Source organism: Leptonotus elevatus, chromosome 4 (assembly GCF_054856555.1).
Source record: "Leptonotus elevatus isolate MCC_2025b chromosome 4, RoL_Lele_1.0, whole genome shotgun sequence".
Taxonomy (NCBI): Eukaryota; Metazoa; Chordata; class Actinopteri; order Syngnathiformes; family Syngnathidae; genus Leptonotus; species Leptonotus elevatus.
The window spans coordinates 2,710,377-2,780,984 of NC_141242.1; the positions used below are offsets into that span (position 1 = coordinate 2,710,377).

At 41.0% G+C, this 70,608-nt stretch overlaps 6 protein-coding genes across 7 annotated transcripts in view; all 6 read left to right on the forward strand.

The window, feature by feature from the left end:
* The first annotated feature begins 10,447 nt into the window (after positions 1–10,447).
* c4h11orf96 (chromosome 4 C11orf96 homolog) lies at positions 10,448–12,001 on the forward strand. The gene has a single exon (XM_086074027.1). The coding sequence runs from the start codon at positions 10,637–10,639 to the stop codon at positions 11,018–11,020; it is 384 nt and encodes a 127-aa protein (XP_085930153.1). The 5' UTR covers positions 10,448–10,636; the 3' UTR covers positions 11,021–12,001.
* Positions 12,002–16,411: 4,410 nt separating this feature from the next.
* On the forward strand, positions 16,412–27,653 carry ticrr (TopBP1-interacting, checkpoint, and replication regulator). Of its 2 annotated transcripts, none has more exons than XM_086074799.1 (21): positions 16,412–17,460; positions 17,613–17,850; positions 18,261–18,499; positions 18,800–19,037; positions 19,188–19,329; positions 19,427–19,551; positions 19,638–19,844; positions 20,610–20,755; positions 20,853–20,956; positions 21,072–21,168; positions 21,377–21,459; positions 21,706–21,936; positions 22,188–22,275; positions 22,412–22,484; positions 22,574–22,705; positions 22,776–22,878; positions 22,996–23,054; positions 23,145–23,425; positions 23,680–25,678; positions 26,142–26,270; positions 27,229–27,653. In XM_086074799.1, exons 1-21 carry the CDS (start codon positions 16,801–16,803, stop codon positions 27,333–27,335), a joined length of 5,481 nt encoding a protein of 1,826 aa, XP_085930925.1. In that variant the 5' UTR covers positions 16,412–16,800; the 3' UTR covers positions 27,336–27,653. The 2 variants fall into 2 exon arrangements, with proteins under 2 accessions (XP_085930925.1, XP_085930926.1); XM_086074800.1 differs by having other exon boundaries at positions 22,788–22,878.
* Positions 27,654–28,825: 1,172 nt separating this feature from the next.
* LOC147174997 (creatine kinase U-type, mitochondrial-like) lies at positions 28,826–40,430 on the forward strand. Its single transcript, XM_086072956.1, has 9 exons — positions 28,826–29,116; positions 31,789–31,987; positions 34,028–34,123; positions 34,260–34,481; positions 34,607–34,692; positions 36,040–36,163; positions 37,263–37,397; positions 37,477–37,602; positions 38,798–40,430. Exons 1-9 carry the CDS (start codon positions 28,971–28,973, stop codon positions 38,909–38,911), a joined length of 1,248 nt encoding a protein of 415 aa, XP_085929082.1. The 5' UTR covers positions 28,826–28,970; the 3' UTR covers positions 38,912–40,430.
* A 3,122-nt stretch (positions 40,431–43,552) lies between these two features.
* pdia3 (protein disulfide isomerase family A, member 3) lies at positions 43,553–51,579 on the forward strand. Its single transcript, XM_086074022.1, has 13 exons — positions 43,553–43,857; positions 45,154–45,232; positions 45,328–45,445; positions 45,738–45,845; positions 47,068–47,197; positions 47,304–47,420; positions 47,522–47,647; positions 47,707–47,889; positions 48,714–48,822; positions 48,919–49,047; positions 49,126–49,205; positions 50,255–50,312; positions 51,020–51,579. The coding sequence occupies exons 1-13, from the start codon at positions 43,727–43,729 to the stop codon at positions 51,134–51,136; spliced, it is 1,485 nt and encodes a 494-aa protein (XP_085930148.1). The 5' UTR covers positions 43,553–43,726; the 3' UTR covers positions 51,137–51,579.
* Positions 51,580–52,541: 962 nt separating this feature from the next.
* On the forward strand, positions 52,542–54,893 carry ppib (peptidylprolyl isomerase B (cyclophilin B)). The gene is made up of 5 exons (XM_086073803.1): positions 52,542–52,751; positions 53,556–53,669; positions 54,043–54,136; positions 54,224–54,408; positions 54,518–54,893. Exons 1-5 carry the CDS (start codon positions 52,617–52,619, stop codon positions 54,638–54,640), a joined length of 651 nt encoding a protein of 216 aa, XP_085929929.1. The 5' UTR covers positions 52,542–52,616; the 3' UTR covers positions 54,641–54,893.
* Positions 54,894–69,146: 14,253 nt separating this feature from the next.
* The window catches only part of oaz2a (ornithine decarboxylase antizyme 2a), a 9,912-nt gene continuing 8,450 nt past the window's right edge, over positions 69,147–70,608 (forward strand). The window contains 1 exon segment of the mRNA XM_086072696.1: positions 69,147–69,154. Within this exon segment, the coding sequence (XP_085928822.1) occupies positions 69,147–69,154 (8 nt within the window).

Sequence of the window (70,608 nt, forward strand, 5' to 3'; positions counted from 1 at the left end):
CCTGCAGCAGTTGATCGTGTGATTGTGTTTGACAGACACTAGATGGCGCTCTACACTACATAATAATAATAATTATAATAATAGTGGGGGGAAAAAGTGGGAACGAGATTAAGTCTGATTAACGCAAGAAGCCTATTGATTAATTAAAATTATAAAAATTATATTTTGTACTTTTATTTTTCTGCACCATCTTTATTATTATTTCATTTGTGTTATCGATCTATTGTTATTTGTAGACTCGTCAAAACTTGGTCGTGTGTGGTGTTGTTTCCTTATGAAAAGGGTTGTCTTTATATGTTAACCTCATGCATTCATTCATTCTTAATAAGAGGGAAATACACAAATTTTACATTCTCATCCATTGAGCTTTTTTTGTGTGTGTGTGCCACGTTCTCTCTGCTGATGTGAGCCCATTTTATTTTCATTGATTTGTTTAACTATCTTCAAATGGAGCAGTCAAGGATACATTTATTGCACAATCAGCCATTGTTCTATTTACCATGCCTTTTCACAAAAAGGCTTTCTCAAACGTTTTACACCAATTTACCACCTATTTACCTTTTTATTCCTAAAAACTGTATTATTTTAAGACAGAGTAAAATTATGAAATGCTAAAACAGTTTGAAAAGTAATGCTACGGTTAACCGTTGGGGGGGAATGAACTGTACTGTGAATTTTTTTTTTTTTTTTTTTAAGATTCCCTTAAAATGTATTGCACAGAAAAGTCAGAAAAAAGTCATACCTAAATAAAAAAGAAGCAGTTCTTAAGGATTAACTGCAACTGCACTGTACTTGGGTAGTGATTCTTTTGTACACCACTAGAGGGAGCCCATGTAAAATCCCAATTTGAGAATTACTGGGATTATTTATTAATTTGCAATATATTTTAATCGCAGATGCAAGTGAAATTTTTTTTAAATTAGTTTTGTTTGCAGTTATTTCAAATCTCGTTTTTCTCTCTCTAGCACATCAGGTTTTAATAATAATATTATTAATAATATGTAATCTAGTTATATAACAAGTAATATTTATGAATGAAGGTTGCAGTTCATCAGCAGTTTTTTTTCTTCCTGAAATGTCGCAGCTATAAATTACAACGCATGGTAAAAATCCATACTGTGCAAGCATTTATTAGTCAAATTTAAAAAGAAAAAATGAAAATATCTCATCAACCGAAGACATTTTTGGGACACATAAAGCCAATCTCGGATTCAAATCAAATGATGATCTTTGTGACCTGACTTGGCTTTTCTTGATTGTTTTTCTCTTGTCTTGCTCTTTGTTGAGGGCAAAGACTTTTTCTTTTCTTTTTTTATGTTGTAATGAAGACGATTTGTCAGCCCTGATTGCGCAGGCAGGTTGCATAACGTTGTGACTTTTCACAAAAAAAGAGGAACTAAAGTGGAAAACAACCGTTAAATCTTCACCGGCCGTCATTGACCCCCGCTCAGCTTTTTGTAAAAGCTTCTCCACAATGCTGACTCACTTTTTCCAAAAGTGTTCAATGGGAGCCGGCTTTTCACTTGCGTGTTTTTATGGAAAGACTTGGCACGCCGATAAACGTCCGCAAATATTTATACGAGTTATCTTAAGAGGCCTGGATTCAGTGCAGTAAAAACATGAGGGCTGCCTGGAAGACTTTGTTTGGGGTTCTCGGTGTTCTTAATATACGCACAAAGTGGCCCAAGTACACCCGAGGCGGAGAATGGCTTCTTTGGAAGACTTCCCACTTTTGTTCCCAGTGGACCGGACCGACTTTTAAACAAACTGCCCGGTGGGAGAAAGACAAGACTTTGAAGGATTGCGTTCTCCTAAAATGGACACTCAATCAGGCTTGTTGTTCTCGGAGCTGACGTTCAACTGAAAAGTATCGACTTTTAGAGACCCACAAGCAGGAAGTCCCCAACAAAGAACAACAACAAAAATCAGGACAACAGATAAGCAAAGATACAATTGACATATAAGATGAATAAGGACAGCACAGTGGAGAGGTGGTTAACAAATCTGCCTCACTGTTTCCTTCCAAAAGCACACACTCTAAAAAAGACTCTAAATCGTCCTTAGGCATAAATGTGAGTGTTATTTATCGATATAAACAACCCAATTGGCTGGCAAGCGACCAGTCCGGGGGGATACTCCGCCTCAGACCCAAGTCAGCTGCAGAGGTGACAAATCCAGGTCGAGAAAGAGAAAAAGTTGTAATTTTTTATTGTTATTAAATAGGATCGAAGTAGCTTTCAAGAATGACGTTTTATATTTTTGAGAAAATGAAGTCCCCCCCCCCCCCCCAAAAAAAATAAAAAAAAATAAAGTTTTATTATTACAGGAATACAGCTGTATTTTCCTAATAATAATAATACATATTAATCAAGTGCTGTTTTTTAAGGAATACATTTGTATTATATATATTACACTACTATTACTACTGTCAACCTATTTTAGTTTTTTTTATTTTAAAAATGTGTTGAAATTTTTTTCCAAATACTTTAGCATATCAGAATAAAGTTTTAAGTCCTACACACTGTGTTTTCTCCTAAATAAAGACACACATTTTCAAGAATGAAGTTGCATTTTTTTCTTCCCAATAATCAAGTCCTATTTGGCTGGAAAAAATGTCAACTTTTTTTAAGTGAAACTTTTTTTTCATATATTTTTTTATATATCATATATTTTTTTATATTTCATATTTTTTTCATATAACAGAGTTGCATTTTATCAAGAATAAAGTCACATTTTCCTCTACAAAAAAAAATATATATTACATGAATTTAAGTAATTTTCCAAGTTTATGAAACTTTCGTGACTTTAACTTCATAATATTGTGATTTTGACAAATATTTTCTTAATGTCACAATGACATCCATCTGTGAATCATGCTCACTCGTCAAATCATTTGTATCTCAAATCAACTTTCTCCGTTGAAATACATGAAAATGTTATAAATGCTATTGTATGCTCCTTTGTATTTTTCAGACCTGATTGTGCTATAACGGTGCTATAAAAGCAACCAGCTGATTTTGAATATGCGACACAAGGTGGCATTTCATTTCCCTTACCAGTTTGAGACCACACACACACACACACACACACACACACTCACACAAAAGGCGACGAGTGTGTGCGCTGCTCGAATTGACACACCGCGCTGGCACAATATATTGTGTTTAATATTAAAAGAAGCGTGGGTGAGAATGAAGACTGTTGCACTTTGCCGGCGTCTAAATGAGAGAAAAGGAGAAGGTCACAGGTGTTTTATGGTGCGCCTCCCCCGGCGCCGCCACAAAAGCTTGGCCTTGACGTCTCGCCAAGAGTGGGCGGGGCTACGCGCTCCATCAATCAGGGGCTCGTAAAAGATACCTGGATCGCCCGCTGAAATTTACAAGTCGCCACTCCGTATTTCAGATGTTTTGTGCCACTCCTTTTGGCCTTCTTTTGAACTGATTAGCATGTTTTGTTTTGGGTTTTTTTTGTAAACAGAATAAGGCTTATAAAAGCATGACACAGGTGCAATATGCTAATATTAGCACTGAGGGAATGTGTAGAATTCAACAAGTAGCACAGATTGAGTTAAACTCGCCATATTTCAAACAAGTGTTTTCTCAGTCACCCAAAAAGAAATCCAGTCGCTCCAAAATCGCATGTTTACGCTACAAATAGTGAATGCTGCAATCTGTGCGTCCCGTTTGCGCAACATCTTGCATCTGTTTTGACATCGGCAGCAGATGTGATGTTATGTCAACCTCGTTGCAAGTCTAAAAGCTCAAATGCGGTTGTTTGAAACCCGGGTCATAGCCTACATTAAAGTCTTGAGCAGCTCCTTGCTTTTTTTTTAATTGTGGGAATGTTTTTGTTTTGTTTTTTTGCATTATTCCATTGGATATCATTAGTTCCAGCTTTCCATCTCAATGAATGGAGAGTACTTTCAGATTACACTTTTTCATATAAATTTCAACTTGCTTCAAAAATTCATGCCTCCTGCCTGCGTTCAAGTGTTCTTTTTTTCCATTTCATTTTCATTTATTTCCGGCGACAACTTACATTTGAACACAGGAGCAACAATTTATACTGTAGTTTCATAATAGCTGTATGTACAGAAAAAAATACTACAATTAATACTTTTTCACATCATTTATCTTTCAATTTACTTCATAAGCATTCAGCTATTAGCATTCAGCTATTAGCATTTAGCTTAGCATTCAGCTATTAGCATTCAGCTATTAGCATTCAGCTATTAGCATTCAGCTATTAGCATTTAGCTATTAGCATTTAGCTATTAACATTCAGCTATTAGCATTCAGCTATTAGCATTCAGCTATTAGCATTCAGCTATTAGCATTCAGCTATTAGTATTCAGCTATTAGCATTCAGCTATTAGCATTCAGCTATTAGCATTCAGCTTAGCATTCAGCTATTAGCATTCAACTATTAGCATTCAGCTATTAGCATTCAGCTATTAGCATTCAGCTATTAGCATTCAGCTATTAGCATTCAGCTTTCAGCATTCCCACGCAATTTCTGCAGAACAGAATCTTTCTTTAACCAATCAGATTTCAAGTTAAATTAAACAACCAAGTCAATATTTTCTTTATTCAACTAATTTACATAACACTGTCCCCATAGGTGTCAATGTGAGCGTGAATAGTTGACTGTATCTATATGTATACAAAGGATATCAAAAGTCTACACACCCCTGTTTTGTGACGTCATCACCCAAACACGAGTGGGGACGTGTGCTGAGCCGATGAAGCCAATGTTGAACTTTTTGAAGTATGACCAGTTTCAGATAGCAACACGTGTGAGCACAGATTCCAGAAAGCAAACAAAATGTGAATAAAAAGCCTATTAGAACATCTGAACTTTATTTGGAGTATGGCGGCAACTGGCATTTGGAAAGATTGATTGATTGATTGATTGATTATGTCAACTGGGATGGATGATTTCAGTCTCATAGTAGCAAAATCCTTCCGGCAACAGCTCCAATCCGGGTTGACATGTCAACAATCGGTGGTGTGTTTTGGAAAAAAAGGATCAAGCAAGCTTCCCGGCAGCCAAAGATGTCGTTCCAAAATCCAACAGCTGCCGTGCACAATCGGACGAGCCCCAATTTACGGGAGCTGGTCTCTGGCCGCTGCCGGGATCCCAATTAGCTTTTAATCCGGGAACATTCCCGTCCGTTCCGTTTATCGTTTTGCCATCTGCTGTGCAAGAGGACATGTGACAAGATGGGATCCCCATTAACATTGCGGGACTACTAACAACATACTCCAGCGTGAATGTTGTTAGATACTGTTTCATATCATTATTTTTTTTTTACCTCCCATGAGAGGCTTACTAACTTTATAAAAGGAAATGAAGCCATTTCAAATTTGCTTCTTTTTTTTTTAAACACAAATATAGCAACTGTTCATTTTTACTGCTCATTACCGTTATTTTCTTTAATTTAACACATACTGATAAATCTAAAATCGGTCAAATGTGCGCAAACATTGTAGCATATGTACAACAGAATGACTTTCTGTGTCTTTTGGGTCACTTTAGTACAAGTAAAAATCATCTAACGAATAACATTGAGGGTATTTTTATGTGCCCAAAAATTGATTCTCATAAGAATCACGATTCCTATTTGGTACATTAGAATCAATTTTAAATGTTAAATGAATTCAAATTATTTTATACTGTTTGTGTGTGTCTTTATTGGGAGCGCTGTTTATCTTGTACCCGATTTGGCCACTTAGGGGCAGTGTGGGTCCGCGCGTTCTGATACACTGTTAAGTAGCCATATTAGAGAGCAGAAGGAAAAAGTCAAGAGTTATGCCAATAAAAGTTTTTTTTTTTTGCTGCGTAGGAAGAGCATATGCCGTTGAGTAATGTGAACATGCTTAGCTGTATACATTCCTGAAGCATTTTGTATGAATAGCTGTTCTTATGAGTGATAAAAGTGCCTCGAGTAGTGCGCTAATTAGCATTAGCGAGTAAGACTGGAGTAGATTATGCACATTCTTTGCACATCTATAAATTGAAGCAGAAATCATTGTCAATCAAATCATTTTTGGGGGAAAAAAATCGATTCTGAATCAAAATCGCTGACCCAAAAAATCGAAATCGAATCGAATCGAGAGACATTTTTAGATTACCAACCCCGAATTTTTATTGCTGTCAAATGTCAAAACGGATCAAATTTGATCTGGCCTCCTTACTTTAAATGAATTCATGTAGACGCTTTCTAATTTGATTGTTAAACTCTCAATTAAAATTCCTACGCGAGGGTGAGAGTAAGTGTGAGATCAACCGACATCTGCCATGTGCTGAAAAACAGTTGTTGGGTTTTTTTTTGTTGTTGATGTTTACCACAGTGAGTCTTAAGTGGTGTGTGAAGTCACGCTGTGTTTTGCTGGGAATTTGCTGTGAGAAAGAGCTGACCGATTGGGACGGGCGCAAAAGCCGTGGGATTCAACGCCCCCCCCCCCACCCCCCCCCCCCCCCCCCCCCCCCGGTCCGTCTCGCATTGCCACACGTCTTCTACTCGCAACAAATCATTTGCAACCTGCTTGGGCTTTTTGTTTTATTTGCTTTTCTTGGCCATCAATTTGAAATTTCCAGATTGCATCATGCTGCCAGTCTGACTTTTTAAAGACCGTTTGTTTGGGTTTTGGCATCATAGTGCATTTCACGTGTAACCCTAGAATCTATTTAGGGCGCCCCCTGTTGCTAATTTAGGAAAACGTGACCTCAGCCAGTGTTTTCGACATTTGCGCTTGCCTGGTGAAGACCCGCCACCCGCCACCCGCCACCCGCCACCCGCCCCTCGCTAATGCGACACGTCATCGGGCCACGTTTGATTGTAAAACACCACAACAGATTCACATTTAGGATTTCAAAAAAATTCTCTCACATCGTCACTCGATCAAAACCGACATCGTTTGTAAGGCAGAATTGTTCATAAAACATTTCATTGGATTTTGCTCACTGGTTGACAAGCTGTAGTAAAAGTTGTTTTGCATACTTCCCGCTCGACAAGTTTATAAATAACCCGTGTCCGCCTTTGGTGTCTTACCGATTGAAGGGGGGGGGGGGGGGGGGGGGGCTTGTAGGGGTGAAATGGGGAAGCAAGACTGATGACTCAAAGTACCGTATTTCAGATCATCAAGCAAATCTCATGAAACTTAAGCTTTGTGACACCCGCAAGTACCCTGGTGGCTGCCGGTTACAAACCAAAAAAGGTCCAAAGGTGAAAAAAGGTTCGATTTAGGTGAACGGTATGAGATTTTTTTCTAATAGGTTTTCTGGTGAGCTAACAAATACACACACGCACGCACGCACACACGCACGCACGCACATACACATACTCACCCACACACACACAAAAAAAAAAATATATATATATGTATATATATATATATATATATATATATTAAAAAAAAAAAAAAAAAAAAAGAGCAATGATGATGACATTTCCGAATGAACAATACTGAGCTCTTAGAAAAAAAAAAAAAAAAAAAGTCCAAAAGAAGGGCTGCTCGATTAGGAAGAACATATTAATTACGAATAATTTGGTAAAAATTGAAATCACCATTAGGATGATCATTTGTTTTTGTTTTTTTTGCACAAAACAGGAAAATGTTTAAATGTAAAAAAAAAAAATATTTAAACAACTCAAAATTAGTATTAATAATCTTTTAGTTTTGTTTACGATTATGCCAATTTTGTAATTATGGAGTGTAACAATTGAAACGAGACAAAGTGCAATTTCTGTGGAAATTGCGTGGGAATGCTGATAAGCTGAATGCTAAGATTTGAATGCATGTGATTATGAAGTCAATTGAAAGATAAATTACTCAAATGTGGTCCAAGCGGGGTTTGAACGCAGGTACTGCGTGATAAAAGGCAATTGCTCGAACCACTGAGCTAACGACTTGTTTGAAATCGCGGCTAACGGCGTATTTAGTTTGAAAAGTCTCATCTGAAGCTGAAAGCTAGCATGCATTTAATCATTGGAGTGAAATGATAATGCATTTCCTGATGTGGTCGTCAGTCGGTATTCATGTCACTTCGCATAATGGCCATGGATATATTTGCAATGCACAGTTGAAGGTGGGACTCAAACCCGCCACCTGTGTGAAGAATAAAAATCACAAAAACAATTGTGAAGCATTCCCACAATTGTCATTGATATTCAATTACTGTAATCGCGCAGCCCAATCCAAAGGGCCAACATTCGAACCCTGAGCTAACCACTAGCCCCCTCGCGCTTTGATGAAATGTGACATTCTTAATAAGCGTGCAACGAAGTTCTAAAGATTTGTGACTTCCTGACTCGGGTCCCCTCCTTCCCCCTCGCTTCTCCTCACCCTCCTCTTGACATTTCGGTTACCGCGGCGACCGAGGCGGCCCCTCCACGGCGGGTACATTGTGCTCCGCTGCGGGGAATGTGGCCCGCGGTGCGATCCTCACCTTGCGCCGCAGCAAACCTGCATAGAAGCTTTGCCCTGTTTTCACGAGGCTCAAGAAAACTCCTCAGCATGTTTGCGGCGAACGTACCATGTGCTCGCCTTCCGTTTTGCGGATGAGCTTAGTGTCTTTTAACTTGCCACAGCGGGCAGTCCGTGCCGATGCTGTGTTCTGTGTGAATGTGTCCTTGTGCTGTAATTCAACACTGTGCACACACACACACTCTGGCGTGTACACACTGACCAATCAAGTGGCGTCCGTGGGGAACATCTGTCGCTTGCACTCTTAAACCTTCGGATGTCCTTGTTTCATAATCATCACTACGACTCCCATCCGAAAACTCGATACTGCCTGAAGGTCACCAAGGGGTCGATGAAAAGATGAATTTGAGAGGAACGGAATTGAATGCCTGTTAAGCCTGATGGGTCGCCGAATGCGTCCCAATTTTCTTAGATGAAAAAGAAACATTTACAGTATGTACAGCTGAACTTTTGTTTTCAGACAATTAAAGTTTAAAAAAAAAAAAAAAATATTATTTTTTTTTAAAGGTCTGTGTATGTTTCTGGATAACCAAAAATCAATTTCTTGCATTTTGCAACAATTTGACATCCGAGATTGCAAATTATGAACGCACTCAAAAATGTCATGTGATGTCACATGACTTGGCAGCTGTCGCAACCTTGGATGGACTTAAAATAGACGGAGGCCGTAATAAAGTGCGCATCAGTATGACTTGCGACCAAAGAAGCGCGTGTGTGTGTGTGTGCGCGCGCGTGTGCGTGTACGACAAGATGCAACACGTCATCCCGTGCTTGTGTTACTGGCGACGTAAAGCCATCACGTCATTGCCAAAAATTGTGACGGGACGTGAGGTCACCCCTCGTTTGTCCACATTGCAATTTTGCTCACGGGAAAAAAATTCTGCTTGTGGCCTTCAATAGGCCTGACGGTTTTGTAACCGTGAGCAAATATGTTTCACGATATCACGGTGTTGCAATTCAATCTGTAAAATGTATTATTTTGAAATGGTTCAGCAAATAACAACATCCTTGCCTTAAAACGCACTCAATAGCTACATTGATAAACGTAAGTCGGTAACGATAAAAACTCGTAAAAGTAATTATTTCTCTGACATTGAGTGGCTTCTTCTCTGCTTTGTGAAGTACATCAGAGCACAAATGAACAGATGCTAACCATGCTATTTAGCAGCCTTGCTAGCGAATCTCTAGTTTTTCTTTTACAAATTGAAGACATGCTAACTCTCGTAGATAGTCGCAAACTTTAAATGATTTTCAAGACAGTGTCGTGGTCATATTTATTTCTCTGACATTGAGTAGCTTCTCTGTTTTGTGAAGTACATCAGAGCACAAATGAACGGATGCTAGCCGTGCTATTTAGCTGCCTTGCTAGCGAGTCTTTAGTATTGCTTTCACGAATTGAAGACATGCTAACTCTCGTAGTCGCAAACTTTTAATTATTTTCAAGACAGTGTCGTGGTCGTATTTATTTCTCTGACATTGAGTAGCTTCTCTGTTTTGTGAAGTACATCAGAGCACAAATGAACTGATGCTAGCCGTGCTATTTAGCTGCCTTGCTAGCGAGTCTTTAGTATTGCTTTTTCACGAATTGAAGACATGCTAACTCACGTAGCGAGTTGCAAATGTTCATTTCAACACAGTGTTGTGCTAATATATTAAGATCACCTTGAATTTCTCAACGACTGGCGCTCTTATAAATGTGCCGTCATATTCAAGTATTTTCCTTAAATCTGCTCCAGTACAGAAACCCAAGTGTTTGTACTTCATTGCATCCCGCCACTGTTATTTTGAGGAGGGTGACTGAATCGGTACAGAGGCGGACCCATGACCAGGAAAGCAGGAGGGGGGGGAGTAGGTTGGACCGCACCAGCAGCGAATATGGAGTGTGAGAGAGGAAGAGGGGCGGGGCTGACGTGTTATAAAAGAGAGAGCCGGCGCTGAGAGCTGCATGATGATTTCGACCGAGAAGGAAAACAAGCCGGAGCATTCAAAGCCTCTTCCAAGCCGACTTGTGTTGACCTTCTGCTTGCTGGACTTTCCAGACTTTCAAAGCGGATTGATTGCCTGTTTGCTTTTTTTCCGCTTCTGAGGAAAAAAGAACCCTGAAAGAACGTTTTAACGTTTGCTCCTGTTTTAACCGCAAGTCGCCAATGGCCGCCGTGCGTCCGATACTCGCCGCGGCGTCCGGCTTCCACGTGCTCCCGGCTCACCTGATGGCCTCGGCCATGGAGGAGTTCCCGCAGCAGCTGCCCGTCCCCAAGGGCCCGTCCAGGGGCAAGAGTCGCTCCCGGCGACCCCGCGAGGCCCGTTTCAAAACCCAGCCGGTCACCTTCGCCGAGATCGCCGAGGTGGTGGAGGAGGAAGGCTCGTCGCCTCTGGAGGAGGAGCGGGCGCGGCGCTCCTTCCTGCAGTCCCTGGAGAACCTGAGGAGGAGCACCCAGACCTTGCACTGCTCGCCGGGCGCTCGCCATCAATGCGCCCCGTCGCCCACGCAGGCCAGCATGGACTCCAGTGACTCGGACTCCACCCAGTGAAGTTTCTGGGGGGGGGGGGTCAACAACCCTTGCGGTTCTTCTTGATGGAGCGCGGTTGAAGTGAAACCAAACGGCGGCAAAGTCTGCTTTTAATCTCCACTAACATCAACGTTGCGGCACGCAGCGTGCAGAGGCATCAAGCGGCTTGTGCTGCGTAGTAGCAGGTGGCGCTGATTTCGAGATGTTTTCAAATGTATGCTCTTTATGTTTCTTTGTACAAAGACAAGGTGGAAAGCGTTTTAGTTCACCTGACATCTGTGGAAATCAAAGTGCGGTACGTGGGCGCCCTCTAGTGGTTCGCCCAAGAATCACTGAAATGTTCAACCGTGTATAAATGACAGATACTTTTTTTTCTTTTAAGCGGTATCTAACAATACATTTGGATTTAACCATTTAGAAGAGTTTGTTTTCAAACACATTTTAGGTAAAAATGTTAAATTTTATGTGCATTTATTAACAAAAAATTAATAAATGTCCGTCATATACAAAGAAACCTAAATCACATACTTCCAACAAAGACAGTATAAACCTTGCTATTTGTTTTCAAATGTATTCCTTTTCTACTGTAGACTTGGAAAAATGGCACGTTGGGCCCTTTTTTTTTTAAAAGGCAAACCAGTGATCTTTTTTTTTATCGATGTTTCTACAAAAACAGCTATTAGCCACACCACTAATGTTGTAAATAGCGACTAAGCGACACAGTGGCCTGCTCGTCACTGAAGTGTTCCGAGGAGTTCACGCTCTTGGCAGTGAATGGAAATGTATAAAGAAAAGATTCCTTTCTAAATAGAAAAAAATATATATATATTTATTCTTTTCATTTGCTCATAACCAAATGTGGACTTTTACTTCGCTTCTGACTTGTGAAGTCGCCTCGACTTTCTACGACAACTGCAAACCTTTCCACTGTGCTTTATATTTAATATACTTTATATGAAATACCATGTTTGTCATAAGTATTTTAATAAATATTTTCAAGTATTTTGTGTTTTCCCGACTTGTTTGTTGAATCCTGGAACAGAATACTTTTATCAACTCAAATATTGAGCAAATGACATATTTTACATCCGGACATTGAGCATGTCATTGTTCTGCATGGCACTATACATCGCTTGCATAGATAGAGAAGAAAAAGAAATACTTACTTACTGCTGAATCCTATTCACGGTCAGTGGTACGACTTGATAAATGGTCACTTAAATGGACTTTGCACACTGACCCCAAAAATATGTTTAACCGAGTTTAACTCTTACAATATTATACAATGTAAAGGACAAATACGTCAATAAGTCATTCCAGTCACACATACACACTAATTCCCCATGAAATTTCAAAGAGTCCATGTTCAAAATAAAAAAACTGAAACATGCACTTGTTATTGGAGTTAATTAGTTACTTAAAAAAGCAAAAAAAAAGAAAAGAAAATGGCTTTTTTTCCTCTTGCCCCCTCAATTTACATACTGCTTTAATTGGAAGAGATCAATCAGGGTTGGCTTTTTTTTTGGGGGGGGGGGCAGTGATTTCTCCTTGTTATTGTTAAACATTTTGTTTTGTCCCAGATGTAATTTGTAACAATGCTCTGAAATTGTGTCTCAACATAAATAAAACCTTGTTAGTAAAAACTTTTTATCTACAACGGCATATTAGGGCCACGTATAAATATATATTTGTTTGTAGAGGATGGGGGCAACATCCCGAGAGAAAAAAAATGTGAAAATTTGACACTTCATAAAGTCGCAAATTTGCGACTTTATAAAATGGCAAATTTGCGAGAAAAAAACGTTACGAGAAATAGACGTAGCGTAGCTATAGTCTAATGTGAGGATTCGTTGGTGGGTAATGGGACACTGTTTATAAAATAAAAAGGCAGGATGAACACGGATTCATTCTTAATTTCTTTACTCGTCATACACGGCAGCTCGAGCGACAACACTTCCTGATCCCCTATCAGCTGACTAAACACTAACCAATCAGAAGCTAGCATACTTGAGGTCAATGCAAGTGAATGACAGAGAGCAGCAGATTCCACACATCAACTTAAATACTTGTACAAAAAAAATACCAAAATGTATGAATGTTTAAATAGTAATTCTGGAAAAATAAATGTACAAATAAATATGTAACAAATTAATTTATATGCTTGATCCTCAGGGTGTGGACTTACGCTTCAAAGTGTGAATGCTTAACATGATATGGTTAAAGCCATTACTATCTCCCTTTTTGAAAACCCGACCGAAAAGTGTTGGCACAAACATTCAAGTAGTACGTTACATGTATCTTCCGTAAGTTTCTGAGTTTTTTTCTCGTAAATCTGCCACTTTATAAACTCGCAAATTTACAAGTTTTTTTTCTCAGAATATTCTCTAAATATTTTTTTTTTATAAATTATTTTTTTCTTTTTTAGCTGTTATAGTGTCTCACTCAAACCAATGCAACCCCGTGACTCATATTACGAGATAGACACATTAATACCAACAGTTTTCTTCGTAGATACTTCTTCTTTTTTTTTTATCAATTAGCATAACAGCTAACACAGCTAGCATCTAGGCAGAAGGAGGTGGGGGGGGGGGAAACAGGAGGGGAAAATAACTTACATGAAGGATACATTCAGCAATATCTTCAAAAAATATACTGTATACGCTGCTGCCACACACCCAAAGAGGAAGTCAAACAGAAAAGGTGATTGTTAATGTACATACAGTACGCGCGCAAGGTTGTTGTTAACGTCAACTGCTGTGTGATGCGTATAATGTCAACGTTGAATGTTGACCTATTGACCCGCGCGGTGCCTCGGCCAAGGCTGCTGACGCAGCGGCCGTTCATTTCGGTAAGTGTTGTTGTTGTGAGTTCTCTGCTGGCACAACAAGCAGCTTACTTGCAGATGACGCATTTTGTCGACTTTAGGTGACTTTTGACCACATATTGTGTTTTTGTGATTTTTATGTTCTTCGTTTTTTGTATGAATGCCAATTGATGTCTTAATAGTTTGGGGTTTTCACTTGAATTTAACGGCGTGCTTGGTGCCTGTATAAAAAGCAGATATTGAATGTGAAGTGATGAAATTGATGTTTACCATTCTGCGACTGCAATGTGACTGTACGTTGCTTTAAAAAAAAAAAAAAAAAAAGGTGAATGAAAGACAGCTTAAGCAATTTGATAGTTTTGTCATTACTAAATATTTATCATGACTTCATCATTAATTCCCACAAAATGTAATTTCATGGTATCAGTTGACAAAAAAATATATATATCAATTTAGGTTTTGTGTGTGTGTTTTGTCGTTGTGTTACATTACAGTTCGTTATGCTACGCTACGTTTTATGTTTGCGTGCAATCCAAATCTGCATAATGGTGCCGATCCATCTTTTTCTCCCCAACATTAACATTGCTGCTTACCTCTTGTGCCAAGCAGATCTCACTGACCTCTTAAAGGCAAGAGATGAACATGTTGCGAGAAGCAGCCCGGGATGACGTCCGCATGACAAACGAGCAAAGTTGGAACGATCCGTACATTTTGTTCTACTAACAGACTGAAGGGCCGCAAAGCATTAAAGTGACTACCGTAAATACGTGACTGTCTTTTACTGCCTTTGATAGTTCCTGCTACAAATTGGGCTATGATGACGCCAGTGAGTCAGCGACAACTGAAGTTTCTGACGCTTGAGGAGACAAGTAAACACATCATGGCCTCTTGTCTCCTACAATGGCGGATAAAAGTTGCCACCAAGTTTGATGTTTAAAAAAAAAATTTGTATATATATATATAACTAATACCACAAAGAATCATCTACAAGTCATTCATGTTAAATCAGTGTACTCATTACCAATATATTTAAATGTGACTTCTTCTGACAAAGTAAAAAAAGTGCATGATGCACTTTTAGAAACTTGTTTGGGTTTCCTCATTACAACGCAAAAGTGAGCAAAAACAGAAAGGAAGTGCCTTGTTTTTGTTTGCAGATGTAGCCTAATGTTTGCAGCGAGGACATTCTGGTCCAGCCAGGGATTTATTTTTGGTCCGTAATCATAACAGACGTCACTGCCTTTTCATTTTCATCTCATTACTGAGTGTGGCGCGTATTGAAAAGAATAATACCGCTGAGGACAATGTTGGCTTTGAACGGAGATGCTCGGTGATTGCACTTGACGAGATGGAGAACAAAAAAGGCGACACTCTCACCTTGTAATTGAATTTTAATGACTGCATCGTTCTTATTCATAGGCTTGTCTGATTAGTGTCCGTTCATTCAAATGTGCATGAAAGCTCAATAAAACGCCTACAAAACAAATTCAATATTGTTTTTCCATTGTGGGTAAAAACAGGAAAATACGTCACCCGATGCTTAACAAATTCAAATCAGACATATTGTACAATATGAATTTGCTTACCGCTAAATAAAAATGCTGTAAATAATAATAATACTAGAATTCACTTGTCACATTTTTTTTTTAAATACACAGTTTAGCATTGCTGACCTACATCCTGTTGCCATGTTTTCAGGGAAAGGCCACGTGAAAATCAGCAAGGGAGGAAAAGCATTGGATGCCTCCTCCTTCCACCCCTTTCTTGTTTCTTTCCTTTCCTAAGCTCTTCATCCCCCCCTGCTGCTGAAGAAAAATACTAATTATGGATGCAAATTAGTGGTTGACCCACTTGTGCTTTGGCTGCTCCAACTTCACCTTTTGTGCGACACTTTTAAAGCACAGGCAGTACATCCATCCATCTTCTATAGAGCTTATTAGGTTTCAGACGGTGTCCGGCCGTCGCTTGAAAGTGGCTCTGGATCTTTGCCCATCCTTGCTTTTCCAAAGCAGTGGTGGTAAGCCCTCCAAAGATTTGTTTACAAGCTATTAAAAAGTCGATGTACCATCATTTGCCGCCTTTGAAATGCAGAGAAAATGCTCAATGGTCTATTTATGTCAACGGACTTTATTGAGATAAATTATTGCTTATTAAAATAAAATAAAATAAAAAAGTCATTCATATCCAAATTAACAGTGAACGATGTGAACGTGGCCCCTCATATCCTTCTTTTTTATGTAAGTGACCTTTACAATGAAAGGTTTTCTAATCTATTACATGTACTGCACTCATAATGTTCGATTTTTTTTTTTTTTATATTTTAAAATGGAATATTAGTTGGAATGTTACGTCACAACGTTTTGTATTTAAAAGTTAAAGACTGGGAGGTGCCTGTTGCCCCTCATTTGGTCCCACAGTGTCATCGGTAGATGCAGCCTATTACACTTTGGCAGGTGACATCTGACGAATCGCTACATAGTAACCTCACAACTTTGGACCAATGAGGTTGTCACTGTTAACAGATTCGGCCAATAACATTCGAGGAGGCGGGCTTTCGTTCAAGGGGCGCGAACGGTTAAGAACCTACGTCCTACGAGGATGAGAAAATGGCGAACACCGAGTAACTTCGATAGTGAAAATTGAGTGAACTTAAAACTATTTTCGTGGCACTAATGGAAATGGAAGTGAGATTATTTTCGATGGGCTATGTTTTTTGAAAGAACGACAAACGTTGGACATGCGAATCTGTAACGGTCGAAAATGTATGAATATGTCAACGTGAGTCGCGGTAACGAAGATGTTAGCTAGCTAGCTAGCAATGAAGACAACATTAGTTTCGCTAAAATGTCTTTTACACTAAATGGCGGACATTATCGTACAGTGAATGGATTGATTTGAAAAGTGACGGCTCGCTGGGCACAGTTGTATTGTGACTTCATTTAATGGCGTGTCGTCGAAGATAAAGCTGTTTGGCGGAATGGCTTTACACAACCTAGTTTTTGTCGTCGACTTGGACTTCGGAGATCAACAATCAAGCGATCAGCGAGAAGTCAGAAATCATCTTTTAAAACGTGGGATTTTGCACATTTTGTTGCACTTCGGCTACAAGTATGGCTTCGACAAAGTGCGCTGGGGTTACAAATTCTTCCAGTCCAAGACCGGCCGAGGTGCCAGCCTCATAACGAGGGGCTCGGACTTCAAGGAGCTTCGCCACAAAACATTTGAGGACTTCATTGTGGAATTCGATGCCAAGTTTGACGGGAGAGATAAACAATGCGCGTCCCAGCATTGCAGCCAGTCCGCCTCCGTGCAAAACACCCTCAAAGAAATTCTGCTCGACTTCCAATGGGACCGACCAGACATCACTTCTCCCACCAAACTGTCCCTGAGACCCAGGAAGACGAGCCGAGCTGCACATCTACCAGAGGAAGACCATATTGCAAACCACGCCAAAAATGTGGTGTTTATTGTGGCAGAGTGTCCACGAAGCTGGACACAACTGGTGGACTACCTCTGCGTGAGGAAGCTTGACATGCACGCGGATGTGTCTGAGCACATTCTATCTAAAAGTATCCAGGACATGCTGCTTCAGAGGCAGGTTGCCTTGCACTGGGTGGACAGTACATCACATGGAAATGTAAGGAACCAACCTACAGAGGATGTACAACACAGTGTCCAAACGTTTTCTTCCTCATTAGTTTGTGATAGGCTGCAAAGCATCTGAACCTGAGTTTCTCCTTGTGATCTAGTGAACGTATCATCATCATCATCATCTTGTCTTCATTACAGGAGGTGCAATGTGGTGACCACTTGGGCTTTGCGAAGTTAGCCCAGGTCTTGGCGCTTGCATGTGGCAAAGTGATCCCAGCAGTCGCACTGTTGGACCGCCGCTGCACTGCGAAGACTGACTGCGGCATCGGGAGTGAGAGTTTCCCATTCCGGTCCAGTCTTGGATATTTGCTGTCCTCTGAAAGCCAGTACCGCCTTGCTTTTCCTGTCTTGGAGGCCACTCTGCGACTCGACACAGGTAAATATGTTTTTGTGTGTATGTAAACCAGATTGGCACACAATAGAGCACAGACCTCTGCCATGGCCGACCAACAAGCCTAAACAAACGTTGCAAAATTTGGAGCAGCGCCAAATTGTACACTTTCATTGAAAGCCACCCTCTTCATATGCTTGATTTTGTGTTTTCTGTTGGTGAATGAATTTCTCACATTGACTAATACAACAAAATAAGACCGTGAAACTATTTGGATTTATGCTGAACTCGGGGTGGTCTTTCCCCTGTATTACAGTGCTTGTTGCTCTACCTAGGACACAAAATAGATTAATTACAGTGTTCAATTCCGGGGGGGGAAAAAGTCATGTTAAAATTGCAACCAAAGAATATAAGCACAATGGCACAATCTGACGTGCGCTCTTTTTCACATTCAGGTGATGATGTCCAGAGTTGTGCTGTGACTCTCGAGCCGGTGTCCCGCAGTCAGGCTCTTCTCGCCCCGGGCGTGGAAGTGTGCCTGAAGGGTGTGCTGCAGGGCTGGGCTGTATCGTCATCATTGTCGCACACCTCCACAGAGTCATGGCTGCTTCTATGCTCCAGCAACACCGGCGAGCAAGGCGCTGCTTCCTTCCAGCGCACATTAATGGCGCTGTCGACTCATTCGCTGCACATGGTGAGCAATCAAATTCTTTATTTATATCTGGTTACACACAGTGGTGTCAGTATGCAACATTGAAAGACACAAAATCACATCAGACATTGCATTTGGTTTAGGATTTGATAAAGGCAATTGCAGATTATTATTATTATTATTTTTATTTTATTTTTATTATTATTATTTTTTTTGCATCGACTTCTCCCAGAATGTTTGGCAGACTGGGTGCACCCAGTTACATCTCTATGCAACCAATGTGTCACTTTGAAATCTAATTGGCTAATCATTTCTGCCCCCCCCCCCCCCCCCCACACACAGTTTGCTGAGGTGTGCCATAGCGGCCAGTCGTCCTCGGCCGTCCTCTCCCCTCTGTCCAACTTTTCTGCCCTGCTCACCGTCCTTCAGCCCGCCGCCACTCAGCACCAGCACTTTCGCAACACTGACATCATTTCCACTTCCAGCACAGTTAAAATCTTAGCTGACCTTCCGGAAGTCGTCAGCAGTGTGCTGGGCGCCGTGTATGACATGATGGAGCAAGACGATGACAGCTCTGATGGTAAGCATTAAGATCTTCCATTGCTGGCTGATGTTTTTGGGGGAAATTGTCAGACAATATCAAACTATGTGCTGCATGGAGATTGAATGTATTGAAAACAAGTAAAAACTTTCAGCTAATTTAATGTTTGCTGTTACTTTTCTCCTTCAGAGCAGCCAAATGTTCCTTATGTGGTTCCCGAGTGGGCCCAGCAGGAACTCGGTCATTGCTCACCGAGAGTCGGATTGTTGGAGACTTGGTTTCCTCATTCAGATCACTCAGGAGTCACTTCCCATTTAATGGAGTCATTCAGGTAAGGACAACAAAAGCGCCCGTGCATTAAATGTTCAAACTTTTGCATAATGTTACACGGGCTTGAACTTTATGGGGTTTAACTCCCACTTTGTCAGGTTGCTTCATGCAGCGCCTGACCAAAGTGAAGAAGAGGAGCTTCTCTTGCAAACAGAGCTGATCAGCGATCTGGCAGATTTGTATCAGTCATCAAAGGGCGGCAATAACAAGAGGGGCAAGAAACGTAAGAATGCCAAATCGATACAGTTCACATTGTAAGCACAGCGCAATGTGACTTGTCCTTTTTTTTTTTTTTTTTTTGCTCTTCAGGAGGCACACAGCGCACTCCGGTGAAGCAGAAGATGAAGACCATGAGCCGCTCGTTGCAGATGCTCAACGTGGCGCGGCTCAATGTGAAGGCCCAGAAAAGCCAAGCTGACGCAGAGCCGTCTGCCACGTCGGAGGGAAAAGCGGCAGACAGACCGGCAAAGAGACGCTGGAGTGACAAGAACAAAACCGCAAGAGTCGACGTCATCAGTCAGTATCTCTGTCAATACAAAACACCGTCTCGACCAACTCTAAGAGACTTTATTTCTAGATTGTATATTTAATGTTGTTGTAGGCCACTATACAAAACAACATTGTCCTTAATGAATGTACTCTAATCGATTCTAATTACAATTTATGCCTAAAACTTTTTAACAAACAATTCTTCAGAATTAAACACAAATGTGTTGGACTGAAAGGTTAAATACCACTTAACTTTCCAGTGATTATTTTACTTGTCACTGGACTAAAGAATAATGAAGTTATGGTAAAAGAAGCTACCATATGTACTCTATATTCAGTTGTAAAGGTACGTACATACTTTAGGGATTATTAGAGCTGGGCAATTTTAAGTTTATTGTGAAGACCAAAAAATATCATTCTCGTAATTTTTGTGGAAGTTGATGCAAGCTAATGCTCTGGGAAAACAATCTTCGTGGGGGGATAGAGACGAAAATAATAATAATTGACAACTCCTAAAAATGTTTATAATTTCCTAGAGATGGCACCAAAGCACTGTATAAAGCTCCTCAACTCACTTTAACGGTTGTTGTTGTTTTTGCCATGTGTGCCACATTGCCATTGTCAAAAAAGTCATACTTTCGCATTTTGAATTGATCACAAAAACATTTTAAATGTGGGATTTCATTTTAAGGCCTCACATCCCAGCTCATTATTCAGGATGGTGCAAATGGAAGACATCACATATGCAAAAGCTAATCCTAATTCACGTACTGTATCTACTTCCCTTGTCAGCCTTCACCAGTTCAGCCGAGTTGTTGTCCCACGTGCAATCCATCTATGCCAAGAGCGTAGCCGAGAGTGACTCGTCTCTCCTCGCTGGTGGTCAACAGCTTTTAACTGCAGTTAAAACTTTCCACGTGGCACAGCCTGAGCTGCAGGTGAGATGGGTATTTATTTATTTATTTATTTTGACAACTAATGTGAGCGACATTTTTTTGTTCGGTGGCTCTTGCCTAATGTGTGTTTCCCTTGCAGGTCAAGAAGACCCTTCAGTTTTCCCAGCAGCACCTTCTCAAGAGCAGCAGATCCATCAGGCAGGCTTACGGCTCCGCTGCTGATGTGGAGAGCAAAGTTCGAGAGTGAGTGTTCTGTGGATTTTGTCCACTTATGCAATCACGCAAATGTGCAACAATCCTGAAAAATCCGTAAACTGTTCCTCTTTAAATGCATGTAGTGCACATTTGTCTCCACTAGGTGTCAGCTCCAGGCACTCCTCAGGTTGGAATTATGCAGACTTTTGTCCCTTGAGGAGGAGGCTGATGTTCTGGATGCTGAACAGATGGCAGAGGAGGTAGAGAGAGAGAGTTACTGTTAGAATGAATAGATTACATAAACATGCAGCCGTGACATTAAAGCTTCACAACACACGTTTTTTTTTCCTCCAAAAATAAAGTCATGGCTGTGGTACTGAATATAATCAAATACTGTCACGGACTTGTCATGTCACTCAATCTCTCCATTGATTTTGTTTACTCATGCAAAATCTGTTTGTTCTTAAGGTGTCTGAGATGCTCAGAATTATATCCCTAACAAAAGACCCAGCATGCCTTGCAAGGTTCCTTGAAGATGAAGTCCTACCAGCGTAAGTGTTTTAAGAATCTTGCGATTGTCGTTTCCCCTCCACACGTCTACAATTCGGGCTTTAAGAAACACTATAGATATCTTAACTGTTTCTAAAAAGGGGGAAAAAAATCTGTGAATAGCTGAATCACCGTGTGTCAATCCGAGAGTATGCGGGATCATCAATCGTCAGTCATTATTGGATTGGAGCACGGTAGAAACTGGCGTTTGTTTGCGAGAGCTTTCTAACCGAAGTCTCCTATTGCAGGTTCTTGACGGCCATCCCGAGGGTCCTTGCTGATATTTACAACAGTTTGGGCACGCAGCTCCCCGAGGCTTTGGTGGCCGTCCTTCCCGCGGGCTTCTTTAGCGACGAGTCGCTCGCCAAGGACAGCGTTTCCCCGACTGCCTCCTCGCCGCGCCCCTCTGCGCACGGCTCGCTTTCCAACTGTAGCGATCGCCTCCTGGACCTGCGTAATTGCTCTGCTAACAAAAGGAGGTCAGAAGAGGGGTCCCATTATGTTTTTTTATTTTAATTAAATTTTTTATTATTGTAATGTTAAATTAGCCACATTGTGTATTGTCTTTGGATACATTTGACATATTTTAGGAATAATGTTATAACTAGTCACTGACCTTTTAAAGACTTGCCTTCCAACTTGAATTATCATCAAATGGGTCTGAACATGTTTTACTTTCTGTAAGCATTCAAGCACTGTTTTTTGTTTGTTTGTTTGTTGGTTTTTGTAGGAGCGGCAGGCTGACTCGTCATTGCAGTATGACCGAATCCTCACAGAGTCTACGCCAGATCGAGATGCCTAAAAGGACAACACGGGCGGTAAGACCAACCTAGAAAATTAATTAATCATAAACTATTGCTATCTCATTTGTCTTGTGGTCAAACTTTCATGTGTAGAATCTGCTCAAACGTATTTATTTTTGACCAACTTCCATTTTTATTCTGTTTCCATTAGTACAAACCAAAAGTCTATACAGCTCAGGAGAAACCAGTTGCGGTATCACAACCTCAAAAGCAACAAGCACATGGTAGGATTTGCTTCTTGTAATATTTTGCTGAAATTTGGAGCCGTACTTGACAGGAAGTTGTCAGATTGTCTGTTTCTGATTTGTCTCAGAAGTTACCAAGGTGAGAAGAAACCTTTTCAACGAAGAGGTTGTCTCTCCGTCGAAGAAGAGCAAACTCCCGCGGAGCCAGTCTGTCTCCGCGGTGGAGGGACTGAAACGCAAACGATCTCACAAATCTGATGGTAAAAAATCTGAGCAAATGGCGCAGCTTTTGTTGCACCTCTACAATAACCAAAATTAATATTGAAATAGTTTGTTCTTCAGAGAGGCACAGACTCATAACAAACAAAGTGTGTGAGACACCCCACCACAAGCAGGTGTCCAATCGGCTCCTTTATCGACAAAAAATCGGCCGGTATGTGTCATCAAGCAATTAACCTTAAATATTTATTATTATATTTATTTAAAAGTTTTATTTTCTCTGCCCATTTTGACTGCTACATTCCCATGTCATTTTGTGTCGTATCCATAGAAACTCAGTCCTGAGTGAGGATTGTGTTGTGGAAGAATCACCACTAAAACCAGCGGAAGGTACGAAATTAAACATTTGGCATTGCAACATGGTGTTATTGCCTTGGAGATGATCAGAAATATCCCTTTTATATGTTGCTGTTTCGGCAGAGGTCAGAAGGAGCCCGAGGATAACGGCCTTTGCCAGGAGACACTCAAACAGCTTTTATTCAAGCTCCCAAGCGCGTTCCCGCAACCTGGAGAGGGCGCTGTCCACCTCCCAGCTTCCGCTCAGCGAAGGCAGGATCACTGACGTTAACGTAAAAAAAATTCGGTCTCCCATGAGGCTCCTTTTTGGGGCCGCCGAGTCTCCCGGTCGTCGTCCTTCCACTTCTACGGGGTCAACCCGGACCAGCAGGACTCGGCTGTCTACAGACTGCAGCGTCTTTGAGGTCAATACTTTAGTGGATTGACTTAGGAGTTTATTTCGTTCCTAGTAGTCACTCGGAACTCGCAACATTTTTACACAATCTATTTGAGCTGTCCCAAAAACACGTACAAACATTTTGAAGCATATTTTTTAATAAGACATATAACACTCTATGGTATTTTACATTATACAAACATACAGTAATAAAACAATATATATATTTGGAAAGGCCATGAATTCTAACATTGTCCACCAATGTCTTCTTATCCTGTGTAGAGTCCCAACAAGACACCAGAAAAGACGCATGGAAAATGCGGAGGAGACGATTTTGGGAACCGAACTCCTGGAACACCGAGAAACCCCAAATCTCCAACTTCTTCCAGGCTGCGTGTCCTCCCTGGCGCAGAGAGTCCCATTGGACAACTCGGCATGGCTCTGAGGGGCAGTCCTTTCAGATCTCCTGCCAGAAAGACCTTGGTGGTGGAGACGCCCACGAAGCAAAGTCCTCTGACGAGCCCACTGAAGGGAATTCTCAGGACTCCAGTCAAGACCCTAACGTCCAAAACTCCCAAAAAGGTGGTCACTTGGTCTCCGTCCCCACAGAAAAAATGTGTCGCGACAGACAGTTCCGCCACTTTCAAGACGCCCGAATCACCTTCCATCGCATCTCATAGTTCACCCACATTGTTGAAGACACCCGACAAGTTCAACAGCCCACCAAAAAGGCCCAGCAAGAAAACGGAGACTTTCGAGACTCCTGAAAAGACGTGTCCGCCGCCGCATACATTTTCTTGTCGGGTAAGCCTACAAAGGATTTCACCGGATGCAACAAATGACTGGAGACCGCAGATGGGGCCTTTTCAAATGTCACCAACCCAAGAACAGAGTCCCTTGCCAAAAGCCACCACGAGACCTCGCAGCAGGACGCCCAGTCCAGTTTACCAAATGGCTACTCGGTCCAGACGGACACCAGGTAAAAATCCAAAGACTGCCTCCCCCTGTAAGCAAATTTTAGCAGCTTTAGTGGACCAAACAGCCACGTCTCCAGAAACATCACTGACAAACACAAGGTCTGGACAGGTTGCTCGAACCACTCGTAAGAACTCAAGATCCCAGATGGATGACAGTCTTACTGCTGTCTCAAATAAAGAATCGGTTTTCATTCTGGAAAGCAACGAGCAGACAGATGAGACAACGGCTGAAAGTGTTCAAACGCCTCAAATCGAGACGAGTTCTCAATCGGATTCTCAACTGCTGGACTCTTCGCAACTCAACTCCACTACAGACGACAGTACTGACATTGTGGACGCGTCTGTGGTGAAGACGCAGTTTAGCGGCGGCCTCAAGATGAATATTAGCTTTTCTCGCAAGTCTTCAAAATCCAGCGAAGACGTTTTGATAGAGGCCCCATTCGCCAGAGCGCCAGCGCAGGCGCAAGGTACGCCCACTCGCAGCTACGGCTTCCGCCAGACGGCCGACCGCCAACAGCGGGAGGCAGCCGCACGTTTGGGCTACGTGAACGAGTTCTCGAGGGTCTCAACCCCCAGAGGTCCAACTAGGCATCGGCAGCCAAAATGCTCGGGTACGCCAAAATCCACTTCCTATCAAGTAGAAATGGAAATGCAAACGTCTGGGATTCCCAAACTCAAATTCAAACGGACGGACTCCATGAACCTCGACGATGTTCTCGCTGAGGACGGTCCTCGACTGGGAGCTCGTAGCCCTTTAGTTGCTCGTAAACCATCTCAGCTGGACAGCCCCGTGGCGTTATTCCCTAAAAACCAAGACCCCGCTTGCGTCTCGCCGTCCGTCTGTACCCACGCCACGCCCGCAAAAGGCGGCGTGGTTCAGACCCACATCTGCCAGTCCTACACCCCGACACGCCACAACGCTGGAACCACGTCACCCGTGGCCATTGCGGACGCATTCCCCCCGTCGCAGTCCCCTCAGAGTGTCGGGAAGGTGACCCCCGATAACCTGAACAGCTGGCCCCGGAGGAAAAGAGCCCACGTGGGCACGGTTGGAGGCAGAGACCGTTGCCGGAAGGGCGATCTGATAGAGGAGGCGGAACTTGGAGTGAGCAGGTTGTCAGACGTGGACGACCCCGATGAGGTCGGCGGGAAAACCGCGGGCGACGTTTTCGCGTCCAAACACGCCCGCTTGCCTGTCGAAGACGCGACTCCTTCGTGTCCGGAGGATGACTGGATGGCACCTGATCCTCACCAAGACGAAGATGAAATGATGAGGACAGCCGCTGGTGGAGACGTCCTGTGCAGTAAGCTGAACCCGCACATAATATTCGCGCTTTATGGTTCTCAGGCTCCGCCTTTTAAAGCCATACACACTCAAAGTCACAGACACCTATTTTTTTATTTTTTCAAGTAAAATGAACCAAAATTTGGTAAGTGTGATATCTAAGTCATTTCAGATTTTTTTTTTACTTGCGACCACTCAAAATGTTCAGTGGCATCAGACCTATCCATACATAAATCTATTTTAGCCAATTAGTGACTAGATAATCAATAGAATACAGCACTGACGAAAATGTGGGAGCTGCAACCCACACCTAAATTTAGACAAGTGGTTTTGCCGCCATCTTGTGGCAGCCATAGGCAATTCCAGTCCCTGCTCATGGCATAGCTCAGCCCATATCCACAATTAACTGGCCTTCGGCGTATAACGACGATTATTTTGAAATAATGCATTTAAAGGACACTGCTGCTCTTGTTTTCTAACAGTAGCCACACCTCCCAGCTCAGTGGTGAGGAAGCCGGTCACGGCCAGCGGGATTCTGGCCCTCACTCAGTCCCCATTGCTCTTCAAGGGAAAGCCCGCTTCCACCAGCAGGAGGACGCCTCGCTTTAAAGGTAAGACCCCGTTACGTTGGACGCAAAGTGTCAAGCAGCCAGATTGTAAGCCAGTCCCGCGTCTTGGCGTGGACACGCGCCGACCTGCTCTTCAGCCAAAAAGGCAAATTGTATTCGGTCTTCAGAAATCTTTCTGCCGGGAGATCAAAGGTGTACAAATCCAAAAGAATCTTTGCTTTCCGACAGAGTTCCGGTCCTACATATTAACGTAGTGATTCCCGACGACGCGCTCATGTCAGCTGGTGTTGGGCCAGAGGCTCGGTACAACCTGGGCTGGTTGACAGTCAACTGAACTACATCATGTATATAAAAAGTCTACACACCCCCTGTTCAATTGAACAAAATATAATAATGAGAAATAAATTGTAAAACCTTTTTCCACCATTTCTGTGATTGATGACCTAAACAAATTAAAGATTTTTTTTTTCCAGAGGCGAAGTATAAAACTGAACTTTGTTTTTTTTACTTCCCTCTGGAAAAGATACTTTGGTTGTAGTTGCACAAGTGTTCACACCCTCTTACAGATGGGTAGGTGGCTGTGTTGCGAATCACATTCAAACCCAAGTTAAATGCCAGTTAACGGTACAATTGCCACCATTTAAAGTGCCACGGATCAATTCCAAATAAAGTGCAGACGCTCCAGTAGCTTCTCCTGACGTGTTTGCTTTCTAGCACAAGCTTGAAATGTCTGATATTTGGAACTGTGCATAATTCCCTCCACCTGAACAAACAAGAACTATGCCCCAATCACAAACTGGATATTTGTCAGCGTGTGTGAGGCTTAGTTGCATAAGATTACTGCATACAGAAATCAAGCTTATCATTGTATACATTTCACATCAAATCACATTTTGCTGCGCATTTTGCAAATGGTGTGATTGTTGCAATTTTGTTCCTAAGAATCAATTTAACGGCTGGATTTCAATCTTGTCTTGTATGTATGTATGTATCCTTGAAGATGAATTGGCAGGCGAGAGGAGGAGGAGGACGGGCGCGGAGGCGGAGGCGTCGCCCTTCAGCCAAGCCAGCAGACGCTCGTGCAGCAGGAAGCGGTTGCTTCACTGACGCGGCCAGAGGTGAAGCGCTTAACACGTCTCCCTTTTGTCCATTGCAGGGCTTTTGAAGCTAACACTTCAAACGTCTTGCGCATGAATGTCCCATCTGTCCACCATTTGAGTTTTTAAAAAAATCCTCCAAGCTAAAAAGCCTTTTAAAAAAATCTGGAACTATTTTCTTGTCATTTTGTGTAACGGTACCATCAATTCTGGGCCTCATTTTGCCAGTGTCTTCTGTTGATGCTTATTTATTGTTGTTGTTTTTCAAATGACAAAACTGATTTTAAATCAAAGGGAATGATTGAAGCTTTTATTTGTCATGTAAATATTCTACAAAATTGTAAATAAATGCTGGTTTTCACAATTTGCTGAGAATGCTTTGTATATTTATTCTTTATTTTGTTCATTCGTGGTGAACCAATGACGATTCACTACACCTTACAATGGCAAATGTTCTTCCTCGAACTTCCATGAAATTTAAAGCAGCAACGGTACATTTTAAAATCCTACCGCTAATAATGGACTTTGATCTGGGTGCGGATTCCTTGGCTAGTTCACGCACATTCAACATGGTCATATTCAAATGATGTTGTTTTTTTTCTATTCCTCTTCCTTGTCACCATCTCTTGCTGACTGTTTAGTTTTAGTGCTTGCAACTAATCGCACCCACGTAATCATGTTCACTTTCCTGCAGAAATGCAATGTTGAACCTTGATCCCGAGTCCCGATGGTTTGATAAGAAGCTCACGTCCTCAATGGGAAGGAGTGGCCTAAAGGGCGTTATTAGCGCTCTTGTGACTGGACGGAGCACAAATCCACATGACTGTACTGACATTGCTCAAATAATAATCGCTAACAAATTGTTAACCAGATAATGTCAGAAGTAAAATATACATATATAAACAAGCATTTAAAAAAACAAACTAATTTAGTTTTTCCTATATAGTTTTATCGCCAACTCTTTATTTAAAAAAGGACTTGCCTCTTACCCTTGCAAATAAAATGAATTGGAAATGTGACATTGGGCCCAATCGTTTGTTAATCAAATGATGCTAAGGATGTTGCAATGCAAATCGAAATCAAAGCTACTATATATATTTTTTAATCATTACTATTACCACAGGGTGATAACTCAGAATAATCAGCATATCAATTTAATTTGAAGCGTCGCTGTCTTTTCTGCTGCATTTGCAACTGATGCCCTTCACAATTCAAACCACGTACTTAACTGTCAAGTTAGCGATTTTCAGGAAAATCCGCTTCCTGTTGAGAATTTTCAAAACAAAGCTACGTTAACAATTCATTATCGTCACCCTTCGCGCAAGCAACCATAATCAATTGATGTTGATTTACTGCCAAATGATTGACACAAAAATCCAACCTCATACATCGGATCCATTTAATGTAACACACATTGTTCAAGAAAAACTGTCTCCCAAGCCTTGTGCGTTTTGTTTTGAAAGCTCACATCCGGTGTAGCTCTTACGCGTAGACGTTCAGCTTGACCTCATTACTGTTTCTCCCTCTGCTGGCTTTTCGTTCCTTCACAGGCTCTCTCCCTCCATCAGCACCGTCGCTCCCTTCCACTTGCCCTTCTCTCCCTCCTCCTCCGTCGTTGTCGTAGTCTTTTCCGTAGATTTGAAAGATGGCCAGCAGCTTCTCCAGGGTCCTGTCCTCCAAACGGAACATCGGGATCCTCTCGGTGGTCGGCGGCTCGCTGACGGCCGGATTTTTACTGCACCGGCAGCACGTCAACGCAGGAGCGCCCGGGCGCAGGTTCTACCCCGCCAGGTACCCGCATTTACTAGCATCGGTACCGGTAGAAAAAAATACATGAAAATAGTCAATGTTTGTCGTCTTTTGTGCCCCGTTATTCTGTCCTCCTAATTAGAAGTCTGCTCATGAGTGCTTGTACGCGCAAAAGGGGCTTAATAGACACGGTGTGACCTTTTCTTAGCTGTGGCTAGCATTCCCATGTTTAAAGAGAAAATTAAATTAAAAGTCTCATTGGAGACTAAATATGACATTTATATTTGAATTTAACAACATTTAAATGGCTAGGTTCGTGTGGAAATGTTATTCGAATCCATCATTATTCCTAGCCACGGGCTAACATTAGCATACTGAGATAAATAAATGTATGCTGCGTATTTAATGTGTTCAATTCATTTCTATCTATCTAGCTATCTATCTACAGCTGTTCTTAAACTTTTTACTCCACGTATGACCGAGAAAGAAAGAAAAACTTTGCTTTCCAAGTCCCACCATAATGACCAGCTTAATAACAATCGAGCTCAAGTACTGTAACCCAAGTAGGTCGAAGTGTTTAGAAATGTTTAATTCCTATTCCTGAGTCTATTTAATATTATTGTAAGCCGCTGTAACAGCATGCAGAGTTTGAACATTAACACATTGCTTAAATGTGATAAAAATGAATAAAACTGCACTTAAATAATGATTTGCTTGTGAATTGCGTTGCTGTTCATCCAAATCATTGAACTGATCGTAAATGGTCAAATTAAGAATTCGACGTCAATAAACATTTTAAAACAACTACTCCTTAAAGATCAAATGCAAATGGTTTTTTTTAGGCCAGAAGTTAATTATAACTGAACTGTACTTGTGCAGTATGAATCTGTCTATTGCAGTTTGTGTTTGAAAATGACACGCGTCATTGACATAAATGACAATTTAGTTGTTCACTTTCCCGGCATTTTCACTGTTGTGTGACCTTCAGCTGACACTGTATCGATAAACGTGTGTGTGTGTGTGTGTACGTGCCCCGAGGCACGTCTCATTGAATTACAAAGCTGCACGTATGAAAAGGATTAGGCAAACATTATCTTGTAGCCAGATATAAAGGCTTGCTCTGTAAGTAGAACGCGCACATAGACAGTCGAATGTGTCGTCATCAGTAAACGCACAAACAGAAAAGGTAAAAATCACAGTTTACTGTTTGCTTGCCATGAATTTCCGATCGTTCGCAAATGTCACGACGTGAGCCGTGGACGCCTGCTAACGCTTTAGAAAATCAATTACCTTTGGCAAATATTGGACACAATAGGCCGGAATCTCTAAGGGCATAAAATCTGCCTTAAATTAGCCTTTGAACGGGCAGAGTTGACTTTGTTGGCGTTATCTTGCATTGATAAGCCTTGGCAAGGCTGGCAGCTGGCAAACGCGGTTGATCTTCAAAGAAAAAGAAAAAAAAATGTGGGTACATCTTTTCTGCTAAAATAAAACATAAAGTAGGCACCCTTGATTGTCTTTAGTGGGCACCATAAATTACGTGGGGGGGCCGGATCTGGCCCCCAGGCTTTGAGTTTGAAATGTGAATGGCTGTATAAGCTCTCCTTACCTCCTCACAGTAGACACGGCGGCAGTGAGCCGCTCTTTTAAAGCTGCTTTCATATTTATAAATGGAATTATTATACTCTCTGATAACAGAAAACCAGCATCAAGGATTGGTCGAATGAAGGAATCAACATTTCAAACAACACCACTGCATTAATAATAAACTTTTTATTTATTTTAACTGAAGATGAAAAAAAGTCAGCATTCATTTTTTTCACGGCATGCAATTGAAAACTTGCTTTTTAATGCATTTTCCTAAAACAGGAAAAAGCATTCATTTGAGGCAAGGCATTTATCTACTTAGTTGGATGGTACACCCGGTGATTGAACGAGGCAGTCATCGTTACCCGCTTTTCGTGAAGGAAAAAGAGGAAGTGTTTACTGGAGGTGAGGCATTTATTTGTGATGTGAACCTTGCGTCTGCTGATTCAATGTGGAGAGGAGGCCTAATTCTGACGAAATACAGTAGTTGAAAGTAGACCATAATACAATTATTATTCATGCGGAATGGGGAAAAGGAGCTCTTTACTGGAGGTGAGGTGTTTATTTGTTAAAGTTTACTGGTCATTAGGCATTTATTTGTTTACGTGTATGTTGCGCTTGGTGATTATTTGATGCATATATTTAAGGAAATAAGTAATTTGGTTTCAAATATCACCAGAGGTGAGGTGTTTATTTTTAAATGTGGATTTATAATTAAGGCCTCTAGTTGAGGAAATGTGAATAATATAAAATAGGAGCCATTGTTCAAAGCGATGTTGCACTCAGTGAAATATGGAAGACTTCTATTTTATAATAATATTAGTGATTGAAAGTAGATGATAGTCGATTTTTTTTTCCTGGAATCATGTTTTTTTTCCATCCATTTATTTGAGGTGAGGCATTTATTTTTTAAGTGGCTGGTGACACCTGATGACAAATTTAGGCGCGGAGGCCTCAATTTAAAGAATTTAAATTAAATAAGGAGAGAAAATAATGGAGCTGTTTAATAGAGGTGAGGCGTTTATTTTATTCAAGTGGATCATGAGCCCAGTGACAAATTCAGGCGCAGAAGCTTCTATCTTGCCGTCAAAGATAAACGCTCGGGCTCCCGTCTTTTGTTTGCTTAGTGCGGATTACCCCGACCTGCGCAAACACAACAACTGCATGGCCAGCCACCTGACGCCCGCCATCTACGCCAAGCTGTGCGACAAGGCCACGCCCAGCGGATACACGCTGGACCAGGCCATCCAGACGGGCGTGGACAACCCCGGCCACCCGTTCATCAAGACGGTCGGCATGGTGGCCGGAGACGAGGAGTCCTACGAGGTAAAGTAAACAACGTGAAATAAGCAGCACTAATAAGTTATTTTTCAACGCCGTATTAGGGCCACGTATAAATATATTTTTTCAGAGGGCGGGGGGCAATAACCCAAGAAAAAATTTCATTTTATAAAGTCGCAAAAAAAAATACAATTTAAGGTCTCCTCTGGTTCACTTCCTGTTGGATTAAAAAAAAAACTTTAGTGCAATTTACAATAACAAACATGGCAACAGTAAAATTATTCTTTGCATGTATGAATCCAACTTAGGGAGATTGCCAGAAGGAACATCAAATATCAAATCAAATCAATACAAATATGATTTAACATCACAAAATCAGTGTGACTTCCTGTTGATTTTAGGCCACTTCCGGGTCACTTCCTGTTGAAATCAGGTCACTTCCGGGTCACGTCCTGTGTGGCCTAAAAAGTGGCAAATTTGCGATTTTTTTTTCTCTGAATATTGCCCCTGCCCTCTAAAATGAAATAAAAATGTACGTGGCCCTAAAACGCCATAGTAGTTATATAAACAATAATCAGGAAAAAAAATATTTTGCAAACATTGTATTCACAAATGTAGATTTATTAAATGTCGACCTTTGTTTTTGATTTATTGTAAGGAAATTGAAGGGTTTGGAAGGACATTGAGGAGGGCAAAGCAAGCCATGTCAGTATTAAATAGACCTTTGGGGGGGGGGATAGGGGGGGTTGTGTGTTTTCTTTTTCTTGTGTCTTGTTTGACAGCACCGTTCCGGTTTGTGTGCTCAGTTTGAATTGGATGTTGGAGTTTGAATTAATAAAGAAAGCAAAAAAAAAAACCTTGGTCATTTTGGCAACCATTTTGTAATGCGTATTACTGCCACCTACAGGATGGAAGTAGAACTTTATGACCTGTCAAATCATGAGCTTTTTAATTAAATCCGTAGTAGTTTTTCAGAGGGCGGGGGCAATAACCCAAGAAAAAAACTAATTTTATAAAGTCGCAAAAAAAAAAAAAAAAGTAAGGTCTCCTCTGGTTCACTTCCTGTTGGATTAAAAAGAAAACTTTAGTGCAATTTACAATAACAAACATGGCAACAGTAAAATTATTCTTTGCATGTGTGAATCCAACTTAGGGAGATTGCCAGAAGGAACATCAAATATCAAATCAAATCAATACAAATATGATTTAACATCACAAAATCAGTGTGACTTCCTGTTGATTTTAGGCCACTTCCGGGTCACTTCCTGTTGAAACCAGGTCACTTCCGGGTCACGTCCTGTATGGCCTAAAAAGTGGCAAATTTGCGAGGTTTTTTTCTCGGAATATTGCCCCTGCCCTCTAAAATAAAATAAACATGTACGTGGCCCTAAAACGCCATAGTAGTTATATAAACAATAATCAGGAAAAAAATATTTTGCAAACATTTTATTCACAAATGTAGATTTATTAAATGTCGACCTTTGTTTTTGATTTATTGTAAGGAAATTGAAGGACATTGAGGAGGGCAAAGCAAGCCATGTCGATATTAAATAGACCTATGGGGGGGGGTTTTTTGGGGGGGGGGGGTTCTTTTTCTTGTGTCTTATTTGACAGCACCGTTCCGGTTTGTGTGCTCAGTTTGAATTAGATGTTGGAATTTGAATTAATAAAGAAAGCAAAAAAAAAAAACCTTGGTCATTTTGGCAACCATTTTGTAATGCGTATTACTGCCACCTACAGGATGGAAGTAGAACTTTATGACCTGTCAAATCATGAGCTTTTTAATTAAATCCGACGATACATATCCTGTTTTTACAATGCTACATTACACAGAAATCCTTTTTAGCTCTGGGGTGTTACATTGACAAATGCATTATTATTATTATTATTATTTATTTATTTATTTTATTTTTATCGTATTTATTTTTATTACCATTTTTTAAATTTTATTAAATTTTGTTAACAATGCATTATTATTTACAGCGGCTGTCAAACTAAATTTCATATAAAAAAAGTGTGTTGGAAATTAGAGCAAAAATTGGGGCTACGTTCTGTCTGTCATGAAAATTGTTTTTCCGTTTGCAGGTGTTTGCCGACCTGCTGGACCCCGTCATCAACGAGAGGCACAACGGCTACGATCCCCAAACCATGAAGCACCCCACCGATCTGGACGCCAGCAAGGTGGTAACGCGCACCCGCAACAGTCGCGTTAACGTGACGTTATTATTTACATCTCATTATAGATTGTGGTCAATCCGCCGAACGTTCAGCTTAGCCGAAGATTGTCAAGCTTCTCACATCCTCGCCTCGCTTTCAGCTGCAGTCGGGCCACTTTGACGAGCGCTACGTGCTGTCGTCCCGGGTGCGGACGGGCCGCAGCATCCGGGGGCTGAGCCTGCCGCCCGCCTGCACCCGGGCGGAGCGCCGGGAGGTGGAGCGCGTGGTGGTGGACGCCCTCGCCGGCCTCAAGGGCGATCTGGCCGGGAAGTACTACAGCCTGACGCAGTTGACGGATCAGGAGCAGCAGCAACTCATCGACGTGAGCACGAAGCAAAATTCGCGTCTTGTAGGACGTCTTCGGACGCGCGCCAAAATCAATTCATCGTTATTATGTCTGCCGAGTGTGGATGCTTCGGACGTAATGTGGCCTGCGTTTTCCATCAGGATCACTTCCTGTTTGACAAGCCGGTGTCCCCGCTGCTGACGTGTGCGGGAATGGCTCGCGACTGGCCCGACGCCCGCGGGATTTGGTAAGTTCCGAGTTTTGGCTCAGCAGCGTCGATCTGCTGAACCGCTTGTTCGCAAACTTAAAAAAGAAAGAAAGAAAGAAAAATGAGGGGTGTCAAAATGAGTGCGTTGATTTAAAGTTCCTTTAAGGCCGCAAATGTTTTTTTACACGTGCTTAATGGCAGCCACTGAATTCCAGTCACAACGCAGCAGACACGTCCGTGTCAAAATTGAGCAGTGATACATTTAATGATAATGCCTATATTTGTGGAAACTGGGGTCAAGTTGCATTTTACAATTTTTAAAATGTTCAGAATTTCACAAGTTACTTAATGTGAAAGATTAGGGAGCTCTTTATATGAAAAGAAAAATGCACTTTGCTGTCACTAATGTCTTACAAATGCAATTATGCCATCTAGTGGCAGAAAAATGACCTAAACACATATCAATATCACACTTGTTTTTTTACAGTATAGGACATAATTTAAATTTTAACTCAATTTTATGAATTATTATGAAATTACTGTTTCAATGACTAAAAGATGCAGCCATATTTCTATTAGTTTAAAAAAAATTCAAGAGTACAACAATAAGAGTATGAAACTTAGACATTTTTAAAAATATTTTATTGTACATTTAGAACAGATATAAAATTTGCGATTAATCATGAGTTAACTATTGAGTTCATGTGATTAATTATGATTCAAAATTTTAATCGCTAATAAAAATACTTTCATCATAATTCCAATTTAACATTTATCATAAATGAGGCAATGTTTTCATTCCTTAAAAGTAGGTTTCATCTTATTGTACGCCACTGCAACCTTGCACATTAACACTGTGCTTAAATATAGGAAAATGTACTTAAGTAATGTTTCAATTCAAATGTATTGATCATTAAAGTTAGATAAAAACGGTTTATATATTGTAGATTAAATACTACTGAAACTTTACTCATCTAATGTACAGTATTGTACTGCATTTAAGAATTTTTTTTTTTTTTAAAGGAAAGACAAGTACATCAATTTGTTGACAATAATATGTGCCCCCTCTAAACACGGCATTCTGATTGTATTTGTGGAATATTTATAAAGCAGCAAAATCCATCCGTTTTTATCCATCTCAGTGGGCGGCCATCTTGTCCCTCGCCGTCAACTGAAAATGATTCCCGTAACGACCAATCACGGCTCACCTGTTTCCTGACTTTGGTCATGTCACATTTGCAAGCTGGGGGTCCACTGCGAAGTCCGCCACCTAGTGGCGAACACTGTTATTACAACTCAGAACTGGACCTGCATTTGCCGCCGGTGATGTGATGTTCGTGAAGGCGGCGCGTGCGTTAAGCGGCGTCCGATTTTCCTCCTGCGCAGGCACAACAACAACAAGACCTTCCTGATTTGGGTGAACGAGGAGGATCACACCAGGGTCATCTCCATGGAGAAGGGCGGCAACATGAAGCGAGTGTTTGAGAGGTTCTGCGGAGGCCTGAAGGAGGTTCGACTGCGTCTGGCTTTGCTTTTAGCGTGCGCGCGCGCGCGCGGGAGATGTTTTGACTAAAGGACACAAATAGACAGAAGAGGAGGCGAGACGATGAGCAATTCACTCCATTTAATGGACAGCAAGGGTTAGGGTTTCAATGAATGGTACTGTTTGCAAACTATGGTTAGGGGTTCAAATTAGGGTTTCAAACCTGGGTTTAGGTTTGACACTAAAATCGTGCTTTCAATTTAACTTTGCAAGCTTGATTTGGGGGTTTCAAATGAGGGCGTAAAGCCTGAATTGTGTTTCAAATCAGGGTTAGGGCTTCAACTTATAAGGTTTTAAACCAGTGTTGGGGTTTAATTCAAGGGTTTGAAGTTCAAATTAGGGCTTCAAGCCACGTTAGCGATTTCAAACAAAGGGATAGGGTTTCGTAACAAATTTGGGGTTTTCAAATGAGGGTTTTGAACCCTGGTGACAAACAAGTGGTGGGGTTTCAAGCCTCGGTCAAGGTTTTCAAAGAAGGACCAGGATTTCAAAGAAAGGTGACGAGTTAAGTGTTAGGGTTTCAAATTGGGGTTTCAAGCCTGGGTTTAGGTTTCACTCTAAAATGATGCTAACTTTCCAAGCTTTATTTAGTGTTTCAAATTAGGGCTTAAAGCTTTGGGTTTCAAATATCAAATTAAGGTTTCAAAACAGTGTTGGGGTTTTAAGTCAAGGGTTAGAAATTCAAATGAGAGTTTCAAGCCAGGGTTAGGGTTTCATGACAACCCTGGGTCAAACAAGTCTGGGTTTCAAGAATTAGGATTTCAAAGTAGGGTTGAGGTATATCAAGTTTGGGTTCCAAAAAGGGATTTGACGCCTGATAAAGGTTTTCAAGGCTTTCCATCCTGGGTAAAGGTTTCAAGAAAGGATTAACGTTTTTAACTCTCAAGACTGGGTTAGGGTTTCGAATGAGTTAGTTTGAAAATAGTGTTAGGTGAGAATGTTCAAGCAGTGAAGGCGTGAAATGTGCCATTGGCCGGATGTTGTTTTCCTTTGCAATGAGTTTTCCTGTCATGCTCTCGTTCCTGTCGTTTCTTGAACGAAACCTGCAAATGTTTTCCCCCTGCAGGTGGAGCGTCTGATCCAGGAGCGAGGCTGGGAGTTCATGTGGAACGAGAGGCTGGGCTACATCCTCACCTGCCCCTCCAACCTGGGCACCGGACTGCGGGCGGGGGTCCACGTCAAACTGCCCCTGCTCAGCAAGGTAACTTGTTGTCGCGCCAGACCGCAGCTGCCAACGGGCTCCTCTCAATGTTGCTCGGACCTTTGCTCGCCCCCTCCAGGACCCTCGCTTCAATAAGATCCTGGACATTCTGCGTCTGCAGAAGAGAGGGACGGGCGGCGTGGACACGGCCGCCGTGGGTGGAACCTTTGACATCTCCAACTTGGACCGCCTGGGACATTCCGAGGTAGAACACCGAAGAACTTGAGATGGGACCATTTGGACAGTAATCGATGGGCCCGGGTCATGCTTTTTTCTTTTTGACTTTCTCAAAGTATTTGAAAACAGGAAGTTACTTTTTGATCGCCCTCTGTACAGAATGTCATGGAAAATCCCAGCAATGCTCATGTTAGCTTCAGAGGCGATAAGTGCCACAAAAATACAATTTCCAGGTTCACATAGACAATAATTTTTTTCATGTGTTTTTAAAAAGAGGCACTATAATGTGGACTTTATATTAACCAACACTAATTTCAATTACATAGAATGTAAATGAATTATTTTATTTTAATTGTTTCAATTCAATACACATTGTGCTGCTCCTTCTGTTGTGCACAACTTGACCACCAGGGGGCAGCATAACACAGACATGGGCTTGTACACGGTGAATATGGAGGACCAAAACTGCCAAAATTAAAAATAAATAAGTGAATAAAAGGGAAAATAAAAACAGATACAAATATAATTCAAAAATTAAATACAAAAAATAAATAAAATAAATGCAAATGGAAATAAAAACAACAATATATATATATATATATATATATATATATATATATATATATATATATATCCATAAATAAATACATTTTAAAAAATAAATACAAAAATAAAAAACGAGATTCAAAAAACAAATGTAAATATAAATGTGGAAATAAATAATATATAAATAGAATTCAATATCAAGCAATAAATGAAAACACTGTGAAAGCAAAAGCCAATATAAAAATATAATTCAAAACTTTAATACAAAAATAAATATAAATGGAAATAAAAACAACAAAATATATTTAAATATCCATAAATAAATAAATTCAGAAATAAAAGTAAAAATAAATAAAAAAACAAGATTGAAAAAAGTAAATGTAAATATAAATGTGGAAATAAATACAAAAATAAATATATAAATAGAATTAAATATCAAGCAATAAATGAAAACACTCTGCTCTCGCATTTATCTATTTCATGCTGCAGACGTGTCCTGTCAGGTCGAAATGTTATTCAAACGAGGGGGCGGTCCTAAGCGTGTCTTGGGTTGGACTCCGCCTTTGCAAACTTTGTTCACTCGCTCACTCGACCATTGAAAGGCGATTTCCTGTGATCTTCGTAGATTTTTGGAGCCGGTCGCGTACGTCACATGTCCGCCATCTTGCCGCTCACAGGTGCAGTTGGTGCAGACGGTGGTGGACGGCGTCAACTACCTGGTGGAATGCGAGAAGAGGCTGGAGAAAGGCCAGGACATCAAGGTGCCCTCGCCCATCAAGCAGTTCAAGTAGACCGCCCGCCCCCCTCCGCCCCTCCCACTAAGCACACTTGCGCCCCACCTGACTCACACCTTTGACTTCCTGGGCACACACACACGCACGCACCAACACCCCAGCTCGTCGTGCCCATAGATATATCCAAGAAATATCTATGTCAGTGTTTCATTTTGTGATCCATCATAACTAATATAAGCCCCGCCCACCCTCCTCTCTTATTATATAATCAAGATATTTAATACGCCTGACTAGGGTTGCAAAAGGGTGGAACATTTTCATGGGAAGTTAAGATGGAGAATTTTGGAGAAAAAAAACATAGCATACATATAAATGTTTATTCTTGTCAAAAGTTGTCATACATGCTAAATAATGCAATTAAAAACACATTTATTTGTAAGTAGAAATGTTTACATTTTTAAAGTGAAAAGTCAACCTGAAACATTTATTGACAATATTATGTTACGAGTCTAAACATGACATTCTGATGAATATGACATTTTTTGAATATGAGTTATGAAGCAAAATCCAGCCGTTTTTAGCCATCTCAGGTGGCGGCCATTTTGCCACTTGCTGTCGACTGAAGATGACATCACAGTTGCGCAGGGCTCAGGCGACGACCAATCAGAGCTCGCTGTGATTGGGGATGGAGATGGATAAAAACGGCTTGATTTTGCTGCTTAGCTCATATTCCAAAAATAGAATAGAATGCCATATTTAGACTAGTAAAGAACATCTTATACTAAAAAAAATCGTTTGACTTCCCCTTTAAATAACAGTGCAACTATTCAAGTGTATCTTGACTTATTTAATTTTATTGAACGATACATTCTTTCATTGAAGAGCAAAAACATGTTAACTCTAACATAGCCCCTATCAACATAACATATCAAATTTGACGTGCTTGTACTGAATCTGCACTTTTGCTAACCATTCCAGAAAATGTGTTAATGTTTCTAGCATTTTCCAGTCTCCAATAATCGGCGGTAGAACATGTATTGGTGCCCTCGTTTCTCACCAAAAAGTGGAGAAAAATAAGAAAAGTGAATGTAAACGTCCACGGCACTAAATGACTAAAGGTTCCATTTTGTGAATTCTTACTTCATTTCCGTTAACCCCCATGAAAAGTTTCCAAATTCTCCGATTTTTGCAACCCGACTCCTGACACTCCGGAGCCAAACAAGCTGGGCTTCGGTGCTATTGATAATTGGAAGCCAAAAATACCGCAAACGGCCGGCATGCCGCAAGATGGCGGTCATGCTATGACGCAACCTCTTCCCCCACTGAATCCGACCGGGTTTGGCTCTCACCCGCACCCTCGCCCCTCCCACCAGCATGCCACCTTCTCCCCCATGTGAATCCAAAGTCATGCCATGGTGCTCATGCTACTCATCACTCGAAGTGGATTTGAATGTGACTCTGAAAAATGTCGACGCCGGTCTCTGTACTGTAAGCCATTTGAAGCAATATCATCGCAGCTCATCACTGAATGTCACACGCGTGTCTTTTATTAAACATATCATCTATTTAGCAGAAATGGCGTCGCCTGCTTTCGTATTTCTTCACTTTGGGAAGCGAAAGATTGACTTCACCTCGCGTGCGATCCGGAGCCTCTTTCACAAGGCCCGCCTTTTTGACACAAAATGGAGGCAGGTCACATTTTTATTACAGATGCTGGCTCACTTATTTGCAGGTTACTCAAAAAGTATTGAGCTCACTTCACAAAACTTCGTAAACGGTTGTTGTATGCACGAGTTTAGAAAGAACAAATTAGATTTGACTGGTTTCCTAATTCGGGCTTTAAACCAAAGTTGGGGCTTTAAATCAACGGTTAAAGTTTCAAATTGGGGTTTTGAATCAGGGCTGAGGCTTAAAATTGGGGTTTTAAACCACATTTTAGAGTTTCGAGCCAGGGTTAGGTTTTGAATGAGTATTTAAAAAAAATAGTTAGTAGGAGTGTGCCCCAAAAAAGTCAATTCTCATTTAGTACGATTCAGAATTGATTTTAAGTTTTATTTAGACTAGATTTTGTTGAAATTATTTAATACTGTCTTGCCCTTGTTTGTGTGTGCCTTTTATTGGGAGCGCTGTTCATGTTGCACCCGGTTTGGCCACTTGGGGGCAGTGTGGTTCCGCATGCTCTTAAGTTGTAGCCACATTAAGAGAGTAGAAGGAAAAAGTCACAATCAAGTTATGCCAATAAAAGTTGTTTTTTTTGCAGCGTAGGAAGAGCAAATGCCGGTGAGTCATGTTAACATGCTTCTCCTGAAGCGTTTTGTATGAATAACCGTTCTTTTGAGTGATAAAAGTGCCACCAGTAGCATGCTAATTAGCATTAGCGAGTCAGACTGGAGTAGATCATGACGATTCTTTGCTCATCTATAAATTAAAGCAGAAATCCTTGTCAAATGTCAATCAAATCAGTTTGAATCAAAAATCTTTCTGAATCGAATCACAGACCCAAAATTGGAATCAAATTGATTTATGAGAGAGTCATAGATTCCCACACTTAAGAGTTACGGTTTCAAATTAGGGTAGAGATTGAAATGGTGATTAGGATTTCAAGACTGGATTGGGGTTTCAAATTATGTTTCCTGGTTAGGGTTTCAAAACGGGCTTACCAGCAAAGGGTTGGGTGTCAAATTGGGGTTTCAAATCAGACTATGGGTTTCAAACCAAGGGTAGGGTTTCAAATTAAGGTTTCAAGTTGGGTTGTTGGGTTTAGAGCCAGGGTTATGGTTTCAAGTTAGTGGGATTTCAAACCAGACTTGGGTTTTCAAACGAGGGCTAGGTTTTCAAATTAGGGGTCGTGGTTTCAACAAAGTTTAGGGACTCAAATTTGGGTCTTAAATTAGGGTTACCAGCCCAGGTCAGGGTTCAAATGAGTTGTTTTTTTGCAGGGCTTCAAAGCAAATGCGTCACCACAACTTTTGTATGTTACAGTCTGCTTGCATTGGGGGTCAAGCGGGGCTGTGACCCATGATCATTTTTCTTTGCAAACTGTGCGCCGCCGCGGCAACAGCACTCAACGAAATCAAAAGCTAAGTTTGAAGATGACCGGATAAAATCTCTCTTTGGAAAAACACTTCATATTTTGATGTCATTGTTGAGCCTTGGCGGAGGTCTGCGCTTGACTGAGTGCTCGTGTTTCCCAATCAACCATTGTTTCCACTTATGAGGCGCACAACATGTTATTGTCTGGACGCGGACAACAAGGCGCACAGTGTTGTTGCTTTTTTTTTTTTTTTCCCGGGGAGACATGACGCATTGGAGGAGCTTAACGGCGAGCGTGACATCAGCATCGTTCCCTTTTTTCCGTGTTCCACATTATGATAGAGGAGCCAGCAGGTTGCCGTGGCAACCACTTCTGTGGCGCTCCGATGGGGGGCAGGAAAGAAACGAGGGACTCTGGTGACAAAGAAGGTGGGAAAAAATCATCTGTAGCGTAGAACATTTAGCATTGAAATACTGTTCAGGTCAAATGTGTCCTGCTTTGATATTAGGCAGCAGTAATAAAAAAATATATATATATTAAAAAGGTCTTAATTGTCATTCGTTCATCAGACAGATGCTGAGACTGCTCCGAGTCAAAACAAAAATAATATTTTATTTTATAAGTGAAGAAATATTGAAAACATTCTCAACAAACTGTACAAACAAACTGGCTTTAGTTAAATGTGTACAGTAAGCGCAAAGAAGGCAGCACAACTCGACTGAAACTGGACTGAACGTTTCCCCGTCGCAAAAACAAAAATGGAAAAGAACCAGAAGAAGCCGCCGCAGTGACCCTTGCAACTCACTCCGAGAGCGCCCTCTGCTGACCAGTTGCTGCGCCAGCAGGTTCGTTACAGCAGGAAATCGCCGACTTCATCTTGTCACAATGTCACATGAACATGAGGAAGTCACGTGACATGACCTACACATTAATGTTACCTTCGGGTGCATCTTAATCATTTTAAATGTCTTAGGGTAGTTTATTAATTTTAGTAATTCAATTAAAAAAGTGTGCATTTGTAAGCGTTGCTGAATTCTTTATTTAGTGCACAGTAAAATGGCCACCATGAGCATCACATTTCCAACCAAATGGATTTCCTCTGTTGGGGTATTATCAAAGACAAAGGCGATATTGGTGACGTATGTACATTTAAAAGAAACATGCCATGAAATGGATCACAATAAAGACCTCTGTCAAAGTGTGCTTGAGTGTCGAAACGAAACGGCAGGAATGTGACAAATTGACAATGATAAAGGTCATGGTCAGAGCAAATGAGCTTGATGACGTCATTTGACAGGCATGAAGCTCACTTTTTTCAAATGATTTTGAATTAAAGGACGTGAGTGCATCAAATCGAACTGAATCAAAACGTTCCACTTTAAAGATGGAGAAATTGTTTTGTATTCAAGAGATGATGGACATGCCTAAAAAGGTTTTAAGATGATTCAATGCAATTCAATGGCATAAACATGACCGCCACTTAGGCACGTCAGTGAACGCTCCTCATAATGACTTCGACATGCGAGCGAGCGAATGATGTCGTCGCGCTCCGATTAGCCGCCTCTCGACCAAGCGCCGGTGTGCTGCACCCCGATTGGCTGATACGCGCTGAGTGATACACCAGCTCGACCAATAGCGGGCTGCCACAGTGTGATAAGGAGCGGCGCCGAGACCTGTTTCAACATCTTCCCCGCCTCCTCGGCCTTTTTCTTTCGATACGTAGCCCGGAGCTAACCACCACCACCACTGCAATAATCTCGATTTCTTTCCCCTCTCGCGCTTCTTCCTCGTTGATTGCAAGCCAGTTCGGACGATTTGTAGAGCCGGCGCCGAGTGCGATGCTGAGGCTGATCTTCCTGGTCGCGCTCGCCGGGCTCTCCCGAGCCAGCGACGTGCTCGATTTAACCGACGACGACTTTGAAAGCAGCATTGAACTGGATCTCATCCTTGTGGAATTTTATGCCCCGTGGTGAGGCCTTGTAACGATTGATTCATTTCCTCCATGTGAAGGAGTAAACTGCTTGTAAAAATGACGACGACGCTAGCTTGTTTTTTTTTCCCGCATCAAACGCCTTAACTGGCCTAACGTGCACCTTGCGTGCAAGGTTCCTAACAGTGTGTGTGTGTGTGTGTGTGTGTTTAAATGTACATATTCATTTTCAAATTGTTATGTTCACAAGGAAATGTGTGTTTTTATTGTCATGAAAAAATGACTCGTGATGAGGTGTTAGCATGCTAGCTAGCGAGAGGCGAAAGTAACTACAATGAAAGCACGAACCGCAATTGCAAGGATTCCGAATTTAATAAACTCAAAAAAATTGAAGACGTCCCGGCTTTGTTTTGTTCTTACAACTAACATATAAGGCCATTTTCGCGTCGTTTGCACTTTAAACGCATCGTTTAGCAGATACAAGGAAGTTGAGGGCGTGCTCACTCGCTGTTGTAACGCTCCGATTGGACGGCGAAGTTTGGGTGGCTGCCTCTGATTGGTTGATAGATGTGACGTATGTTTCATGTAGTGAAACTTAAGTAAAAAATTTAAAAGCGAAACAAAATGTAATTTTCAAAGAAACGTCACACGCGTAAAGAATCAAAGCTTTCAAAATGTGTTTTTGTTTATTCACAAGAGTGTTGAGTATTAAGAACAAAGTATACTGCGGGTATTTTCGAAGCAGAATTTTTTTTTAATATTAAATAAAGATAAATCTACCAGAGGACATTTTGCTACTTAATCTTTAGGTGGTTAAAACAATTCACTAAATATTAGACATTCATATTTGGATGGTATGGACAACCTTCCATACAAGGTAAATTACACAAGCATTTAAGACCATTATAAATGGGGTTTTAAAGGGTTGGTATGTTAAAAGGAAGAACAATAACGTGCAGCTGTAGCTCATCTGTAAGCACTCGGACTTTGAACCAGAGGGTCACGGTTTGGCAGAATAGCGACGAGTTGTTGAAGTCAAGTCTGGTTGCTGACAGCCATTGGGGTGTCCTTGAGCAAGGCACGGCCCTCACTTCTCCCAGCACCTTGAAATCTCTCCTTGCATTCCTGCATGTATGTCATCTGAATTTGTGTGTTGAACAACACGGCAACGTGCGAGTTGAGGTTCGTAATGTGCATTGTCGCGTTCTTTTTTTTTTTTTTTTTTTTTTTTTTTTTTTTATAAACATTCACAGCCCAGCAAACATTTCCCTTGCCAAGTTGAGAGCAGATCACACATTCTATTTGTGTTTCTAATGTCTCCTCTGTCCTTCTAAGGTGTGGTCATTGTAAACGGCTCGCCCCCGAGTACGAGGCAGCGGCCACGCGTCTGAAAGGCATCGTTCCTTTGGCAAAGGTACTTGACAGGATAATTGCCTGCTTTTTTTTTTAACGTGTCTTTGGACTCTTCTTGCCTCATCCATTCAACACTTGCACTTTTCTCCCCCCCAGGTTGACTGCACAGTTCAGACCAAGACTTGCAGCAAATACGGAGTCAACGGATATCCCACCTTGAAGATCTTCAGGGGCGGGGAAATCTCGGGGCCCTACGATGGCCCCAGATCTGCAGGTACAATCGTGCCTCGAGTTGCACGAGTCGATGCTCAAGTGGTTTATTTCTTTACATGACTTTTTTTTTTTTTTATGCAGTACATTGCTCATCTTAAAATATTCAACAAAAAAACTTGTTTTGGGTGGCTGGAACGGATAAGTCGTTTTCAATGTATTCCAATGGGGAAAATCCATATGATGTACAAATAATTTGTGTTCCAAGCTTGACAATGAATTAAATCCAAAAGCAAAGGTAGCTATGCATGTTTTTAACAAGGTTTTTTTTTTTTTTTTTTTTTTTTGTCTGGTAGATGGGATTGTGAGTTTCCTGAAGAAGCAGGCCGGCCCCGCCTCCGTGGAGATCACCACCGAGGAGGCGTTCAAGAAGTTCATCTCCGATAAAGACGGTGGTATAATCGGTGAGTTTACACACTTCACCTCACTCGGGGGGGAAAAAAAAAAGGGACTGGATTTTATTTTGTCAAATGGTTGCATGAAATTAAATCTGGCCCACTAACTTAACTATACATATCCTTAAAACATATTTCTTGATCCAGATGTTTTTCTTGTGTGCAACCCAAAATAACATTTGTTAAATTCACGCAATTTTTGTTCAGTGCTGAAACACCGTCAAACTGTTTTTGAAAATGAGAGGAGCAACATTTGCAGAGTGCAGACCGGTTCCTCTATCGGCAACAAATGCAACAATGACACGTTAATCAGGTTTACAATCTGAAGCTGGTGTTGTCCGACCAGATGATGCGACTTTGCATTTCTTCACGTCATTGGCATTTCATAATTGTAGATGACGAAATTTGCGGCCGTCAATGGGAGACGTACTGCTATTTAATGCATTTTGGACACTGAATCTAAAAGCGCCGCAGTGCCACATTTCATTCATTTGGGAAAGAAAAAAGACAATATAAAGCAATAGTGAAATGAAAGAGGACAGAAAGAAGTAAAACTTGTTTTGTCTGCCCCTGATCAACACAAAAAGAAGGGAAAAAAAACAATGAATGACAGCGAGCGCTTTTAGTATAACAATTGTACAAAATAATGCGTGTCCTTGTACTATATAACACACAAGATGTCTTCACACAAAGTTCAGGAACTTTTTAGTAATGTGCACTTTTGAGGCTTCTCAAAAGACTCATTAGGTCTGTAGAAGGTCAAGAAAAATGTCAATTTCGGCACAGGTTTTCAAAACGAAAAGAACGGAGCAAGAAACAGGACGTAGACGAGAAAAAAAAAAAAGTCTGGGTCCGCCCAGATCTGCATCGAAGGCCTTCTTGGGTCTCAAACTTTTCATTTATGTCAAGTTCCACCTCAACATATTTATTTCTCGGCAAGTACTGCCATCATGACCAACATTGAAATGCAGAATCATAATAGTCCGACGTGGTGATAAGAAGAAAAAAAAGAAAGAAGGGATTTACTCCTCAAAAGTGCACTTTGTATATTAACGATGCATTTACACTGTAAGTTCCATAAATATGATTCATTTGTATTGCACATAAAGTTTTTTTTTTTTTTTTTTTTTTTTTTTTTTTTTAAACAAAGGGTAAGTCGCTTTTCCAGTTCAGCCGCCATGAAAGTGAAAGCCATTTGACGCTCACCCCCGTTGTTAACTTTCCCCTCCAGGCTTCTTTGCCGACATCAAGAGCCTTGCGTACGGCGAATACCAGAATGCGGCCAACGACCTGCGGGAGAACTACCGCTTCGCCCACACCGGCGTCGAGGCGCTCCTCCAGAGTCAAGGCGTGGACGGCGAGTGAGTGCGAAAACTTCAGTCCGGGTTGCGCGTCCTCACAGTCAACAGTGAACTGTCACTATTAACCTATTATTATTATTATTATTATTATTATTATTATTTCCAGGGGTGTCGTCCTGTTCCGCCCGCCCAGACTTGGCAACAAATTTGAAGATGGCTCGGTCAAATTCAGCGGGGAGAAATTCACCAAAAACAAAGTCAAGGCGTTTATCAAGGACAGCGTGTACGTCAGAAATCAGCTCAGAACATTGAAATGTTGGACTTCCTGCTGCGCGATCAATGAGTGCAAACTGATAAAGTGCTTACCCGGTCTCACCCAATCAGCTTTGGAATCTGCCCCCACATGACCGACGACAACAAAGACCAGTTGAAGGGGAAAGACCTGCTGGTGGCCTACTACGATGTCGATTATGACAAGAATCCCAAAGGCTCCAACTACTGGCGGAATAGGTGCACTGCACTTTTTAAATTTCCAAGCCGACTGCAGAAACTCACGCATGTCTCAACAGGGTGATGAAGGTGGCAAAGAGCTTCTTGGACCAGGGCAAGCAGCTCTCCTTCGCCGTGGCCAACAAGCAGTCGTTCAGCCATGACTTGACTGAGTTCGGCCTGGAAAACGCCCAAGGAGAGCTCCCCCTGGTGGCCGTGCGCACGGCCAAGGGAGACAAATACGTCATGACCGAGGAGTTTACGTGAGTTCAACTCCATTCTCATGTGGTACGATTCAGAGTCGATTTGAAAAGTCCCAAAATCTTCTTTTTTTTTTTATTTAAATGACTGCCTTGCCCTTGTTTGTGCGTGCCATTATTGAGAGCGCTGTCCATATTGTACCCGATTTGGCCACTAGGTGACAGTGTGATTCCGCACAGTCTGTTACACTGTTAAGTTGTAGCCACATTGGAGTAAAAGGAAAAAGTCACAATCAAGTTGTGCCAATAATTAAAAAAAAAATTGCAGCGTGCCAATAAAAAAGTGTTGTTTTTTTGCAGTGTGGGAAGAGAATATGCCAGTGATTAATGTTAACATGCTGCTCTGTATACATTCCTGAAGCGTTTTGTATAAATGGCCGTTTTGAGTGATAAAAGTGTAGCATGCTAATTAGCATTAGCGAGTCAGTGGCACTTTCCATGGTGCGTTAGCCTTGAGCAAGCTACGTTCGAGAAACAAGCTAAACAAAGTGTTTACATTTAGGTGTGCGCTGTTGCATAGTTTTCTCAACTGGTGTAATAAATAGCTTGATACTAGTTCATGAGTAGCAGTTGAGGTCCACACATTTTAAAACGTAATAAATGTAAATAAAATTAATGCTATATATATTTTTGCACAGCTATAAATTGAAGCCGAAATAATTGTCAATCAAAAAATCAATTCTGAATTGAATCGCAGACCCAAAATCGACTCGAATCGTGAGACAAAGATTCCCACCCCTATCATGATCGTCCATGTTCTGCTTTTTTTTGTTCCATATTTTACTCTGTTGTGCATATTTAATTCCCGTGCTCTTTTTGTTTTCCAGTCGTGATGGAAAAGCTCTTGAGAGCTTCCTGCAGGATTTCTTTGACGGCAAACTGAAGCGTTACCTGAAGTCGGAACCCGTCCCGGAGAACAACGACGGACCCGTCAAGGTGACCCCCCCCCGGCGGCCGTTGTCTGCAAACGTGAAAAGGTCAATAAAAGCGCCGCCTCGAATGCTCACGAATTGTTGCCGCGTGCGTTTGCAGGTTTTGGTGGCAGAGAACTTTGACGCCATCGTCAATGACGACGGCAAAGACGCGCTCATCGAGTTCTACGCTCCGTGGTGCGGCCACTGCAAGAGCCTGGAGCCCAAATACACGGAGCTCGGGGAGAAGGTGAACTCCACTCCAAATTGGATCAATGACGTTTTTCGCAAAACAAGTCTAAAAATTGCCCTCCCGTCTCTCGATTAGCTGGCCAACGACCCCAACGTGATCATCGCCAAGATGGACGCCACGGCCAACGACGTGCCTTCACCTTATGAAGTCAGCGGGTGAGTTGAGAGCAAAATAATAATAAAAGAGTCGAAAATGACATCGCCCGCCTGCTTCACGAGCTCAATGGATGTCTCGTCCAAACAAAATCAAGATGCCAAATTTGTGGCTGCGCTGATTCCGTAGTCAGAATAACAGGAAATATTTTTATAAGAACGCTTACAAATACAAATTTATTAACCTCACAAACATTGTAAGTTGGCAAAGTCAACATTAGTGCATTCGTTTTGAGTTAAATTAAAGTCCCTTTCAATGCCTCACTTTTTTTTTTTTTTTACGCGCGATTAATAACCGCCCATTAATTGTAAAGCCTGAACTGGGAATTCTAGTCGCAACGCAGCAGACGACGTCCACGACAACATTTAGCAGTCATACATTTAATAATGCATACATTTGTGGAGACTGGGGTCACGTTGTATTTTAAAAATGTGTAGAATTTCACAAGTTACTTCATGTTCAAGATTAGCTAACTCTTAATATAAGAAAAATGCACCGTCTTACAAACGCAATTATGCCATCTAGTGGCAGAGAAATGACAACACCTCAATATCCCACTTTTTTTCTTTACAGTACAGGACATCTCTTTAATTTTAACTCAATTTAATAAATTAGGATATTACTGTACCAATGACTAATGCGATTTATTTACAATTAACTCATTCACTGCATAAATTTATTTGAACTATTTCTATTTAACGTTTTTTTCTACTTTTGTTAACAAGAGTAAAAAAAAAAAACCTAACTTTTTTTATTGTACATTTAGAACAGATATAAAATTTTAATCATCTGATGTCTCTAATTTTTTATATTTTATTTATTTATTTTAATCACACAAATTTTATATCTGTTCAAGATGTACAATACTTTTGTTTGTTCTTCTAGGTTTTCATACAGTTAACAAAAGTTAAAAAATGTTAAACTAATATAAATAGTTACGATGTTTTTTTTTTTTTTTACGTCTATAGCCGTCAATGGCAGTGAATGAGTTAAAAATGTAGTCGACTGACACCCCTGAATACTAATGCTGTTAAAACCTTTGTTCCCTCAGATTCCCAACAATCTACTTTTCGCCAGCCGGCAGTAAGATGCAACCAAAGAAATATGAGGTAAGTGTTGCCAACCACACCAAACGACACTCGTGACTCCGGATGAGGAGAAACTTTATTGTGGGGAAAATTGTGTTCATCACTACAAACATTATCAATCTAACACACCACAATCATTACTAAATCAAATAAAATGAGTACACCTTGCGGATGTTCGAAACCGTTCTCAAGTCATCGTCCTGTCCAAAAGTCAACAAACACCAGATCTTTCAAATTTTGTGAACCCAGGCATTTTCGTGATTTGGCATTTGGATTTTTGGGGTCAACTTTAGTGGGGAAACTCACCTATTCACTATTAAAATGCCAAAACAATAATCTAAAAAAAAAAAAAAAAAACTGCTATGACCTCTGTCGTCTAAAAGTGTTTTGCCAGCATCTATAGGCACTTATGTTTCCATTTGTAGATGGAGGCAAAGCCAATTGCGTTAAAAAAAACAAAAACATTTTTTTTAAAAACGTCAGCACAATCATGAATCCATGTTACATGAACAATAAACTATAATTACTTCTTCACATGCATCTGTAATTTGAGTGAAGAACTGGGCTGCGTTCCAAATAGCACGCACAAATGACGGTAGCGCTTCTTAATGCCACCAAAGTTAACACTGATGACTAATAGGGAGTTTCTAATAAAGTTATTTGGGTGCTCATGCAAAAGAAGTGGCTCAATCTGGCTTTGAGCTAATTGTTGTCTTGCGGCATTCCAGGGAGGCCGTGAGGTGAGCGACTTTGTCTCCTACCTGAAGCGGGAGGCCTCCAACCCCTTGGTGATGCAGGAGGAGCCCAAGAAGAAGAAGAAGAAGATGAGCGACGACGAGCTATAAAATGACATCCCCGCCGAAACTTGGGAGTTTTTTCAAAAATTGTTTAGGGGGAATCGACAGAAGAGAAGTAAATTATATTCCACTTTCTTAGGGAACTACAAAATGCTCTGAAGCCAAGTTGATTGGGTCCTCTGCCAATGCTATGGAAGAAATGGAGCTTTTTGGTTTTTCTTTTGTTTTAAACAAAAAAAACGGGACCGCTTTTTCAGATTCATGATTTTTCCTTCTTTTTTTTTTTTGTTAAAAAAACATCTTGTCTACTCCACACCTCCGGCTGATGATGCACTTGGGCCACGCTGCATTCGACGTCACCTGCCGCTTTGTTCTTGTTTTACCTGTTGTCACATGGGAGGGTAACGATAATGGTGAATGCCTTCCTTTATTGGTTGTCTGTTTTTGTACATTTAGAAGGATTGTGAAATAAAAAGGCCCACAAAACTGAACTTTTTTTTTTTGTTTTTGTTAAGCGCCAGCACTGCCATGGAGAAAGCAATGTATAAACAGGAATTTTTAAACAATTGACCATTTTTATCAACTGAGATATGCGATCAAAAATATTAGAACAGTACTGCATATTTAAGTGTGTTGCCAAATTAAGAAATATAAGCATTTGATCAAATATTTACTTGTATTCAGAAAATGTGTTTTTCAATGTAGGCCACCAATCAATCAAAAGACTAATATATTTACCCCCCAAAAAAAATTCAATTTGAGTAAACTTTGCTACACACGGGTGACCCGCGAATAGCGTAAATATGCATATAATTGATAAAACACTAAAATTCATTTGTGAACAAAATATCAAAAACACTGATGAACTGCCATTATGTGTTCTCCACCGAAAGTGGACCAACATTTATATAATATTGCTGATAAACCTCCAATATGTGTGTTCCATGAAGAACGTGAAAACAAGCCGCGAAAAATAAGTTCATCCACAGGTGCTGAACCGCGAGTATGCGGAAGTCCACTGTAGTTGCTTTTATTTTTTTATTGCTTTATTTAACAAATTGAAATCAAAAGCCAAACATGGCAAACATTAAGAAAACAATCATCACAGTACACAACAATCTAAGTCCACTGAAGTTACTTTGAAGTAGTGAAAACGCGTAAAACGGAGTTAACGCGTCTCTAATTGGCTGAAAAATCAACCAATCAGCGCGATGCGCGTCGCAACTTCATGACGGCGCGCCCACGTAGGCATCACCAGCTGCTGCGCTTTGGAAAAGTGAATGGCCTTACTGTTATTTTGAGATTGTTGTGTACTGTGATAACTGTTTGCTTAATGTTTGCCATGTTTGGCTTTTGATTTCAATTTGTTAAATAAAGCAATAAAAAAAAGACGGGTGAAAACGGAAGTATGTTTGACCAGACGCAGTCTCCACACCGGATATCGTACGCCGTTTCCGGTCTGCGCTCCGGACTATAAAGCTACCAGTGTTGTGGGTCGCTTTCTAGTCCCTCCTTAGTCTTTTCGTTGATGGTTAGACTCTGCGAGAAAAGGATGAAGTTCATTGTGGCTGCCACGGTTATCGTGGGCTCCGTGTTTTTTCTCGCCTTCCCCAGCGGCTCGTCGGCGGACGACAAGAAGAAGGGCCCCAAAGTGACCGCCAAGGTGAGTTGCAGGCTCGCCAGAAAGAGAGACAGAGGAGCGGAATGCTACATCGGAGCTAATGCTAATCCAGCTAATGCTAACGGCTTGCTAAGCCACGTCATACTCAACCCATCTCGCCAGCTAGCTTGCCTGCGGCGTAGAACACCAATCTGGTATTTGCCATTCTCGGGTTACATTTTAGATAAGAAATACACGCCCGCTGGCTAAATGTTGTGGGATTGTTATAATTGTACTTGACACGCATTTTCTCCACATATTAGTAACTAATTTGTGTTGACGTAGATCAATTAGGAAAAAAAATCGAATTGGCTAGCCGGTGCTAGCCATGTAGCAGTCACACGTCTTTGTTTTACTGTGAACGGTCATTTTGTCCACCCGTCTTGAAAATGTGTGAAGCGGATCCCCTTTCAGATCACATTTAGAATATGGAGGATTTTTGAGCGGCCTTCGAGGACCGAGTTTGCCCACACCTGTGCTAGAGGCTCACCGACTTGCTTGGAGTAAAGACATTTTAAAAGACAAATTTTTCATTGCGCATTTAAACACCAAAATGTTCAACCAAACTATCTAATGGAAGTCTGCAAGCCTAATATTAATATCGGGCTCATGAAGATTAGCGTTGATTTGCCGTGACTGTAAACCTTTCAAAAATGGTCACTTTTAAGACACAAGGAACAGGTATGTATGTATTGGCTTAATTCTGTGGCAGTGCCAACTGTAACTAGAGCCCGGAACTATCCTGAAAACTTTGTCTTTGTATGGATGCTTTTTATTAATACCATTTTAATTTCTTCTTTGCTCCAGGTGTACTTTGATATGAAAGTCGGAGAGGATGAAGTCGGAAGGATCGTCATCGGGGTGTTCGGGAAGACGGTCCCTAAAACGGTTGACAACTTTGTGGCCTTGGCAACCGGAGAGGTAAAAAAAAGTGGGGATGCAAATGATGGAGTGGTGAAGGAGGGTCAGCAAAATAGGACGAAGGTCGCTGGACTACTAAATAATTCATAACCTTCATTCATACCCATCTGTGTGTGGATTTGGGTTAACTTGACTATAAATATCTCCCAACTTGATCGTGCTTCTGAATGTGCATTGCTGGCCGTCAACGCGTCGTTCTTCTGGACTTTTCAAGCTGCTATCAAATTTGGCAGTGAAGGCTTTGTTTATTATGAGTATGCTTAATTAATCCTGAAGTTTGTGAGACTTAATCGTGGTGAAAAAGTATTTTTGCGACATTTTCGTGTATGTTTATGGTTGTTAACCACGAGCGTTGTTTTGTCGACGTGTGCAGAAAGGCTTCGGCTACAAGGGCAGCAAATTCCACCGCGTCATCAATCAGTTCATGATCCAGGGAGGAGACTTCACCAAGGGAGACGGAACCGGAGGTACGATACCCGACTGGCCTCCATTTTAGCCGTGATCGCCGTCATCGTCATGTGCGCATTTTTTGTTTGTTTGTTTGTTTTGCCAAGGCAAGAGCATTTACGGCGACCGCTTTGCTGACGAGAACTTCAAGCTGAAGCACCATGGCCCCGGCTGGCTCAGCATGGCCAACGCCGGCAGAGACACCAACGGCTCGCAATTCTTCATCACCACCGTCACGACCACCTGGCTGGACGGCAAACACGTCGTCTTCGGGAAAGTGCTGGAGGGAATGGTGAGATTTTATTTTCTATCTGTTTCCATTTTTATGCATGAAATTTTCCTTCGTGCATTTCAACATGCAAAGCTGCTTTTCCATAAAACGCGTTGTTGTTGTTATTTAGGATGTCGTGAAGAAGATTGAGAACACAAAGACCGACAGTCACGACAAGCCCCTGAAAGACGTGGTCATCTACGAGTGCGGCGTGATCGCAGTGGACGAGCCGTACGCCATCGGCAAGGACTAAGAACGAAGCGCGGGGGTGAGAGGGGAACCACGAGGGGATTTCATCGTGCGGGCCACCCGTGTCCATCCTGGAGGAGACGCTTGCTGGGCTCTCCATGTGCCGGCAGCAGTCGTCTGGAAGCGCCCGAGGCACGTCAACATCATCAAGCATTCCAAGGTGCACTATATATTCAATGGGCAACCTTTTTTCTTTTTTGTAATTGTTTAAAAACAAGAAGGAATTCCTTGAAATAAAGCTTCCAGGTTTTGATAAATTCTTGGATTATTTTCCCCTGCTTTTAAAATAAGGTTTTCAAATTTGGGGTATTAAAGTGCACAATTTGTGTAATTCTCCTTTTGACCACCTAGGGGGCGGCACTGTTCTGTAGCTTTCCGGCGGCTCTGGTAGCTTTCCTATGGCTGTCTTCTAATGCAGCCACCAGGAGGCAGTATTGAGACAAATATTGCAACATGCTATCCAGTTTGCTGCATTGATTTTAATTAGCATTAGTCTTTAATTTTAACTTAAAACACACATTAGCAGTGGAAATTCTCATTTCTATCTCTCCTTTACATGAACAGCATTTTTGTGGTGCTTTTTCATGGCACTTTGGGCAACTAAAGGGCTTCAGTGTGCTTGTTTGTTGTTTGTCCCTATTAAATCACACACAGGTGTGTCGGGGGGGGGGGGGGGGGGGGGCTTATTTCTCATCTTACAAGTGTTTGCCACACCTTCCTGACACTCCTTTGCAGCGTGTTTGAACACACTCTTGGCAGACGGGTTCCAGCCCAGCCTTTGCGTTGTGTCAATTATCATTAATAATAACGATAATGATCATGCCTAGGTCATGTGATGGGTGAAAAAACAGTCCAATGAGGTCCAACCAGTGTGGGCAGTCGAGTAGAACTGCCCTGAACTATACTGACGGTTGATTTGAATAATTTGACTGTCACACAAGGTTGTATGTATAAAGTTTAGTGAATTTATTTTTCCCAATTGCTAAAGAGACATTGAAGAGGTTCACGTCCACATGTGTTTTGTCGGTTTTAGCGCTCGTAAATTAGGACCAAAGTGTCGCGTGCGACCGCTGCTACCAGTAATGCTAATAGCCTGAATCGTTGTGCTGACTTTCCACTTCCAGCGCAAAGTCATTTTGAGCTGCCAGGAAGTGCGCTTGCGTTGTTTTGGCCAGATCCAGTCAGGCATCCAATGACTCACCGGGACGGGGACAAATATGGAAAGAATTCCCGGGAATCTTTAAAGCCGCTCTTGTTTGGACTGCAGCGATTTGGGAGGATTGTGCAACCAAACGGTGTTGTTGTTCACCTAGCGGCATGCGCCGCGCGGGCCGGACATATCTGACATAGCTGTTCACGCGAGCTTTTGTCGCGTAGATTAAAGGAACATTGCAGAGAATCAGCGCAAACAAAGAATGCCGGCGCATCCCGGCACGCTGCTCCCATTGCCGAATCAACCTGTTATTTACACTTAGCTACACAAACGGCCTTTTTTTTTTTTCGCCCCTCCACTTTATACACCACCGTATTGTACGAGGGGTGGTGTAGGTAGGGTCACGCTGGGAAAACCATCATCTTAGCAGAATGAAGTTATTACTACATATTTTATCAGGAAAGAGGGCATTTTTTGAAAATGTTATTTATTTTAGAATCAAGTCATTGATTGGTTGATCATGGATACATTTTGTGAAAAACGACTTTATTGAAAATAGAAAAGTTTTCCTCAACAATTTCTAACTTTTTTGTTTCACTGAGCTTTATAATTTTTTTCTCTAAAATATTTAAAAAAAATCTTAAATATCCTACTTGTTCTGGAAAATACACATAAGATATTTTTTTCTTTAGGATGCTGCATTTTTTCTTGTAATATCCGACGTATTCTTGAAAATATACTCTCTATAGTTTCTCAAAAAAACATAACAATTTTTTCCCTTCAGAAATAGCCAAACGATTCCGGAAAAAAACAACTTTTCAAAAAAAAAAATCTCATTAATACTTAATTGTAATAATAATTGTCATTAAACTGCGCCTTTCTCTCCACTAGTCTTTGCTCCATGATATGCCTTTTTCCCCCTCAGTAGTTTTATGTACTTTTCTAGCTTTTTAAAAAATAAAATTATTTTTTTTTTTGAAAATTAACTTTTTTTGTATGAGGCTGACAATATCACACTTGTTGAAACTGTTTCCACCCTCATAAATATTTGTGTAGTAAAGTTTTTCTAAAAAATATAAATTTCCTATGTTGGTTCCAACAAAATATTATTTTTTCTAAAAAATACATTTTCTTTTCTTTTACCGAGGCAATATACAACTTTCAACAGAAAAATCAGATATTTGTGTTGAAAAACATAAAAAATATTTTCAATAATTTCTCGAAACCATAATTTTCTAGATGATTTTTTTGTGCATATACAATGTTTTTATTATTTTTAGAAAATGCTTAAAAACTTTTAAAAAATCATAGTCCTGTTGAACATTTTGTCACCAAAAATAACATGAAATTTAAGTTTTGGTGCCAATTAAACTTCTTTCTTTTTTTTTTCTTTTTTTTATTAAGTGTGGCTTCATCCTGAAGTATAATCATGCGCTTATTTATTAAAAGGCGTATCTGGAATGGAGAAGAAAAAAAAGTGTTTTGTCACGTCCACAAAAGATAAGCAAAGACAAACAGTTGGAGGGGAAACGTCCTGACAAGAGAATATAAATATACAATACTTTGGGCGTAGCGGCGTGGGAAAGGTCAGCGTGGGAACTGGCCCTTGTTGTTTTGTCAATGACTTTGGGAAAGCGCGTGCGGCTCCAAAGGCCTCTGCAAAGGCCTCGCCGCTTCGTCATTGTTCTCCCGCTTCCTCCCGCTCGGCTTTTCGGCCTCCTTCGTCGCGTTTTTCCCTGGAAGGAGCGTCGGGGCGGTTCCCACGATCCGCCGGCCTTCCTGAGCGCCGCTTAGCGCTAGCGACGGCTAATTTAGGTTTGCTCCTGCTGGGCTCGGGCCATTGTCTTGCGTGGGAACCGGCGAGGCTTTTCTCACACGCTCATGTGGAGGTCGAGGTTAGAAGTTTCCACGAAATTCTGATCACTCGTGCGCTCAAATGCACTTTGACATCAAATAAACCCGTTTTTCGACTGACGGCTACAGCCAAAATCTTTGTGTGTTTTGGGCTAATGACTAAGCCAGCTACAGTGCCTAGGAAAAGTCTACACACCCCTGTTCTGCCCAGTTGTTGTGATACTAGGACACATTATTTCAAAACTTTTTCTGCCATGAATGTGACTAACCTGTACAAAAAAAAGCAACCTTTCAAGAGGAGAATTTAACTCATTCGCTCGCAGCCATTTTCACTGAAGCATCCCCCTTCGCTCCCGGCTGTTATACTGGATTTTGCAAGGCCCACAGGATATTGTGTTCTATTGCTCTAAAAACATGTCAAAAGAAAGATTAGTCTCTTCTTTCATCAGGGAAAAAAAAGTATATTTCTATCTAGCATTAGAATATAGCTAAGTTTCATCATTATTCACAAATCTGTTGAAAACCGTGGCAAAAAAAGAGCGTGTTGCAAAATGGCCCTGGTTGATCTCTTATACTCTGCTGCCAACCGCTAGTCATTTTTTGTAATAACCATTGCTTTAAGCTACCTCTTCAGGTCAGGGGCTGCTTCAAAGTCTTCTGTATTCTCTAGCATACCCCCCCCCCCAAAAAAAAGTGCAATACATTGGATTTTAAGTAAAAAAAAATTGGGAAAATGTATTAGCCAAAAACCGAGTACAAGAACATTAGCGCTTGGGCTCACATCCAAATGACACTTTGGCGCTGCCGCTTTACCATTTCACCGTCCAATCGAGTCCAGAGTCGGAATTTCTTTCAAGGTCGACATCTCATCGCACCTCTGCCATTTTGAAGGTAAGTTTGCTAAGATGAGTTGCTTTTTTGTTCGTATGATTTAGTTTTGGTTGTTGCTTACTAAATCATATGCCAAACATACAGCTGAGTGACTCGTCGCGCTACAAACCCACACGGGAAAGCGAGAGCTGAGATACGAACCCCAAACCGTGATGCAACTACGTTAACCACTAGGCCACCATGTTGCCGCTGTTTTGAATCATTTACATTGTAGTCAGTGGCCACAGGCCCGCATTTATGGCTTTCACTTGAATCATTGAATAACATGACTTTTTCCTCTTTTTTTTTTCTTGCATAATCTCATGAATAAATCATCCACTGTAGTATCTCAGTGGATTCCTTTGAAGCACAATTATGGATAACGCTGCGTTTCGTCTCACTATTTGGCAGGCTTACATCCCCTCCACTCTTCTCCTTCCAAATGTTATGTTCAATCCCAGGAGGAGAATTTTACTTTAGCCAAGTTATCTGCTAATTGGAGTCACTTCCTGAATGCCCGGCACTTTTTTTTTTGTAATTTAAAAAAAAAAAAAAAGAAGAAAAAAGAAGCTGTGGTGCATAAATGTGTCATTGTGAAAGGCCGCTGACGAGCTGCTTTTGAGAATGTTGTGCAAACGTATGAATTTTCACATCAAACATGAGGCTGTTGTGAGACACACCAGAGGTGGCAAATCCAGGTCCAGAAAGTAAAAAAAAAAAAACTGCCACAGTTTGGCTTTAGCCTTAGGTGCTAGCTAGCGAGCTCCCATGGTGCTTGTTTACCTGCTAAGGTAGCTAGCTAGCTAGCTAGCTAGCATCAGGGGCTAAAGCCAAACTGTGGCAGGGGTTTTACTTTCTGGACCTGGATTTGCCACCTCTGAGACGCACCAAAACACCAGTCCATGCGCTAATAAGGATCTATAAGTCACACAGAGAAGACAAAACGTGTACTTTTAATGAAGAAAAATATCAAATCTGTGCTGTGACACTGACAAGATATTTATATTCTGTGTGGCATTTGCGAACAATTTGTACTTTTTCTATCGAAATAGTTGTTTGATCTGTCCCTCGGGTCAAGGCTAAATGTGGAAAAAAAAGGTTTTCGACATTATGGCCCCAAAGCAGTGAATACTCTGCGGACTTAACTGAAACTCTCTGAAGTTATTCCACTTGGAAGATTTGCGTTGTGTCCCGAGGGACTGCAAGCACACTGAACAGTGCGTGAGTGTGTTCAACATGAAGTTGATCTTTGTTGTCTTGTTGCTCGGGCTCTACGTATTGAATAACATTTTTCTCACTTTTACTTTTTTTTTTTTTTTTTTTTAGGACTCGTGCTGCTTATCACTCTCGGGAAAGTGAGACCGCTCTCGTTTAGGCTTTTATTTGAGCGAATAAAAGCTCAAAGAAGAAAAATTGGATCATTTGTTTGATGTTGTTGACTATAAGAGTGATCTATGGCGAATAATATGTAAATTTGGGAGTTTTTCATACTTGGCAAAACTATGAACGTATTTTGACAGCATAAAAGTTGAGGCAATGCTAACTAGCGATTGGTTTAAAAAAATATATATAGTAATGTTATTATTATTTTTTTTTTTTAATCTTCTCCATACAAACACTAAAGACAGTGTGTAGTATTTAGTGTGATCTAGTGGTGAACTAATAATTCATTTAGGGACAGTCTCCCAATGCTTTGCCCTTGTTCGCTTTTGCTAGCTTCTTTCACTAGCCGCTCTTGTTAGCCACGCCGTCGTATGGCGACGGCTTACTCCCGCTAGCCACTCTTGTAAGTTACTCTGGCTCGTTCAGGTCTTTCTGCTACAATAGCTACATGCTATTAGTTAGCGTCATACTGGTGAACTTTTGCACACTGTACCTTTTTTTTTAAGAAAGCAATTTTTCTTATTAAAAACACATTACAAAATGGATTAATGGCATTTCCAGTCATTTCAATGCGGAAAGATGATTTGAGATAAATGTGTTTCCCGTTTCAAGCAAGGTTACGGAATAAATTGAAGTTGAATCACAATGTGCGTCTGCATTAGCATTAATGTGCTCCACTAAGTGGTGGCGCGTGTGCGAGTGAGTACTTGTGCCACCTCTGACTTTTCTGGAAGGTTCAACGCGTCCCCTGGTCCAATTGGGACTCTTACGTAAGCCAAAAGACAAAGCGCTGAAGGGCGAGACGGTTTTGGAAAGAGCAGCTCTGTTGCCACTCCTGCTTAATAAATTGGCAAGATGCTAACAGATTAGCGGCCGCTCTTCCTCCACCAGGTGACCTCGGAGGATCGCGTAGTCGGTCGCACATGAACCGAACACTAACGACGACGTGGCTCGTGTTTCGAGAGACGCCGCTGACCCGCCACTTGCAGACAAAAGGACAGATAGCATCAACATCACAAGTGGGCGGCCTGTGCTCACAGAGATTCGGTAGTCGCTGGGAACACACACATACACACGACATGCCTTTTCTGGGAAATTATTTAGTCATTGATACAGTAATTTCATAATTCATAAATGAGTTAAAATTAAAAAGATTTACTATTAAAAAAAAAAAACCCGAGTGTGATATTGATTTATGTTGAGGTCATTTTTCTGCCACTAGATGGCATAATTGCATTTGTAAGACGGTGGCAGCTCAGCGCATTTTTCTTTTCATATTAAGAGCTATGTTTAACATGAAGCAATAAATTGAAGTAACTTGCGAAATTCTGCATTTTTAAAAATAATAAAATACAACTTGACCCCAGTCTCCACAAGATATGCATTATTATTCAATTTATTTCTGCTCAATTTTGACGAGCGCGTGTCTACTGTGTTGCTACTGGAATTCCCCAAATACAGGCTTTCCAAGTTAGAGGCGGTCATTAAGCGCACATAAAAAAAAATGAGTGGCCTTGAAGGAACTGTAATTTGACTCACAATTAACGCAAAAATGTTGACACCCCTATTTTTATTAGTGACCTGATTTGTGCTGGATCATTAACATGACACTGGATTGTTGTTTTCTTGTGGCAAACCCCTGAACTGGTTTCCAGCTCGTCGCAGGGCACACATAGACAAACAAACAATCAGTCACACTCAAAATCACACAAAAGGGACAATTTTGCGGATTAAAATGCACAAAACAACCTTAGCATGAAATGTAAAAATCAATAGAAATTCGTGCCCATCTGCTGCCGCTGATCCACCAAATTGGCAAGCTCAACACGTTGCCGTCAATATTAGCCAAACTCCAAATTGATTGTTGACGGGTTCCAAGTGGGCCTCTTTGTTGCTTTTTGTTCCCTCGTGCTTTGAGCTGGTCACGAGAAAAACAATAATCCAGTGTCACTCATATTAAATGACCAAAAATCCAGCGCAAATGAGGTCACTGGAGCAACTTTTCCTGAGCCTCCGTGTTGATTACAGACAATCTTTGTGTTTTGGGTGGGAGAAGAATTGAAATCAGGTCTGTTTTCACGCCACTTGACGTCATTCACGTGCGAGTCGAAAAAGTAAGACGAAACGTTTCGCAGGTCACAACATTAGGTACAACTGTGTCATCTAACGACATCCGATACAGTACAAATATTGTAAAACCTTTCTGTTGCTTCTCAGGTCTCCAACGAGTTTTACTTCATTTTACCTTTTATATTTCTGTAACGTGAGCGTTCGTTGGTGGTTAATGGAACACGCATGCAACAACGCTCTTTACTAATCACACACGCGCAACACTTCCTGAACACTCGTCAGCTGACCAACGCTAACCAATCAGAAGCTAGCAAACCGTAGGCAAATGCGAGTGAATTACAACAGCAGATTTAACACTTCAATTGAGCTACTTATATATATTTAAAACGAATACAAACATGTGTAAATAATAATACTTATTTCTGAACCTTACATAATTCCTGTACAATGAACGGGAATCACGGGAGATAGAGGCTGAGGGTTACAATTACGAGCGCGAGCTAAGTTGGCAGCTAACTCCACAACAGATAGTGAACAGTTCTTCCCCCCAAAAAGTTTTTTTGTCACTCCCAGTTGACATTAACTCATTAATTGCCATAAATTCATTAAAAAAAAAAAGATGATTAAAAATTAGGGGCAAGATGCGATATTTTTTTAAAATTGTTATTAATCGCATGACTTCACTAGTTAATTCGCGATTAATCACAAATTTTATATCGGTTCTAAATGCACAATAAAAAAATTCTAGGTTTTCATACTCTTGTTAACAAAAGTGGGATTTTTTTTTTAAAGAAATAGTTAAAATGATTTTTTGACGTTTATAGCTGTCAATAGCGGTGAATTAATGAAAACAATTATAAGAAAAAAAAGGTTAAAATTTCGGGGCGTCAGGCGATTGAAGTTTTTAATCGTAATTAATCGCATGACTTCACTAGTTAACTCGCAATTAATCACAAATTTTGTATCTGTTCTAATTGTACAATTAAAAAAATTCTAGGTTTTCATACTCTTGTTAACAAAAGTGGGATTTTTTTTAAACTAATAGAAATAGTTAAAATTATTTTTGGATGTTTATAGCTGTCAATGGCGGTGAATTAAAAAGAAGAAGAAAAGATAAAAAAATTCGAGGCGTCAGGCGATTAAAGTTTTTAATCGTAATTAATCGCATGGCTTCACTAGTTAACTTTCGATAAATCACAAATTTCATATCTGTTCTAAATGTACAATAAAAACAATTCTAGGTTTTCATACTCTTGTTGACAAAAGTGGAAAAAAATGTTAGACTAATAGAAATAATTCAAATGAATTTTTGACGTTTATAGCCGTCAATGGCAGTGAATGAGTTAAGTCGATGTTTCATCAGAAGAGTTATGAAAATGTTTTATTACGTTTGAAAAGTTCCTTAGTGCTACGTTGACAGCAAAATAAAACATAACACTAAAAGAACAACACATTTAAAAAATAATAATAATTTGGCAGATGAAAGTTCTTTAGCTTAATGCTAACACATTAAGGCAAACACCATAGACAGGCCGTCGCAATCTCACTAATAATCCCCAAATGTGACCCCTGCCATGCTTGCCATCACCACCCAGCTTCATCTGGCAAGCAACACCGGCATCACTAACGTGCCAGGATCAAGTAGCCGGGCCTGCTATCTTGTTACTGATCGGGTAATCTGTTTGGCACCAAGACTCTTTTCCATTCCACCTTACATAACCAACCGCGCTGCTATGTTCCGTTGTTTAGGCCCCTGGACAATTTTTAAGGGATGTCTTCCAGCTAAATAGAGATGCTATTCTCTTTTTGGGGATGTGTATCGTTCCCGTGACAATAAGATCCCAACAGCTCTGCTTGACTTCAAAGCCTGTTGGTCTAATTGTGTAAATTGCAAAAAAATAAATAAAATAAAAATAACACAGTCGAGGGTCTGTAGGCGCAACACCTTTAAACTAATCCTGGTGCGGAAAGATTGAGGGCGTAAAAAGCTGCAGAAATGTAGGCCAATCCCTCGGGGCAAAGCAAACTCACAGTAGGAATATCCACTGGATAGCATGTTATGAATGCAAATATAGGCGGAGCGTATGCACACAAACTTTTATCAGCAGTTGCTCTGCAAAAGTTTAATTATGCAAAAATGTTCTTAGATAATTATATTAAAGCAAACAACTGGACAATTCTGTGAATTTGAATCATAAAGGACGTGTGTGTTTCGCAATACGGGGAGTCCTTGAGTTACGGCGGAGTTGCGTTCCTACGCCGGCGACGTAATCAGAATTTCGATTTAAGTCGGAATAACCCGTCAAAGTCGATATTTACATCCAAATACTTTTGTACAGTAATGTTAAAGACTATATACGCGCGACCCAGAAGAACCGGAACCAATATTTCGTGACATTCTGACGGACGGCAGACCTGAGTTAATTCGAACTTAAACACGGAAACGGGACGCGCCTGATGTTCGTTGCTGGATATAAATAACATCAACCTTAACTTTAAAATGGCGCGATTACTGTAGAAAAGGACGAAAAAGAAGCTGCTACAGAAGGAGGCACGGGCGCCGCAAAGCTGGCGTACGGCGTAACTCGAGGACTCCCTTGTAGTTCATCATTCCTCCATCCTGGCGTCTACATCAGATTGACGATACAAACCTGGCGATATCATCTTAACACATCCGGTTTTTGTCCATATGGCAAGCCAGGATGAAGCTTATTTGAATATATGTATTTGTTAAATGAGTGAGTAAAGCATTACTTCCTTTGTGAAGGGAGAATCTTATTTGTTTGCGCAGGTCTTACCTAATGTTGTGGATATAAACAAACAGTTTGCCAGTAGCATAAAGCTCTATTGTTAATGTTATGCATATAACTATTTCTTGTCATAATTTTTTTTTGAATAATTGTTTAATTCATAAGGTTCAGATGATGGATGTGTGGAAAAATGAATTATGGATGACACTATAAAAATGAGAACGAAGAGTATAATTGAGGATGTGGAGAACTCTAACTTTAAAATAAATTATTTAACACATCTTTCATACATCTTAACTATTTTTGCTGACATTTTTATTTGCTCAAATAATTGATACATTATATTAACAATAATACAGTAACATAAAAATTAATTATTAATTACTTATTGTTTATATCATTATTATTCAAATGTACTTTTTCCTATTCTTCATGAAAATTGTAATTATTGGATCATATACAGTAATTATTTTTATTTAATTACTTGTATAACGAAATAATTTAGATACCTGTACGACAAATTGAATTATAAATAATCCAATAAAATTGAGTATTTTATTTTATATAAGAATAATCTATTTTACCTACACAATCTAATTGACAAAACATAATCATTAAAAAAAAAAAAAACAGCATTATAGTCTAGTTTTGAAGTTTTGAGCCTTTTGTTTCTTTACATAGCGCGATGTGGTTTGGGGATGGGCGGAGTCACCCACAATGCACCGCGGCGGCTCCTCCATATAAATACGCGAGTGCGTTCGCCAGCAGTTTGTTGGTCGCTGCCAAGTGATGTTGACTCTTCTTCAGCATTCTTCCTCCTTAATCACGACAAGCCCGAAGCACACGCCAAAACTTTTTGGAGCTTCGCACTCGATTCCCCGGACGCAGAGCTTTTTTATGCCTAACCCTTTTGCTTCAAATAAAACATTTCGTTTCAAAAACAAGGATCGTAAAAAGCCGTCGTCGAGGCTGTCATGTTGAACGCAGACGAAAGGTAGGAAGTCACTCGATCGTGCTGATTTATAATGTGAGCAACTGTTTGAAACTCCCACTTTCGTTGTCAAAATGGGAGAGTTCACATTCCCCCACTCCGAGGCAGAACTCGGTGTCAAGTCCTCCCTGGTGATTTAGAAAGGCGAACTACTAAAAAAAAGAAAACAAGACTGACAACATGGGTGCTGTGAAATGTTTGCAGACATGTCGCTACTTCCCGACCACCTGGATTGTTTCATCATGTCCCCCTTTTTTTTTTTTTAAAGATTATTTTCCTTCATATGCTCACTTTTTTGTTTAATGCACGACACTCTTATCTCGCACAAATATGTTTTTTAAGAGTGCTCGACACTTTGATGGTATGTTGTTTTACAGTGATGACGTTTGGCCTTGTAAAGTAAACAAACATGGAGTCAATCCCAATGTAGTGCGATGTGATGTAATAAGTACTGATGCTTATTAATAAGTTCAGTAGAAGTAGACGCTAAGAAGTGTACTTGCATACAAAACATACAATTATGCATTTCTTTTTTTAGTTATTAAACAGTATTTCTACTAAGTTCTCAAAATGAGTATGACGTCAAGGGAAGTGCAGTAACTTCTCACTCCTGCTGATAAAATATGTCCATAGTTTGATTTATAAAGCACATTTGAAGCAACGGTTGTGCTGTAAAGTTTGAGGGATATAAATGAATGATGCAGCATGAAAAACCGATACGATTTAAAGTGAAGTACAACTAAAAGTTGTGTGAAAAGACCAGATATCAGACACCAAAATGTCAAGTGAAGCAACTGCATAGCATGTTTATTTTTTTTGATCCTTGCAGATTTTGTTCTTTATGATTTGTGCTGGACTGCACTCTTACTGGCAGGGGCGCACACAGCAAGAACCCGCGTATAATTGGCGCCGATTGATATGCATTAAAACTAAAAAAAAATTCAAAACCTGAAGTATTCTTTAAAGGAAATTCAGGAGGAATGTGCTGATTTGCAGGTGTCGAACTGCCTGTACACGATCGTGCACTGTCCTGTATTTTGGCAACCTTACTCAGCTTGATAAATGTGTTAAACTACAATTATTTATACAGGTAATCCTTAGCTTACAATTTGAAGCTACCTTAGCGTATAAATAAGTGCAGCGACTAGCGAGTTTTCTGAGTTGTGGTTTTAAATGTTTGAATGTGACAAAACTAGTTCGCAAGAATATTCAAGAAGTCGTGCTCAGGCACTACTTACTGTACAGCGTGTGTTTTTAGTTTTTCTGTTTTTAGTCTAGTGTTTCCTGTTATGTTGTTATCTTAACAATGTGCAATTATCCTTCTATATTTAGATTGGTTGTAACTAGGGATGCACCAAAATGATTTTTTTGGGTCAAAACCGAAAATTGAGAAATGCTTGGCCCGAAAAAAATGTATGCCAATTTTATATTATCGTTGCATTTATTATAATTAATTAAAATGATAAAATTATTGTAAAATATTTAGGCCTATTTAGCACGGGCATTTTAACAAAGCACAATATAAATTCACATATTCACCAACGTATAAAAATAAAGACATTTCTTGGCACCAGCCAATTGGCTTCGGGAACGGAGTGCAAAGTCGCACACGGCGTCCTGTACAGATCTGTAGTTCCCCCCCCGAGATAGTGGGAAGTGTTTACTTGTTTAAAACTGTTGATAGCAATAGTGCTAACATTAGCTAAAGTATTTAGCACGGCCACTAGAATGCAAGTGGAAAGCGCTCGAGGGGCTCTCATTAAAGAAAAAAAAGGAAGGCGCTGCAGGAGAAAAGAGGGGCTCACCTCTCTTTTTTTTTTTTTGACAGTTTACCAAGCGACCCTCTCCTTCTCCGGTGTGCACAATGAAGCTGCCGGTAGCCCGGTACTCACAAACGCCAGCGAGCAGCGAGGCGGACACTCACCCTCGCGTTTGGTGTTTAATTCAAGCAGACGCTTCCTTGCAGCGTTTTTTTTTTTTTTTTTTTTTTTTGAGTCACTACAACGTCCTCTTTCGGCTTGAATTTTGTATTTATCAGGTTACATTTTACAAAATTTTCGGTGGCCGAATATTCGGTGCATCACTAGTTGTAACCTGATAGTCTCAATAAACAGAAGAATATTTACTAGCTAGATTGCCAAAATGGCTGCTTGTTGTGAAGTGAGTTGAGTTACCGACCACCAGAGGTGGCAAATCCCGGTCCAGAAAGTGAAAACCCTGCCACAGTCTGGCTTTAGCCCCTGATGCTATCATTCTATCTAGCTAGCTAGCTCCCTAGCAGGTAAACGAGAACCATGGGAGCTAGCTAGGGAGCTACTAAACAATAGTAAACAACGAATAGCATGTAAACAAGACAAAAAGACACAAAACCGCACATATACGTAAGCCGTGTGGCTGTCATGTTCATAAACGTGTGTGTGTGTGTCTGTACAGTGCACAGCATCAGAGGTGGCAAATCCAGACCCAGAAAGTAGAAACCCTGCCACAGTTTGGCTTTAACCCCAGGTGCTAGCTAGCTAGCTCCATTGGTGCTCATTTACTTGCTCGGGAGCTAGCTAGCTAGCTAGCTACTACCATCCGGGGCTAAAGCCAAACTGTGGCATTTAGCCCCAGGTGCTAGCTAGCTAGCTCCATTGGTGCTCATTTACTTGCTCGGGAGCTAGCTAGCTAGCTAGCTACTACCATCCGGGGCTAAAGCCAAACTGTGGCATTTAGCCCCAGGTGCTAGCTAGCTAGCTCCATTGGTGCTCATTTACTTGCTCGGGAGCTAGCTAGCTAGCTACTACCATCCGGGGCTAAAGCCAAACTGTGGCATTTAGCCCCAGGTGCTAGCTAGCTAGCTCCATTGGTGCTCATTTACTTGCTCGGGAGCTAGCTAGCTAGCTACTACCATCAGTGGCCAAAGCCAAACTGTGGCAGTTTTTTTATTTTCCGGACCTGGATTTGCCACCATCGAATTACAAATTTTGCACTCGCAAGTCAAAGCAAAGTCAGGTCATTCATATCTCAAGGCACCACTGTAGTTGTTTATCACAGAGTAGAATTAATGTATGACTATTTACTAGTCACTATTTGTGTTCAATCGTCAGTTGTTTATGAGTAACCTGCACAATATCAACGCTCGTTTCATTATCCTGTTTTTGGCAGTTTGCGCTAATTGTTAGCATGAAGCTAGCAGACTTGCCTGAAATGAATGGATGTGGTTTGGTTCAATACACCACGTCATTCTCCTCATGTTATTTGAAGTTTTCCGATCGTGGCTCGTTGGTGCGTTCCACCATTCGTACAACGGATAATAGGTGGTATTTTTTTAGGTTTTGACGGTAATCGGCTGCCTTTCAGCTTTTCAAAGATTTTGTTGAGTGCCAGCGTAATTTAGACGGGTGAACGAATGTCGTTATTAATCAGCGTCTTTGTGCTGCCGTGCGTCGTGCCGACGATGTCGAGGTAAATCTTTTGAAATGCAAGGCGAGGCAACCCTCGTTTGAGCCGCTCGCTCGCTGCTTTTGCCGTGTGACACATTTGATGGCTTTCGCGCTTGTCAGCAAAAAAAATGCAAATCAAGTGGCCGACATCTGGCCTGCGTTGCATAACCGCCATTTTTTTCTCTTGACCGCACGTGCGCTCGTTCACACTCAAAACGCGCTCTCCTTGACCGTTTTGCTGAATCTTCCGGATACGATCGGCGCTGGTTCAGAATTTCCGTCGCGCTAGCCCGAACCGTTTTGAGCGCTTGATGCCAACGTCCGAACTTGCTCCCGTTGGCGTGACGATCAAATATGATTCCTCAAAACGGATTGTTGCACTAAATTGGTTAATGATCAGGAGGTGAAAAGTGCTTTCGCTTTCATGTGTTGTTGGAAAAACAAACCTTTCAAACGTAACCGTGAGTTGACTCATGTTCTGTCCGTGCGACCCGAGCTGTTATTAAACACACCCTGTGACGTGACACACTTTAGTTTCTGTTTACTGTCTTGACGTGTTGTGTGTGTGTGTGTGTGTGCGTGCCTTCAGACAATAACCTGCACTTTTAAGGCGGGGCCACCCACGCGCGTCGTCTACTTTTAGCCTTGCTTTCAAAGGCTCGCTTGCGTCCGCTGCCATCTTGGAATGCGCCACTTTGCATTGTTTATCCAAGAAATGAGATTTTGGGTCAGTTGAGCGCAACATTGGCATCGGCTGCCGGTCCAAAGTCGATGTTTTCCTGTTGTTTTGGTTTGTGTTCAGGATGGTTCGGACCGTCGGGTTTCAGCGCGCGTGACGTGATCGCGTCACGTCCACTTCGACTCGCAGACTTGCGCAAGTCGGCTCGTCAAACATTGACTGCTGATTTTTTTTTTTTCAGCCGCTGGCCTTGACATCGCTTCAAACAAATCGACATTTTGAAGGCGATGTCCTCAAATGCCGCTTTATTCAATTCTTTATTTCTTGCAGACACAAATAAGGTCCATAGAAATAAAAGAAAAAGGGACACCAATTTTAAAACAATCAGCTAATTGTGTTAAGAGCCTCGAGTCGCCACTCAGATTTTGTGTACACAAAAGAGATTGTTTACACATTGAAGTCTCTAAAGGCTTTACACTAGTCGGGTTTCCATCCAATTGTTTCTCATTTTTTAAGCCCATTTTGTGAAAATGCGACTTCTGCGCGTTTCCATCTGTTCTTCTTTTGCGTATATTGAGATTGGACTCCGCCGCTGTAGGTGGCGCTATACACCATAGAGATGTGATGATCCACCAGTCATTTTAAAGAAGAACAACAACAACAGGAAGCAACTGCACCTTGCGATGACGTCTTCTAATTGCATTAATATTCTCCTCTTTAATGAATTCCAAAAATATTTCCGTTTCGTCGTCCCACCAAACATACCTGACTTTATCAACGTACGCGTGACGTAATAT

Coding starts and splice junctions, on each gene's coding strand:
- c4h11orf96 (XM_086074027.1), top strand. CDS start 10,637: ATGGCCGCCGTGCGTCCGATACTCGCCGCGGCGTCCGGCTTCCACGTG.
- ticrr (XM_086074799.1), top strand. CDS start 16,801: ATGGCTTTACACAACCTAGTTTTTGTCGTCGACTTGGACTTCGGAGAT. Junction 18,500..18,799: donor CGACTCATTCGCTGCACATG/GTGAGCAATCAA, acceptor CCCCACACACAG/TTTGCTGAGGTGTGCCATAG. Junction 20,957..21,071: donor GTGGAGAGCAAAGTTCGAGA/GTGAGTGTTCTG, acceptor TGTCTCCACTAG/GTGTCAGCTCCAGGCACTCC.
- LOC147174997 (XM_086072956.1), top strand. CDS start 28,971: ATGGCCAGCAGCTTCTCCAGGGTCCTGTCCTCCAAACGGAACATCGGG. Junction 29,117..31,788: donor CGCAGGTTCTACCCCGCCAG/GTACCCGCATTT, acceptor TTGTTTGCTTAG/TGCGGATTACCCCGACCTGC. Junction 37,398..37,476: donor AACTGCCCCTGCTCAGCAAG/GTAACTTGTTGT, acceptor CGCCCCCTCCAG/GACCCTCGCTTCAATAAGAT.
- pdia3 (XM_086074022.1), top strand. CDS start 43,727: ATGCTGAGGCTGATCTTCCTGGTCGCGCTCGCCGGGCTCTCCCGAGCC. Junction 47,890..48,713: donor GTCATGACCGAGGAGTTTAC/GTGAGTTCAACT, acceptor TTTGTTTTCCAG/TCGTGATGGAAAAGCTCTTG. Junction 49,048..49,125: donor ACACGGAGCTCGGGGAGAAG/GTGAACTCCACT, acceptor TCTCTCGATTAG/CTGGCCAACGACCCCAACGT.
- ppib (XM_086073803.1), top strand. CDS start 52,617: ATGGTTAGACTCTGCGAGAAAAGGATGAAGTTCATTGTGGCTGCCACG. Junction 52,752..53,555: donor GCCCCAAAGTGACCGCCAAG/GTGAGTTGCAGG, acceptor TCTTTGCTCCAG/GTGTACTTTGATATGAAAGT. Junction 53,670..54,042: donor TGGCCTTGGCAACCGGAGAG/GTAAAAAAAAGT, acceptor CGACGTGTGCAG/AAAGGCTTCGGCTACAAGGG.